This window comes from Microtus oregoni, unplaced genomic scaffold (assembly GCF_018167655.1).
Source record: "Microtus oregoni isolate MIOR12 unplaced genomic scaffold, Mior012 000060F_006, whole genome shotgun sequence".
Classification (NCBI taxonomy): domain Eukaryota; kingdom Metazoa; phylum Chordata; class Mammalia; order Rodentia; family Cricetidae; genus Microtus; species Microtus oregoni.
In genome coordinates this window covers 369,476-441,564 of record NW_024543841.1, presented here as the reverse complement: position 1 = coordinate 441,564, position 72,089 = coordinate 369,476, and positions in this window count along the sequence as shown.

The window sequence follows — 72,089 nt, the reverse complement described above, 5'->3', positions numbered from 1 at the left end:
ATTTATGTATTTATTTATTTTTGTTTTCTGAGACAGGATTTCTCTCTAGCTTTTGAGTCTGTCCTGGATCCAGACCTGGTCACAGCTGTACCTGAAAATAAAATAAACAAACAAACAAAAACAAGAACAAAGCAAAGCAAAAGCCAGGCAGGACTCTCTGGTTGACCTTCCCTTTCCCCCTCCCCCATGGGCTCCTCAGAGGCAGTGAGGCCTCCGGCAGGGAATCCACAGAGCCTCTGCCCAAGGCTCTCCAGGGAACCCACTATCTCCCTTTCCTCCAGCCCCAGGGCTGCCAGCCACATCTATCTCAGGCAGAGGTGGCGGGCAGTCTGGCTATCCAGGATGTGACAGACACAGACACAGAGAAGCAGGGAGGAAAGTTGCCCACTCTCTCACTAGACGCAGGCATGCAGGAGGAACAATGAAAGAATGAGAACTGGAGAGATGGAATTTCTGGAATGTCCAGAAACCACATGGTGGGGTTCTAGTGACCTCTTTTGGTGACAGGGAGTACAGCACAGATTTGGGTTCTTGTGCTCCTGAGATGTAACCCCCACAAGGCAGCAGCTCATAAGTGATTGTAAATCCAGTTTCACACGACTGCACATAAAATAAAGTTAAATAAATCATAAAAAAATTCTTTAAAAATTTGAAATTAAAATAAGTTCTACACAACCAGAAAGACTGTCTCAAATAAAAGTAAAATAAAATGTTCTAAAATAGGACAACTTCCCTGCCCCCCACCCCCACAGGGACACACTTGGTGCAGACCAAGAGATACAAACAAAATTTGAAATTAAACTAAATCTACAAGAAACTGACCCTGGTTATTGTGGTGCACATCTTTTATTCTATCATCAAAGAGACAGAGGCAGGTGGACCTCTGTGAATTTCCAGGCTTTATAGAGAGGCCCCCAACCCTAGAAACTGGACCATGGGAGTTTAGGACCTATAAGACAGTGCACGAGTCTTGTGATTTCACTTGGTAGATGAGTCTGGATTTTAACTCACAGATGTCCTTCTGCCTGTGTCTCCCACGTGCTGGGATAAAGGGTTCCCTAATTCTTGAATGGCATACTGAAAGTAGTTATTTCTACTTAGTTTGTGTTTGATTTTTTAAAAAAAATCCATGCCTATTTATTTATTTATTTTTGGTTTTTCACGACAGGGTTTCTCTGTAGCTTTGTAGATAGTGTTGGCTGGCTGGCTGGCTGGCTGGCTGGCTGGCTGGCCTTCAGTTCCCTGACAGAAATAAGCACATTATGGAGGAACCACAAAGTTGTTACACTATGTGGGTGTGATGAGGAGAGATTGTGAGTGTCCTGTCAGAACAAAGTTAGTCCCATAGTTGATGAAATTCATTATCCCAAAAATTCAGCAGAATATATCCCAAGTTTGCAAATGTGTGATCAGCTTGTGACAGGTTGGGCTGGAGATGCTGAGAACTGGGGAGCCCTCAATGCAAGACCAGATACTCATTCCCATGAAGAGAGAGGAAGGGAGGGAGGGAGGGAGGGAGGGATCATTCATTCATTCATTCCTATACTCAAGTTTAAGAAAAGATGAGTGGCTATGGAGAGACCACTCACAGGTATGAAAAATCATTTCCTAAAAATCAAATTTCTCAGTCACTATGCAACTGCTATGGTGCTTCTCCTAGATAGAACAAAACACACACACACACACACACACACACACACACAAAGGTGAACCAGGGAAAAGCTTTCTAAGCCTTTAAGGATGCACCGTGACTTCAGAGACCTCAGGGAGTATAGGGATGGGTGCTTGATGCTTCAGACTCATGTCATTGAAGGACATAACATAGTCTGGATTCACAGAGATTCACAACACAGAGCCATTGTCACTTACCCAAAGCTAACAAGAAATTGCAGTCTCAGCCGGGCTGTGGTGTGTGCATGCCTTTAATCACAGCACACACACAGATCTCTGTGAATTCAAAGATGGCCTGATTTACAGAGTGAGTTTTAGGACAGCCCAAGATACACAAAGAAACCCTTTCTTGAAAAACAAAACAAAACAGCAAAAGAAAGAAAGAAAGAAATGGAAAAAGAAAAAAAAAAGGCAGTCTCTTCCTACTCTCTCATCCATTGGCTCTTAAAGAGCTCTCAAGCTGAACTGGAGACCAGGGTGTCATTCATAACTGGGAAGCTAGAAACCTTAGGGGACCACAGGAGTCAGACTGACTGCAGCACTTGATGCCTCAACCCTGCTAATGGCTGTGATATAAGGCATGGTAAAATATGGGCTTTGGGCCTTTCGGCCGCGGTAGCCATCTTTCAGTAACTCGCCAAAATGACAAACACAAAGGGAAAGAGGAGGGGCACTCGCTATATGTTCTCTAGGCCCTTTAGGAAACATGGAGTTGTTCCTTTGGCCACGAAACTACAAGAAGGGCGATATTATAGACATCAAGGGAATGGGCACTGTTCAAAAAGGAATGCCCCATAAATGTTACCACGGCAAAACCGGAAGAGTCTACAATGTCACCCAGCATGCTGTGGGCATCATTGTAAACAAGCCAGTTAAGGGCAAGATTCTTGCCAAGAGAATTAATGTGCGGATTGAACACATCAAGCACTCGAAGAGCAGAGACAGCTTTCTGAAGCGGGTGAAGGAGAACAACCAGAAGGAAAAGGAAGACAAAGAGAAGGGCACCTGGGTTCAGCTCAAGCGAACCCAGAGAAGCACACTTCGCGAGGACTAACAGGAAGGAGCCTGAGCTGCTGGAGCCCATTCCCTACGAATTCATGGCCTGATGTACAAAAAGAAATAACACACCTGGACTATTAAAAAAAAAAAATACGGGGGGCTGGAGAGATGGCTCAGTGGTTAAGAGCATTGCCTGCTCTTCCAAAGGTCCTGAGTTCAATTCCCGGCAACCACATGGTGGCTCACAACCATCTGTAAAGAGGTCTGGTGCCCTCTTCTGGCCTGCAGACATACACACAGACAGAATATTGTATACTTAATAAATAAATAAATAAATATTTAAAAAAAAATACGGGCTTTGGCAGAGCGCTACTCCCCTTTCTCTATTATTATTGCTACACAAAGAAAAGGACCGGGGGGGGGGGGGGCGTGATGTGCAGTGCTGGTATTGAAATCTCACTGACTCCTTCCGCACTCCTTGTCAATTCCCGACTTTGTCAAATCAACTATCGTGAATCTTTGATGTGGGTTGGCCCTTTAGGAACTCAGAGAAACAAGACAGACCTATTTCATTCCAGAAACCTCCCAGTTCCTGAGCCCTAGCCCTGGAAGTCTCAAAGCCATCACATCCAGAAATCTCTCTAGTCCCTGCTAGTGGTGAACTCACTTCGTCTTCCCCAGGACCACTAATTATTTCTCCGTGTTTTCCTCTGAGATCTGAGGTCAGCTTTCTTCTTCCTCCCTCTGGCCTCTCCATGATCTCCATTCTCTAGACAACATGTCTAGAACTGAGTCTTATAGGCACCGAGAGAGTGTATCTTGAGGGCACTTGGCATTTCTAGGACACGAGTGACATCACAAAATTCCGAGAGCTCTCCGGGATACCGTAGAATTTCCAGAGAAGGGACTGCTGATGTCGTGAGGCACGGCCTTTACCTCCTTGCTAATATTTCTCCCCGAACTGACCAACCGACCGACTGACCGGAACCTGAGGTTTCCTTTCCAGGAGTCTCTCCTGCGACACAGAGGGAGCCATTCAGGATTTCCTCCTTCCAAAACCAGAAATTTCTCTCTGCTTCATTAAAATCTTTTCACTACTTCCTTCACCCATGGGGAGTTAGTTAGTTGAACACTCACTTTTTTCATGAATGTCCCTTCCTCCCTCTCCGGAACATCTCATATTACTGATTCATACTCAGTAAATCAGTAATATGAGAAATTAGGCCAGGAGGACACGGAAGATGAGGGTTGAGTCCTCTGAAGTGAACAAGCACTTAGGGAAGGCTAAACTTAAGGGAATTTGACTCTGAGTGGCAAGACATGAATAGCTGCTGCCAAGGCACAGATGCAGGCATCGGGCTGAGGCACCAACTGGGCCCTTGGCATCCTCCTGCATCATCAGAGCTGTGTGAGAAACTCAGACCAAAGGAGGGCCGTGTTCAAAGGGAGAGGGCATTTTCTATGGATGGCTGCCAGCTATCTCTTGGCTTCTGTAAGTACAGGAACTCAACAAAGACAGAGACATGCCAGACAGGAGGTTTTGGTAAAAATCTGAACTGAACTGAATAGAAACTGGCTATTACGTATTAGTGTTTTCAGAGTTATGTCTGAGGAACAAAATACTTAAATAAAATAAAACCAAATCCTTAAAAAACATCCAGGTGTCCTCTGAGGGGGCATGGAAAACAAAACAAAACAAAAAGATAAGAGGGATTTTAGTTGTTCCAAAAACCCTCAGAGCCGGGCGGTGGTGGCGCATGCCTTTAATCCCAACACTTGGGAGGCAGAGGCAGGTGGATCTCTGTGAGTTCGAGGCCAGCCTGGTCTAGAAGAGCTAGTGCCAGGACAGGCTCCAAAGCTACAGAGAAACCCTGTCTCGAAAAATCAAAAAAAAATAAAACCCTCAGGAACAAAACTTCCCCTGGAGAACAGCAAGAGTTCATTGGGAAACTGTCTGTCTCCTGTTGCATCGTTTCAAGTTTTTCTAACTTGAGACTGGATGGTGTCAGCTGTAAGATTTTCATCTTTTACGCTCACAGTGAGATTCTAGCCTTTTTTCTTTTTATATTGAGAGATGGACACATGTTCCCTCCCTCTAGTTCTATTGGCTGTACAGCTTTGACCAAGAAAGAGGGTTGGATTTCATCAAAGAATTTCTCTCCATTTTATATTTCACCCACTTTTGATTGCTATTAAGTGCAATCTAGCTGGTTTGTGGTGTTTCAGGAACACTTTCCTTATTCTTCTGGGTTTTGTGTGTGTGTGTGTGTTTTTGTGTGTGTGCGTGTGTTTGGTTGGTTTTGTGAGACAGGGTTTATCTAGGGAACAGTCCTGGAATGTCCTTGGTAGGTGAGGCTGGCCTTGAACTCCCCCTGCCTCTCTGTCATTTCTTCCTACTTGGTGTGTGTTTGGTTGCTGTTTTGAGTTTTCAGATCTCCTGAAAAAAAGATCAAGATCATTTCTTTCCTAAACTCTGTGTCCTTGGGACACAAGCATTAAAGGGTGTGGCTACAGCTCCACTGGACCTCTTTGATATGGATATCTGCAGCCTTTCCTGTTGGAGTTGGGAAACTGAAAGTTGTTGACTTGAATTCACTCATTGCAAAAAAAAAAAAAAAACAAAAAACAAAATCAAAAAACAAACAAAAAAAAACAAGAAACAAAAAAAAACCTTCCTTATTTATTTTATTATTTCACATTTTAACTTGATTTTTTTTCTTTTTTTGAGACAGGAATTGGCTTTTTATTTATGCTCCAGACAATCTATCTCACTACATGGCCCAGGACTTCTTTCTGAACGCTTCCATGATAGTAGTCAGCTGCCCAAATATACTGCTGCTGCTGCAATTTTAGAAAAAAATTAAATAAAAATAAATAACCTGAGATAAACAAAGAAAAAAAGGAAAGCACCTATTTTTCCTTCCTTCCTTCCTTCCTTCCTTCCTTCCTGTTTTCTTCTTTTATTATTTTTTATTTTTGGTTTCTCTGTATAATACTTTTAACTCACTATATAAACCAGGCTGTCATCTTGGTGACATTATGGTTTTGTTTTTTCTTATTTCTGGTCTGAAAATTGACAAATTGACATTTCTTCTCCCTCTCTCTTTCTCATTTAATTCATGTTTTATTTTATGTATTTATTCATTTATTTATTTATTTTTGTTTGTGTTTTGGTTTTGATTTTCAAGGCATGGTTTCTCTGTTGTCTTAGAACTAGCTCTTGTCGACCAGGCTGTCCTCAAACTCCCAGAGATCCAACTGCCTCTCTGCCAGATATGGAACCAGTCATCTTGGTTAGTTCAAAAGCCACCCCATAAACACATGTGCGCGTGTTTATGACATGAACACGTGAGACATGAACACGTGAGAAACAGGAAGGAACGAGGAGTGGTGTCCACTCTCTCACTAAATGCAGGCCTGCCTGCAGTGATTGAAAGAATCAGAAATGGAGAGATGGAATTTCTGGACTTTCCAGAAACCACATGGTGGAAATCTAGTGCTCTCTTCTGTTGACAGGGCCTAGATGTGCATATTTGCTGTTTTCTGGTTGAAGCTGGGAAACAGTACCTTCTTGCTGAAGTTGGATAATTGTTGAATTCAGCCATTTTCAGGTTTCATAGAAAACAAAACAAAACAAAAAAAAAAGCCCCTTCTTTGTTTTATTTCACATTTTAATTTGTTTTTTTTTTTTGTTTGTTTTTTGAGACAGGACCTGTCTTTTTATTTGTGTTTCAGACAAACTATTTTACTACATGGCCCAGGACTTCTTCTTTCTGAACACTTATGCTGCAAATACAATCTTTTTTTTAAAATTAATTATTTATTATGTATACAGCACTCCTTCCATGCATGACTGCAGGCCAGACGACCCCATTACAGATGGTTGTGAGCCACCATATTGTTTCTAGGAATTGAACTCAGGACCTTTGGAAGAACAGTCAGTGCTCTTAACCTCTGAGCCATCTCTACAGCCCCTGAAAATATAATCTTAAAAGAAAAAGTAAAATTAAAATGAATGGCCTGGAATTAACAAAGACAAAAAAGGGGGAAAAAACCCTGCATTTTCTTGCTTGCTTGCTTTTTTTATTTTTCTCTTCTTTTAGTATTTTTTGAGGCACGATTTCTCTGTGTAACAGCCCTAGCTGTCCTGGAACTCAGTTTATAGACCAGGCTGTCTTGTTGGTAACGTTCTCTTTTTATTCTTATTTTTATTCTTATTTCCTATCTGTAAATCCACATTTCTTCTCTCTCTCTCTCTCTCTCTCTCTCTCTCTCTCTCGCTTTCTCTCTCTCTCTCAATTTATTTATTTCTTGTTTGGTTTTGTGTTTTGCGTTATGAGACAGGGTTTCTCTGCTGATTTGGAGACTGTTCTTGGAACTAGCTCCTTTCTTGTAGACCACGCTGGCCTAAAACTCCCAGAGATCCTGCCTCTGCCAGATATGGAGCCAGTGCTCTTGAATGCCTTCATCTGGTGAGGTCAAAATATACCCTCCCCACACACACACCAAACACAAACACAGGCACAGGCACACCCAGAGACTCATAAATAAACTTTTAAATTAAGAGCCTGGAGAGCTAGTTTCTTGGCTCTTCCTGAGAAATTGGGTTCAATTCCCAGCACCTGCATGGTTAAATAAATCATAAAAAAAAATTCTTTAATAAATTGAAATTAAACTACACAACTGGAAACACTGTCTCAACTAAAAGTAAAATAAAATGTAAAAGAGTGCAGTGCTAAGTGCAGTTATGAAAATGTTTGGAAATATGACACCTTCCCTGTCTCCCCCACATACACAGGCACACCGAGAGAGAGGTTTAAATAAATGTGGTGGTGGCACATGCCTTTATTCCCAGCACACAGGGGGCAGAGGCAGGTGAATTTCTTGGGAGTTGGAAGCCAGCCTGGTCTACAAGAGCTAGTTCCAGATCAGCTAGGACTGTTACCCAGGGAAACCCTGTTTCGAAAAACAAGACAAAAAAATTAAAATTGAAGTAAATGTACAAGCCAAAGCTACAGGCCCTGGCCTCCACTCCTGTCCCTGAGGGCACCTGGTAAAAGTGAGAAGGCAGATTTCAGAGACTAGTAAAGTTCAAGGTCACCAGCCCTTCCTAACAGCTAGAACTCCTTGCTGAACCATTAAAGGGTGAGTCTAAGGCGGGCAGTGGTGGTGCACGCCTTTAATCCCAGCACTCTGGAGGCAGAGGCAGGCAAATCTCTGGGAGTTCCAGGACAGGCACCAAAGCTACAGAGAAAACTTGTCTTGAAAAGCCAATAAATAAATAAATAAATAAATAAATAAATAATATAAAGGGTGAGGCTACAACTTGATTGGTCTGCTTAGATATGTATTTTTTTTATTTTTTTTGTTTTTTTTTAGATATGCATATTTTTGTTATAGTCGTTTTTTTTTTAAATTTATTTATTATATTATGTGTATAGCATTCCTTCCACGTGTGCCTGCAAGCCAGAAGGGGGCACCAGGTCTCATTATAGATGGTTGTAAGCCACCATGTGGTTGCTGGGAATTGAACTCAGGACCTGTGGAAAAGCAGTCAGTGCTCTTAACCTCTGAGCCATCTCTCCAGCCCTGTTATAGTCGTTTTTGTTTTACTGGGCAGGAAAAGATATCCAAGTGGGAATTTTTCCACAGCTGCTTTAATTTTCTCAGACTCTGTATTTAGGATGAGAAGTGGGGTGTGGGGTAGGTTGTACAAACACAACTACTGAAGAAAAGAAACCCCAAGAAAGCAAGCGAGTGGTTGCCATGGTGAAATGTCTTTGAAAGGCATTTAGGTGACTGGGAACTGCCCTTGCTGCCTCCCTCCTTTCCTCCCTCTCACCAATCCATAATTGTGGCAGCCCCTTGGCCCACATAGTCCTTTCACTGATCGGTCAGACACACTCTTTGTTTTATTTTTTAATTTTTGAATTGTGGGTGAAGTCAATTAATTGAGCTCTTAGATTATTATCATCATCATCATTATTATTATTTGTTTATTTGTGGTTTTTCTACATAGGGATTCCCTTTGTATGCTTGTTTGCCCTGGAACTCACTTTGTAGACAAGGCTGGCCTCAGACTCACAGAGATCTAGCTGCCCCTGCCTCTACCTCTGCCTCCTAGTGCCGGAATAAAAGGCCTGTACTAAACACACTTTTAGTTTCTCTGTGTCTGTCGTCGCTTTGCCTGCAGAACAAGGTAGCCTCAAACTCACAGCGATCTGCCTGCCTCTGCCTCTCCTGATCTCTGAGGGCTGAGAACTGAGAATAAAGAAATGTGCTGCCACCATTACCCAGCTAGGCAGCTGCCCAAAATATACTGCTGCTGCGGCAGCAATAAAAAAAAAAAAAATAACCTGAGATAAACAAAGAAAAAAAGGAAAACACCAGTTTTTCTTCCTTCTTTCCTTTTTTCCTTCTTTTCTTCCTTCCTTGTTTTTTTTCTGTTTTCTTCTTTTATTATTTTTTTGGTACAGGGTTTCTCTGTATAATACCTTTAACTCACTATATAAAACAGGCTGTCATCTTGGTGACATTATGGTTTTGTGTTTTTTCTTATTTCCTGTTTAATCATTTCTCTCTCTCTCTCTCTCTCTCTCTCTCTCTCTCTCACACACACACACACACACACATACAGAGATTTAATTTATGTTTTTTATTTTTGTTTGTGTTTTTGTTTTGATTTTCAAGGCAGGGTTTTCTCTGTTGCTTTGGAGCCTGTCTTTGGAACTAGCTCTCGTCGACCAGGCTGGCCTCAAACTCCCAGAGATCCACCTGCCTCTCTGCCAGATATGGAACCAGTCCTTTTGAATGCTTTCATCCTTCCTGGTCATTAAAAATTTGAAATGAAACTAAGTTCTACACAACTGGAAAGACTGTCTCAAATAAAAGTTAAGTAAAATGTTCTGAAATAGGGCACCTTCCCTGCCCCCCCCCCACCAAGGACACACTTGGGTGCAGACCAAGAGATACAAACAAAATTTGAAATGAAACTAAATGTACATGAAATTAACAGAATGAGATACTAAAAACTTAGTTGGATTGTCACTGTGGTGCACATCTTTTATTCTATCATCCAAGAGACAGAGACAGGTGTACCTCTGTGAATTCCCAGGTTTTGGAGAGAGGCCCCATCCCAAATTTAAAAAAAAAGAAGGAAGAAAAGAAGAAAGAAACATTATGAACTGTCTCCTTGTTTCTAGAAACTTGTTTTGATTTGCATTTCTCTGATGACTAAGCATGTTGAACATTTCCTTAAGTGTCTTTCAGCCATTTTAGATTCCTCGGTTGAGAGTTCTCTGTTTAAGTCTGTACTCCATTTTGTGAATTAGATTATTTGTTCTTGAGATGACCAATGTCTTGTGTTCTTTGTATGTTTTGGAGATCAGACAGACCTCTGTCTGATGTGGGGTTAGTGAAGATCTTTTTCCATTCTGTAAGGCCGTCATTTTGTCTTGTTGGCCGTGTTCTTTGCTTTACAGAAGCTTTTCAGTTTCAGGAGGTCTCTCTCACTTATTAATTGTTTCTCTCAGTGTCTGTGCTACTGGGGTTCTATTTAGGAAGCGGTCTCCTGTGCTGATGCGTTCAAATGCGTTTGATATTTTTATTTTTATATTCTTTTATTGTGGATGAAGTCAATTATTTGAACTCTCAAATATTTTTATTGTTATTATCTCTTTATTTGTTTGTTTATTTGTGGTTGTTCAACATAGGGTTTCGTTGTGTGCCCTTGTATGCGTATGCCCTGGGACTCACTTTGTAGACAAAACTGGCCTCAGACTCACAGAGAGCCATCTGCCTCTGCCTCCTAATGCTGGGATTAAAGGCTAAACAACCTTTTTTATATATTTATTTTCCTAATAATTTATTTTGTCGGCATTGGTGTTTTGCCTGCATGTATGTCTATCTGAGGGTGTCAGATCTTGGAGTTACAGACAGCTGTTGACTGCCATGTGGGTGGTAGGAATTGAACCTGGGTCCTCTGGAAGAGCAGTCAGCACTCTTAACCGCAGAGCCATCTCTCCAGCCCCCACCTTTTTTTTGAAAACAGGGTTTCTCTATGTCACTTTGCCTGTCCTGAATCTCAATCTGCAGAACAAGGTAGCTTTAAACTTACAGTGATCTGCCAGCCTTGGTCTCCCTGATCTTGAATGTGTTTTATCATCTCTCTCTCTGTCTGGCTATCTATCTATCTATCTATCTATCTATCTATCTATCTATCTATCCATTCATGTATTAGTTTATGTATTTGTTTATGTGTTTATTTATGTATTTATTTATTTTTGTTTTCTGAGACAGGATTTCTCTCTAGCTTTTGAGTCTGTCCTGGATCCAGACCTGGTCACAGCTGTACCTGAAAATAAAATAAACAAACAAACAAAAACAAAAACAAAGCAAAGCAAAAGCCAGGCTGGACTCTCTGGTTGACCTTCCCTTTCCCCCTCCCCCATGGGCTCCTCAGAGGCAGTGAGGCCTCCGGCAGGGAATCCACAGAGCCTCTGCCCAAGGCTCTCCAGGGAACCCACTCTCTCCCTTTCCCCCAGCCCCAGGGCTGCCAGCCACATCTATCTCAGGCAGAGGTGGTGGGCACTCTGGCTATCCAGGATGTGACAGACACAGACACAGAGAAGCAGGGAGGAAAGTTGCCCACTCTCTCACTAGACGCAGGCATGCAGGAGGAACAATGAAAGAATGAGAACTGGAGAGATGGAATTTCTGGAATGTCCAGAAACCACATGGTGGGGATCTAGTGACCTCTTTTGGTGACAGGGAGTACAGCACAGATTTGGGTTCTTGTGCTCCTGAGATGTAACCCCCACAAGGCAGCAGCTCATAAGTGATTGTAAATCCAGTTTCACACGACTGCACATAAAATAAAGTTAAATAAATCATAAAAAAATTCTTTAAAAATTTGAAATTAAAATAAGTTCTACACAACCAGAAAGACTGTCTCAAATAAAAGTAAAATAAAATGTTCTAAAATAGGACAACTTCCCTGCCCCCCACCCCCACAGGGACACACTTGGTGCAGACCAAGAGATACAAACAAAATTTGAAATTAAACTAAATCTACAAGAAACTGACCCTGGTTATTGTGGTGCACATCTTTTATTCTATCATCAAAGAGACAGAGGCAGGTGGACCTCTGTGAATTTCCAGGCTTTATAGAGAGGCCCCCAACCCTAGAAACTGGACCATGGGAGTTTAGGACCTATAAGACAGTGCACGAGTCTTGTGATCTCACTTGGTAGATGAGTCTGGATTTTAACTCACAGATGTCCTTCTGCCTGTGTCTCCCACGTGCTGGGATAAAGGGTTCCCTAATTCTTGAATGGCATACTGAAAGTAGTTATTTCTACTTAGTTTGCGTTTGATTTTTTAAAAAAAATCCATGCCTATTTATTTATTTATTTTTGGTTTTTCACGACAGGGTTTCTCTGTAGCTTTGTAGATAGTGTTGGCTGGCTGGCTGGCTGGCTGGCTGGCTGGCTGGCTTTCAGTTCCCTGACAGAAATAAGCACATTATGGAGGAACCACAAAGTTGTTACACTATGTGGGTGTGATGAGGAGAGATTGTGAGTGTCCTGTCAGAACAAAGTTAGTCCCATAGTTGATGAAATTCATTATCCCAAAAATTCAGCAGAATATATCCCAAGTTTGCAAATGTGTGATCAGCTTGTGACAGGTTGGGCTGGAGATGCTGAGAACTGGGGAGCCCTCAATGCAAGACCAGATACTCGTTCCCATGAAGAGAGAGGAAGGGAGGGAGGGAGGGAGGGAGGGAGGGATCATTCATTCATTCATTCCTATACTCAAGTTTAAGAAAAGATGAGTGGCTATGGAGAGACCACTCACAGATATGAAAAATCATTTCCTAAAAATCAAATTTCTCAGTCACTATGCAACTGCTATGGTGCTTCTCCTAGATAGAACAAAACACACACACACACACACACACACACACACACACACACAAAGGTGAACCAGGGAAAAGCTTTCTAAGCCTTTAAGGATGCACCGTGACTTCAGAGACCTCAGGGAGTATAGGGATGGGTGCTTGATGCTTCAGACTCATGTCATTGAAGGACATAACATAGTCTGGATTCACAGAGATTCACAACACAGAGCCATTGTCACTTACCCAGAGCTAACAAGAAATTGCAGTCTCAGCCGGGCTGTGGTGTGTGCATGCCTTTAATCACAGCACACACACAGATCTCTGTGAATTCAAAGATGGCCTGATTTACAGAGTGAGTTTTAGGACAGCCCAAGATACACAAAGAAACCCTTTCTTGAAAAACAAAACAAAACAGCAAAAGAAAGAAAGAAAGAAATGGAAAAAGAAAAAAAAAGGCAGTCTCTTCCCACTCTCTCATCCATTGGCTCTTAAAGAGCTCTCAAGCTGAACTGGAGACCAGGGTGTCATTCATAACTGGGAAGCTAGAAACCTTAGGGGACCACAGGAGTCAGACTGACTGCAGCACTTGATGCCTCAACCCTGCTAATGGCTGTGATATAAGGCATGGTAAAATATGGGCTTTGGGCCTTTCGGCCGTGGTAGCCATCTTTCAGTAACTCGCCAAAATGACAAACACAAAGGGAAAGAGGAGGGGCACTCGCTATATGTTCTCTAGGCCCTTTAGGAAACATGGAGTTGTTCCTTTGGCCACGAATCTACAAGAAGGGCGATATTATAGACATCAAGGGAATGGGCACTGTTCAAAAAGGAATGCCCCATAAATGTTACCACGGCAAAACCGGAAGAGTCTACAATGTCACCCAGCATGCTGTGGGCATCATTGTAAACAAGCCAGTTAAGGGCAAGATTCTTGCCAAGAGAATTAATGTGCGGATTGAACACATCAAGCACTCGAAGAGCAGAGACAGCTTTCTGAAGCGGGTGAAGGAGAACAACCAGAAGGAAAAGGAAGACAAAGAGAAGGGCACCTGGGTTCAGCTCAAGTGAACCCAGAGAAGCACACTTCGCGAGGACTAACAGGAAGGAGCCTGAGCTGCTGGAGCCCATTCCCTACGAATTCATGGCCTGATGTACAAAAAGAAATAACACACCTGGACTATTAAAAAAAAAATACGGGGGGCTGGAGAGATGGCTCAGTGGTTAAGAGCATTGCCTGCTCTTCCAAAGGTCCTGAGTTCAATTCCCGGCAACCACATGGTGGCTCACAACCATCTGTAAAGAGTTCTGGTGCCCTCTTCTGGCCTGCAGACATACACACAGACAGAATATTGTATACTTAATAAATAAATAAATAAATATTTAAAAAAAAATACGGGCTTTGGCAGAGCGCTACTCCCCTTTCTCTATTATTATTGCTACACAACGAAAAGGACCGGGGGGGGGGGGGAGGGGGGGGTGATGTGCAGTGCTGGTATTGAAATCTCACTGACTCCTTCCGCACTCCTTGTCAATTCCCGACTTTGTCAAATCAACTATCGTGAATCTTTGATGTGGGTTGGCCCTTTAGGAACTCAGAGAAACAAGACAGACCTATTTCATTCCAGAAACCTCCCAGTTCCTGAGCCCTAGCCCTGGAAGTCTCAAAGCCATCACATCCAGAAATCTCTCTAGTCCCTGCTAGTGGTGAACTCACTTCGTCTTCCCCAGGACCACTAATTATTTCTCCGTGTTTTCCTCTGAGATCTGAGGTCAGCTTTCTTCTTCCTCCCTCTGGCCTCTCCATGATCTCCATTCTCTAGACAACATGTCTAGAACTGAGTCTTATAGGCACCAAGAGAGTGTATCTTGAGGACACTTGGCATTTCTAGGACACGAGTGACATCACAAAATTCCGAGAGCTCTCCGGGATACAGTAGAATTTCCAGAGAAGGGACTGCTGATGTCGTGAGGCACGGCCTTTACCTCCTTGCTAATATTTCTCCCCGAACTGACCAACCGACCGACTGACCGGAACCTGAGGTTTCCTTTCCAGGAGTCTCTCCTGCGACACAGAGGGAGCCATTCAGGATTTCCTCCTTCCAAAACCAGAAATTTCTCTCTGCTTCATTAAAATCTTTTCACTACTTCCTTCTCCCATGGGGAGTTAGTTAGTTGAACACTCACTTTTTTCATGAATGTCCCTTCCTCCCTCTCCGGAACATCTCATATTACTGATTCATACTCAGTAAATCAGTAATATGAGAAATTAGGCCAGGAGGACACGGAAGATGAGGGTTGAGTCCTCTGAAGTGAACAAGCACTTAGGGAAGGCTAAACTTAAGGGAATTTGACTCTGAGTGGCAAGACATGAATAGCTGCTGCCAAGGCACAGATGCAGGCATCGGGCTGAGGCACCAACTGGGCCCTTGGCATCCTCCTGCATCATCAGAGCTGTGTGAGAAACTCAGACCAAAGGAGGGCCGTGTTCAAAGGGAGAGGGCATTTTCTATGGATGGCTGCCAGCTATCTCTTGGCTTCTGTAAGTACAGGAACTCAACAAAGACAGAGACATGCCAGACAGGAGGTTTTGGTAAAAATCTGAACTGAACTGAATAGAAACTGGCTATTACGTATTAGTGTTTTCAGAGTTATGTCTGAGGAACAAAATACTTAAATAAAATAAAACCAAATCCTTAAAAAACATCCAGGTGTCCTCTGAGGGGGCATGGAAAACAAAACAAAACAAAAAGATAAGAGGGATTTTAGTTGTTCCAAAAACCCTCAGAGCCGGGCGGTGGTGGCGCATGCCTTTATCCCAACACTTGGGAGGCAGAGGCAGGTGGATCTCTGTGAGTTCGAGGCCAGCCTGGTCTAGAAGAGCTAGTGCCAGGACAGGCTCCAAAGCTACAGAGAAACCCTGTCTCGAAAAATCAAAAAAAAAAAAAAAAAAAAAAAAAAAAACCCTCAGGAACAAAACTTCCCCTGGAGAATAGCAAGAGTTCATTGGGAAACTGTCTGTCTCCTGTTGCATCGTTTCAAGTTTTTCTAACTTGAGACTGGATGGTGTCAGCTGTAAGATTTTCATCTTTTACGCTCACAGTGAGATTCTAGCTTTTTTTCTTTTTTTATTGAGAGATGGACACATGTTCCCTCCCTCTAGTTCTATTGGCTGTACAGCTTTGACCAAGAAAGAGGGTTGGATTTCATCAAAGAATTTCTCTCCATTTTATATTTCACCCACTTTTGATTGCTATTAAGTGCAATCTAGCTGGTTTGTGGTGTTTCAGGAACACTTTCCTTATTCTTCTGGGTTGTGTGTGTGTGTGTGTGTGTGTGTGTGTGTTTGGTTGGTTTTGTGAGACAGGGTTTATCTAGGGAACAGTCCTGGAATGTCCTTGGTAGGTGAGGCTGGCCTTGAACTCCCCCTGCCTCTCTGTCATTTCTTCCTACTTGGTGTGTGTTTGGTTGCTGTTTTGAGTTTTCAGATCTCCTGAAAAAAAGATCAAGATCATTTCTTTCCTAAACTCTGTGTCCTTGGGACACAAGCATTAAAGGGTGTGGCTACAGCTCCACTGGACCTCTTTGATATGGATATCTGCAGCCTTTCCTGTTGGAGTTGGGAAACTGAAAGTTGTTGACTTGAATTCACTCATTGCAAAAAAAAAAAAAAAAAAAAAAACAAAAAACAAAAAACAAACAAAAAAAACCAAGAAACATAAAAAAACCTTCCTTATTTATTTTATTATTTCACATTTTAACTTGATTTTTTTTCTTTTTTTGAGACAGGAATTGGCTTTTTTATTTATGCTCCAGACAATCTATCTCACTACATGGCCCAGGACTTCTTTCTGAACGCTTCCATGATAGTAGTCAGCTGCCCAAAATATACTGCTGCTGCTGCAATTTTAGAAAAAAATTAAATAAAAATAAATAACCTGAGATAAACAAAGAAAAAAAGGAAAGCACCTATTTTTCCTTCCTTCCTTCCTTCCTTCCTTCCTGTTTTCTTCTTTTATTATTTTTTATTTTTGGTTTCTCTGTATAATACCTTTAACTCACTATATAAACCAGGCTGTCATCTTGGTGACATTAGGGTTTTGTTTTTTCTTATTTCTGGTCTGAAAATTGACAAATTGACATTTCTTCTCCCTCTCTCTTTCTCATTTAATTCATGTTTTATTTTATGTATTTATTCATTTATTTATTTATTTATTTTTGTTTGTGTTTTGGTTTTGATTTTCAAGGCATGGTTTCTCTGTTGTCTTAGAACTAGCTCTTGTCGACCAGGCTGTCCTCAAACTCCCAGAGATCCAACTGCCTCTCTGCCAGATATGGAACCAGTCATCTTGGTTAGTTCAAAAGCCACCCCATAAACACATGTGCGCGTGTTTATGACATGAACACGTGAGACATGAACACGTGAGAAACAGGAAGGAACGAGGAGTGGTGTCCACTCTCTCACTAAATGCAGGCCTGCCTGCAGTGATTGAAAGAATCAGAAATGGAGAGATGGAATTTCTGGACTTTCCAGAAACCACATGGTGGAAATCTAGTGCTCTCTTCTGTTGACAGGGCCTAGATGTGCATATTTGCTGTTTTCTGGTTGAAGCTGGGAAACAGTACCTTCTTGCTGAAGTTGGATAATTGTTGAATTCAGCCATTTTCAGGTTTCATAGAAAACAAAACAAAACAAAAAAAAAGCCCCTTCTTTGTTTTATTTCACATTTTAACTTGTTTTTTTTTTTTTTTTTTTGGTTTTTGAGACAGGACCTGTCTTTTTATTTGTGTTTCAGACAAACTATTTTACTACATGGCCCAGGACTTCTTCTTTCTGAACACTTATGCTGCAAATACAATCTTTTTTTTAAATTAATTATTTATTATGTAAACAGCACTCCTTCCATGCATGACTGCAGGCCAGAAGACCCCATTACAGATGGTTGTGAGCCACCATATTGTTGCTAGGAATTGAAATCAGGACCTGTGGAAGAACAGTCAGTGCTCTTAACCTCTGAGCCATCTCTACAGCCCCTGAAAATATAATCTTAAAAGAAAAAGTAAAATTAAAATGAATGGCCTGGAATTAACAAAGACAAAAAAGGGGAAAAAAACCCTGCATTTTCTTGCTTGCTTGCTTTTATTTTTTTCTCTTCTTTTAGTATTTTTTGAGGCACGATTTCTCTGTGTAACAGCCCTAGCTGTCCTGGAACTCAGTTTATAGTCCAGGCTGTCTTGTTGGTAACGTTCTCTTTTTATTCTTATTTCCTATCTGTAAATCCACATTTCTTCTCTCTCTCTCTCTCTCTCTCTCTCTCTCTCTCTCTCTCGCTTTCTCTCTCTCTCTCAATTTATTTATTTCTTGTTTGGTTTTGTGTTTTGCTTTATGAGACAGGGTTTCTCTGCTGATTTGGAGACTGTTCTTGGAACTAGCTCCTTTTTGTAGACCACGCTGGCCTAAAACTCCCAGTGATCCTGCCTCTGCCAGATATGGAGCCAGTGCTCTTGAATGCCTTCATCTGGTGAGGTCAAATTATACCCCCCCACACACACACCAAACACAATCACAGGCACAGGCACACCCAGAGACACATAAATAAACTTTTAAATTAAGAGCCTGGAGAGCTAGTTTCTTGGCTCTTCCTGAGAAATTGGGTTCAATTCCCAGCACCTGCATGGTTAAATAAATCATAAAAAAAAATTCTTTAAGAAATTGAAATTAAACTACACAACTGGAAACACTGTCTCAACTAAAAGTAAAATAAAATGTAAAAGAGTGCAGTGCTAAGTGCAGTTATGAAAATGTTTGGAAATATGACACCTTCCCTGTCTCCCCCACATACACAGGCACACCGAGAGAGAGGTTTAAATAAATGTGGTGGTGGCACATGCCTTTATTCCCAGCACACAGGGGGCAGAGGCAGGTGAATTTCTTGGGAGTTGGAAGCCAGCCTGGTCTACAAGAGCTAGTTCCAGATCAGCTAGGACTGTTACCCAGGGAAACCCTGTTTCGAAAAACAAGACAAAAAAATTAAAATTGAAGTATATGTACAAGCCAAAGCTACAGGCCCTGGCCTCCACTCCTGTCCCTGAGGGCACCTGGTAAAAGTGAGAAGGCAGATTTCAGAGACTAGTAAAGTTCAAGGTCACCAGCCCTTCCTAACAGCTAGAACTCCTTGCTGAACCATTAAAGGGTGAGTCTAAGGCGGGCAGTGGTGGCGCACGCCTTTAATCCCAGCACTCTGGAGGCAGAGGCAGGCAAATCACTGGGAGTTCCAGGACAGGCACCAAAGCTACAGAGAAAACTTGTCTTGAAAAGCCAATAAATAAATAAATAAATAAATAAATAAATAAATAATATAAAGGGTGAGGCTACAACTTGATTGGTCTGCTTAGATATGTATTTTTTTTATTTTTTTGTTTTTTTAGATATGCATATTTTTGTTATAGTCGTTTTTTTTTTTTAAATTTATTTATTATATTATGTGTATAGCATTCCTTCCACGTGTGCCTGCAAGCCAGAAGGGGGCACCAGGTCTCATTATAGATGGTTGTAAGCCACCATGTGGTTGCTGGGAATTGAACTCAGGACCTGTGGAAAAGCAGTCAGTGCTCTTAACCTCTGAGCCATCTCTCCAGCCCTGTTATAGTCGTTTTTGTTTTACTGGGCAGGAAAAGATATCCAAGTGGGAATTTTTCCACAGCTGCTTTAATTTTCTCAGACTCTGTATTTAGGATGAGAAGTGGGGTGTGGGGTAGGTTGTACAAACACAACTACTGAAGAAAAGAAACCCCAAGAAAGCAAGCGAGTGGTTGCCATGGTGAAATGTCTTTGAAAGGCATTTAGGTGACTGGGAACTGCCCTTGCTGCCTCCCTCCTTTCCTCCCTCTCACCAATCCATAATTGTGGCAGCCCCTTGGCCCACATAGTCCTTTCACTGATCGGTCAGACACACTCTTTGTTTTATTTTTTAATTTTTGAATTGTGGGTGAAGTCAATTAATTGAGCTCTTAGATTATTATCATCATCATCATTATTATTATTTGTTTATTTGTGGTTTTTCTACATAGGGATTCCCTTTGTATGCTTGTTTGCCCTGGAACTCACTTTGTAGACAAGGCTGGCCTCAGACTCACAGAGATCTAGCTGCCCCTGCCTCTACCTCTGCCTCCTAGTGCCGGAATAAAAGGCCTGTACTAAACACACTTTTAGTTTCTCTGTGTCTGTCGTCGCTTTGCCTGCAGAACAAGGTAGCCTCAAACTCACAGCGATCTGCCTGCCTCTGCCTCTCCTGATCTCTGAGGGCTGAGAACTGAGAATAAAGAAATGTGCTGCCACCATTACCCAGCTAGGCAGCTGCCCAAAATATACTGCTGCTGCGGCAGCAATAAAAAAAAAAAAATAACCTGAGATAAACAAAGAAAAAAAGGAAAACACCAGTTTTTCTTCCTTCTTTCCTTTTTTCCTTCTTTTCTTCCTTCCTTGTTTTTTTTCTGTTTTCTTCTTTTATTATTTTTTTGGTACAGGGTTTCTCTGTATAATACCTTTAACTCACTATATAAACCAGGCTGTCATCTTGGTGACATTATGGTTTTGGTTTTTTTCTTATTTCCTGTTTAATCATTTCTCTCTCTCTCTCTCTCTCTCTCTCTTCTCTCTCTCTCTCTCTCACACACACACACACACACTCACACACACACACAAACAGATTTAATTTATGTTTTTTATTTTTGTTTGTGTTTTTGTTTTGATTTTCAAGGCAGGGTTTTCTCTGTTGCTTTGAAGCCTGTCTTTGGAACTAGCTCTCGTCGACCAGGCTGGCCTCAAACTCCCAGAGATCCACCTGCCTCTCTGCCAGATATGGAACCAGTCCTTTTGAATGCTTTCATCCTTCCTGGTCATTAAAAATTTGAAATGAAACTAAGTTCTACACAACTAGAAAGACTGTCTCAAATAAAAGTTAAGTAAAATGTTCTGAAATAGGGCACCTTCCCTGCCCCCCCCCCCACCAAGGACACACTTGGGTGCAGACCAAGAGATACAAACAAAATTTGAAATAAAACTAAATGTACATGAAATTAACAGAATGAGATACTAAAAACTTAGTTGGATTGTCACTGTGGTGCACATCTTTTATTCTATCATCCAAGAGACAGAGACAGGTGTACCTCTGTGAATTCCCAGGTTTTGGAGAGAGGCCCCCATCCCAAATTTAAAAAAAAAGAAGGAAGAAAAGAAGAAAGAAACATTATGAACTGTCTCCTTGTTTCTAGAAACTTGTTTTGATTTGCATTTCTCTGATGACTAAGCATGTTGAACATTTCCTTAAGTGTCTTTCAGCCATTTTAGATTCCTCGGTTGAGAGTTCTCTGTTTAAGTCTGTACTCCATTTTGTGAATTAGATTATTTGTACTTGAGATGACCAATGTCTTGTGTTCTTTGTATGTTTTGGAGATCAGACAGACCTCTGTCTGATGTGGGGTTAGTGAAGATCTTTTTCCATTCTGTAAGGCCGTCATTTTGTCTTGTTGGCCGTGTTCTTTGCTTTACAGAAGCTTTTCAGTTTCAGGAGGTCTCTCTCACTTATTAATTGTTTCTCTCAGTGTCTGTGCTACTGGGGTTCTATTTAGGAAGCGGTCTCCTGTGCTGATGCGTTCAAATGCGTTTGATATTTTTATTTTTATATTCTTTTATTGTGGATGAAGTCAATTATTTGAACTCTCAAATATTTTTATTGTTATTATCTCTTTATTTGTTTGTTTATTTGTGGTTGTTCAACATAGGGTTTCGTTGTGTGGCCTTGTATGCGTATGCCCTGGGACTCACTTTGTAGACAAAACTGGCCTCAGACTCACAGAGAGCCATCTGCCTCTGCCTCCTAATGCTGGGATTAAAGGCTAAACAACCTTTTTTATATATTTATTTTCCTAATAATTTATTTTGTCGGCATTGGTGTTTTGCCTGCATGTATGTCTATCTGAGGGTGTCAGATCTTGGAGTTACAGACAGCTGTTGACTGCCATGTGGGTGGTAGGAATTGAACCTGGGTCCTCTGGAAGAGCAGTCAGCACTCTTAACCACAGAGCCAACTCTCTAGCCCCCACCTTTTTTTTGAAAACAGGGTTTCTCTATGTCACTTTGCCTGTCCTGAATCTCAATCTGCAGAACAAGGTAGCTTTAAACTTACAGTGATCTGCCAGCCTTGGTCTCCCTGATCTTGAAGGTGTTTTATCATCTCTCTCTCTGTCTGGCTATCTATCTATCTATCTATCCATTCATTTATTAGTTTATGTATTTGTTTATGTGTTTATTTATGTATTTATTTATTTTTGTTTTCTGAGACAGGATTTCTCTCTAGCTTTTGAGTCTGTCCTGGATCCAGACCTGGTCACAGCTGTACCTGAAAATAAAATAAACAAACAAACAAAAACAAGAACAAAGCAAAGCAAAAGCCAGGCTGGACTCTCTGGTTGACCTTCCCTTTCCCCCTCCCCCATGGGCTCCTCAGAGGCAGTGAGGCCTCCGGCAGGGAATCCACAGAGCCTCTGCCCAAGGCTCTCCAGGGAACCCACTCTCTCCCTTTCCCCCAGCCCCAGGGCTGCCAGCCACATCTATCTCAGGCAGAGGTGGCGGGCAGTCTGGCTATCCAGGATGTGACAGACACAGACACAGAGAAGCAGGGAGGAAAGTTGCCCACTCTCTCACTAGACGCAGGCATGCAGGAGGAACAATGAAAGAATGAGAACTGGAGAGATGGAATTTCTGGAATGTCCAGAAACCACATGGTGGGGATCTAGTGACCTCTTTTGGTGACAGGGAGTACAGCACAGATTTGGGTTCTTGTGCTCCTGAGATGTAACCCCCACAAGGCAGCAGCTCATAAGTGATTGTAAATCCAGTTTCACACGACTGCACATAAAATAAAGTTAAATAAATCATAAAAAAAATTCTTTAAAAATTTGAAATTAAAATAAGTTCTACACAACCAGAAAGACTGTCTCAAATAAAAGTAAAATAAAATGTTCTAAAATAGGACAACTTCCCTGCCCCCCACCCCCACAGGGACACACTTGGTGCAGACCAAGAGATACAAACAAAATTTGAAATTAAACTAAATCTACAAGAAACTGACCCTGGTTATTGTGGTGCACATCTTTTATTCTATCATCAAAGAGACAGAGGCAGGTGGACCTCTGTGAATTTCCAGGCTTTATAGAGAGGCCCCCAACCCTAGAAACTGGACCATGGGAGTTTAGGACCTATAAGACAGTGCACGAGTCTTGTGATTTCACTTGGTAGATGAGTCTGGATTTTAACTCACAGATGTCCTTCTGCCTGTGTCTCCCACGTGCTGGGATAAAGGGTTCCCTAATTCTTGAATGGCATACTGAAAGTAGTTATTTCTACTTAGTTTGCGTTTGATTTTTTAAAAAAAATCCATGCCTATTTATTTATTTATTTTTGGTTTTTCACGACAGGGTTTCTCTGTAGCTTTGTAGATAGTGTTGGCTGGCTGGCTGGCTGGCTGGCTGGCTGGCTGGCTGGCTTTCAGTTCCCTGACAGAAATAAGCACATTATGGAGGAACCACAAAGTTGTTACACTATGTGGGTGTGATGAGGAGAGATTGTGAGTGTCCTGTCAGAACAAAGTTAGTCCCATAGTTGATGAAATTCATTATCCCAAAAATTCAGCAGAATATATCCCAAGTTTGCAAATGTGTGATCAGCTTGTGACAGGTTGGGCTGGAGATGCTAAGAACTGGGGAGCCCTCAATGCAAGACCAGATACTCGTTCCCATGAAGAGAGAGGGAGGGAGGGAGGGAGGGAGGGATCATTCATTCATTCATTCCTATACTCAAGTTTAAGAAAAGATGAGTGGCTATGGAGAGACCACTCACAGATATGAAAAATCATTTCCTAAAAATCAAATTTCTCAGTCACTATGCAACTGCTATGGTGCTTCTCCTAGATAGAACAAAACACACACACACACACACACACACACACACACACACACACACAAAGGTGAACCAGGGAAAAGCTTTCTAAGCCTTTAAGGATGCACCGTGACTTCAGAGACCTCAGGGAGTATAGGGATGGGTGCTTGATGCTTCAGACTCATGTCATTGAAGGACATAACATAGTCTGGATTCACAGAGATTCACAACACAGAGCCATTGTCACTTACCCAGAGCTAACAAGAAATTGCAGTCTCAGCCGGGCTGTGGTGTGTGCATGCCTTTAATCACAGCACACACACAGATCTCTGTGAATTCAAAGATGGCCTGATTTACAGAGTGAGTTTTAGGACAGCCCAAGATACACAAAGAAACCCTTTCTTGAAAAACAAAACAAAACAGCAAAAGAAAGAAAGAAAGAAATGGAAAAAGAAAAAAAAAAGGCAGTCTCTTCCCACTCTCTCATCCATTGGCTCTTAAAGAGCTCTCAAGCTGAACTGGAGACCAGGGTGTCATTCATAACTGGGAAGCTAGAAACCTTAGGGGACCACAGGAGTCAGACTGACTGCAGCACTTGATGCCTCAACCCTGCTAATGGTTGTGATATAAGGCATGGTAAAATATGGGCTTTGGGCCTTTCGGCCGCGGTAGCCATCTTTCAGTAACTCGCCAAAATGACAAACACAAAGGGAAAGAGGAGGGGCACTCGCTATATGTTCTCTAGGCCCTTTAGGAAACATGGAGTTGTTCCTTTGGCCACGAATCTACAAGAAGGGCGATATTATAGACATCAAGGGAATGGGCACTGTTCAAAAAGGAATGCCCCATAAATGTTACCACGGCAAAACCGGAAGAGTCTACAATGTCACCCAGCATGCTGTGGGCATCATTGTAAACAAGCCAGTTAAGGGCAAGATTCTTGCCAAGAGAATTAATGTGCGGATTGAACACATCAAGCACTCGAAGAGCAGAGACAGCTTTCTGAAGCGGGTGAAGGAGAACAACCAGAAGGAAAAGGAAGACAAAGAGAAGGGCACCTGGGTTCAGCTCAAGCGAACCCAGAGAAGCACAATTCGCGAGGACTAACAGGAAGGAGCCTTAGCTGCTGGAGCCCATTCCCTACGAATTCATGGCCTGATGTACAAAAAGAAATAACACACCTGGACTATTAAAAAAAAAATACGGGGGGCTGGAGAGATGGCTCAGTGGTTAAGAGCATTGCCTGCTCTTCCAAAGGTCCTGAGTTCAATTCCCGGCAACCACATGGTGGCTCACAACCATCTGTAAAGAGGTCTGGTGCCCTCTTCTGGCCTGCAGACATACACACAGACAGAATATTGTATACTTAATAAATAAATAAATAAATATTTAAAAAAAAATACGGGCTTTGGCAGAGCGCTACTCCCCTTTCTCTATTATTATTGCTACACAACGAAAAGGACCGGGGGGGGGGGGGGGGGGGGGGGGAGGGGGGGTGATGTGCAGTGCTGGTATTGAAATCTCACTGACTCCTTCCGCACTCCTTGTCAATTCCCGACTTTGTCAAATCAACTATCGTGAATCTTTGATGTGGGTTGGCCCTTTAGGAACTCAGAGAAACAAGACAGACCTATTTCATTCCAGAAACCTCCCAGTTCCTGAGCCCTAGCCCTGGAAGTCTCAAAGCCATCACATCCAGAAATCTCTCTAGTCCCTGCTAGTGGTGAACTCACTTCGTCTTCCCCAGGACCACTAATTATTTCTCCGTGTTTTCCTCTGAGATCTGAGGTCAGCTTTCTTCTTCCTCCCTCTGGCCTCTCCATGATCTCCATTCTCTAGACAACATGTCTAGAACTGAGTCTTATAGGCACCAAGAGAGTGTATCTTGAGGACACTTGGCATTTCTAGGACACGAGTGACATCACAAAATTCCGAGAGCTCTCCGGGATACAGTAGAATTTCCAGAGAAGGGACTGCTGATGTCGTGAGGCACGGCCTTTACCTCCTTGCTAATATTTCTCCCCGAACTGACCAACCGACCGACTGACCGGAACCTGAGGTTTCCTTTCCAGGAGTCTCTCCTGCGACACAGAGGGAGCCATTCAGGATTTCCTCCTTCCAAAACCAGAAATTTCTCTCTGCTTCATTAAAATCTTTTCACTACTTCCTTCTCCCATGGGGAGTTAGTTAGTTGAACACTCACTTTTTTCATGAATGTCCCTTCCTCCCTCTCCGGAACATCTCATATTACTGATTCATACTCAGTAAATCAGTAATATGAGAAATTAGGCCAGGAGGACACGGAAGATGAGGGTTGAGTCCTCTGAAGTGAACAAGCACTTAGGGAAGGCTAAACTTAAGGGAATTTGACTCTGAGTGGCAAGACATGAATAGCTGCTGCCAAGGCACAGATGCAGGCATCGGGCTGAGGCACCAACTGGGCCCTTGGCATCCTCCTGCATCATCAGAGCTGTGTGAGAAACTCAGACCAAAGGAGGGCCGTGTTCAAAGGGAGAGGGCATTTTCTATGGATGGCTGCCAGCTATCTCTTGGCTTCTGTAAGTACAGGAACTCAACAAAGACAGAGACATGCCAGACAGGAGGTTTTGGTAAAAATCTGAACTGAACTGAATAGAAACTGGCTATTACGTATTAGTGTTTTCAGAGTTATGTCTGAGGAACAAAATACTTAAATAAAATAAAACCAAATCCTTAAAAAACATCCAGGTGTCCTCTGAGGGGGCATGGAAAACAAAACAAAACAAAAAGATAAGAGGGATTTTAGTTGTTCCAAAAACCCTCAGAGCCGGGCGGTGGGTGGCGCATGCCTTTATCCCAACACTTGGGAGGCAGAGGCAGGTGGATCTCTGTGAGTTCGAGGCCAGCCTGGTCTAGAAGAGCTAGTGCCAGGACAGGCTCCAAAGCTACAGAGAAACCCTGTCTCGAAAAATCAAAAAAAAAAAAAAAAAAAAAAAAAAACCCTCAGGAACAAAACTTCCCCTGGAGAATAGCAAGAGTTCATTGGGAAACTGTCTGTCTCCTGTTGCATCGTTTCAAGTTTTTCTAACTTGAGACTGGATGGTGTCAGCTGTAAGATTTTCATCTTTTACGCTCACAGTGAGATTCTAGCTTTTTTTCTTTTTTTATTGAGAGATGGACACATGTTCCCTCCCTCTAGTTCTATTGGCTGTACAGCTTTGACCAAGAAAGAGGGTTGGATTTCATCAAAGAATTTCTCTCCATTTTATATTTCACCCACTTTTGATTGCTATTAAGTGCAATCTAGCTGGTTTGTGGTGTTTCAGGAACACTTTCCTTATTCTTCTGGGTTGTGTGTGTGTGTGTGTGTGTGTGTGTGTGTTTGGTTGGTTTTGTGAGACAGGGTTTATCTAGGGAACAGTCCTGGAATGTCCTTGGTAGGTGAGGCTGGCCTTGAACTCCCCCTGCCTCTCTGTCATTTCTTCCTACTTGGTGTGTGTTTGGTTGCTGTTTTGAGTTTTCAGATCTCCTGAAAAAAAGATCAAGATCATTTCTTTCCTAAACTCTGTGTCCTTGGGACACAAGCATTAAAGGGTGTGGCTACAGCTCCACTGGACCTCTTTGATATGGATATCTGCAGCCTTTCCTGTTGGAGTTGGGAAACTGAAAGTTGTTGACTTGAATTCACTCATTGCAAAAAAAAAAAAAACAAAAAAAAACAAAAAACAAAAAACAAACAAAAAAAACCAAGAAACATAAAAAAACCTTCCTTATTTATTTTATTATTTCACATTTTAACTTGATTTTTTTTCTTTTTTTGAGACAGGAATTGGCTTTTTTATTTATGCTCCAGACAATCTATCTCACTACATGGCCCAGGACTTCTTTCTGAACGCTTCCATGATAGTAGTCAGCTGCCCAAAATATACTGCTGCTGCTGCAATTTTAGAAAAAAATTAAATAAAAATAAATAACCTGAGATAAACAAAGAAAAAAAGGAAAGCACCTATTTTTCCTTCCTTCCTTCCTTCCTTCCTTCCTGTTTTCTTCTTTTATTATTTTTTATTTTTGGTTTCTCTGTATAATACCTTTAACTCACTATATAAACCAGGCTGTCATCTTGGTGACATTAGGGTTTTGTTTTTTCTTATTTCTGGTCTGAAAATTGACAAATTGACATTTCTTCTCCCTCTCTCTTTCTCATTTAATTCATGTTTTATTTTATGTATTTATTCATTTATTTATTTATTTATTTTTGTTTGTGTTTTGGTTTTGATTTTCAAGGCATGGTTTCTCTGTTGTCTTAGAACTAGCTCTTGTCGACCAGGCTGTCCTCAAACTCCCAGAGATCCAACTGCCTCTCTGCCAGATATGGAACCAGTCATCTTGGTTAGTTCAAAAGCCACCCCATAAACACATGTGCGCGTGTTTATGACATGAACACGTGAGACATGAACACGTGAGAAACAGGAAGGAACGAGGAGTGGTGTCCACTCTCTCACTAAATGCAGGCCTGCCTGCAGTGATTGAAAGAATCAGAAATGGAGAGATGGAATTTCTGGACTTTCCAGAAACCACATGGTGGAAATCTAGTGCTCTCTTCTGTTGACAGGGCCTAGATGTGCATATTTGCTGTTTTCTGGTTGAAGCTGGGAAACAGTACCTTCTTGCTGAAGTTGGATAATTGTTGAATTCAGCCATTTTCAGGTTTCATAGAAAACAAAACAAAACAAAAAAAAAGCCCCTTCTTTGTTTTATTTCACATTTTAACTTGTTTTTTTTTTTTTTTTTTTGGTTTTTGAGACAGGACCTGTCTTTTTATTTGTGTTTCAGACAAACTATTTTACTACATGGCCCAGGACTTCTTCTTTCTGAACACTTATGCTGCAAATACAATCTTTTTTTTAAATTAATTATTTATTATGTAAACAGCACTCCTTCCATGCATGACTGCAGGCCAGAAGACCCCATTACAGATGGTTGTGAGCCACCATATTGTTGCTAGGAATTGAAATCAGGACCTGTGGAAGAACAGTCAGTGCTCTTAACCTCTGAGCCATCTCTACAGCCCCTGAAAATATAATCTTAAAAGAAAAAGTAAAATTAAAATGAATGGCCTGGAATTAACAAAGACAAAAAAGGGGAAAAAAACCCTGCATTTTCTTGCTTGCTTGCTTTTTTTTTTTTTCTCTTCTTTTAGTATTTTTTGAGGCACGATTTCTCTGTGTAACAGCCCTAGCTGTCCTGGAACTCAGTTTATAGTCCAGGCTGTCTTGTTGGTAACGTTCTCTTTTTATTCTTATTTCCTATCTGTAAATCCACATTTCTTCTCTCTCTCTCTCTCTCTCTCTCTCTCTCTCTCTCTCGCTTTCTCTCTCTCTCTCAATTTATTTATTTCTTGTTTGGTTTTGTGTTTTGCTTTATGAGACAGGGTTTCTCTGCTGATTTGGAGACTGTTCTTGGAACTAGCTCCTTTTTGTAGACCACGCTGGCCTAAAACTCCCAGTGATCCTGCCTCTGCCAGATATGGAGCCAGTGCTCTTGAATGCCTTCATCTGGTGAGGTCAAATTATACCCCCCCACACACACACCAAACACAATCACAGGCACAGGCACACCCAGAGACACATAAATAAACTTTTAAATTAAGAGCCTGGAGAGCTAGTTTCTTGGCTCTTCCTGAGAAATTGGGTTCAATTCCCAGCACCTGCATGGTTAAATAAATCATAAAAAAAAATTCTTTAAGAAATTGAAATTAAACTACACAACTGGAAACACTGTCTCAACTAAAAGTAAAATAAAATGTAAAAGAGTGCAGTGCTAAGTGCAGTTATGAAAATGTTTGGAAATATGACACCTTCCCTGTCTCCCCCACATACACAGGCACACCGAGAGAGAGGTTTAAATAAATGTGGTGGTGGCACATGCCTTTATTCCCAGCACACAGGGGGCAGAGGCAGGTGAATTTCTTGGGAGTTGGAAGCCAGCCTGGTCTACAAGAGCTAGTTCCAGATCAGCTAGGACTGTTACCCAGGGAAACCCTGTTTCGAAAAACAAGACAAAAAAATTAAAATTGAAGTATATGTACAAGCCAAAGCTACAGGCCCTGGCCTCCACTCCTGTCCCTGAGGGCACCTGGTAAAAGTGAGAAGGCAGATTTCAGAGACTAGTAAAGTTCAAGGTCACCAGCCCTTCCTAACAGCTAGAACTCCTTGCTGAACCATTAAAGGGTGAGTCTAAGGCGGGCAGTGGTGGCGCACGCCTTTAATCCCAGCACTCTGGAGGCAGAGGCAGGCAAATCACTGGGAGTTCCAGGACAGGCACCAAAGCTACAGAGAAAACTTGTCTTGAAAAGCCAATAAATAAATAAATAAATAAATAAATAAATAAATAAATAATATAAAGGGTGAGGCTACAACTTGATTGGTCTGCTTAGATATGTATTTTTTTTATTTTTTTGTTTTTTTAGATATGCATATTTTTGTTATAGTCGTTTTTTTTTTTTAAATTTATTTATTATATTATGTGTATAGCATTCCTTCCACGTGTGCCTGCAAGCCAGAAGGGGGCACCAGGTCTCATTATAGATGGTTGTAAGCCACCATGTGGTTGCTGGGAATTGAACTCAGGACCTGTGGAAAAGCAGTCAGTGCTCTTAACCTCTGAGCCATCTCTCCAGCCCTGTTATAGTCGTTTTTGTTTTACTGGGCAGGAAAAGATATCCAAGTGGGAATTTTTCCACAGCTGCTTTAATTTTCTCAGACTCTGTATTTAGGATGAGAAGTGGGGTGTGGGGTAGGTTGTACAAACACAACTACTGAAGAAAAGAAACCCCAAGAAAGCAAGCGAGTGGTTGCCATGGTGAAATGTCTTTGAAAGGCATTTAGGTGACTGGGAACTGCCCTTGCTGCCTCCCTCCTTTCCTCCCTCTCACCAATCCATAATTGTGGCAGCCCCTTGGCCCACATAGTCCTTTCACTGATCGGTCAGACACACTCTTTGTTTTATTTTTTAATTTTTGAATTGTGGGTGAAGTCAATTAATTGAGCTCTTAGATTATTATCATCATCATCATTATTATTATTTGTTTATTTGTGGTTTTTCTACATAGGGATTCCCTTTGTATGCTTGTTTGCCCTGGAACTCACTTTGTAGACAAGGCTGGCCTCAGACTCACAGAGATCTAGCTGCCCCTGCCTCTACCTCTGCCTCCTAGTGCCGGAATAAAAGGCCTGTACTAAACACACTTTTAGTTTCTCTGTGTCTGTCGTCGCTTTGCCTGCAGAACAAGGTAGCCTCAAACTCACAGCGATCTGCCTGCCTCTGCCTCTCCTGATCTCTGAGGGCTGAGAACTGAGAATAAAGAAATGTGCTGCCACCATTACCCAGCTAGGCAGCTGCCCAAAATATACTGCTGCTGCGGCAGCAATAAAAAAAAAAAAATAACCTGAGATAAACAAAGAAAAAAAGGAAAACACCAGTTTTTCTTCCTTCTTTCCTTTTTTCCTTCTTTTCTTCCTTCCTTGTTTTTTTTCTGTTTTCTTCTTTTATTATTTTTTTGGTACAGGGTTTCTCTGTATAATACCTTTAACTCACTATATAAACCAGGCTGTCATCTTGGTGACATTATGGTTTTGGTTTTTTTCTTATTTCCTGTTTAATCATTTCTCTCTCTCTCTCTCTCTCTCTCTCTCTCTTCTCTCTCTCTCTCTCACACACACACACACACACTCACACACACACACAAACAGATTTAATTTATGTTTTTTATTTTTGTTTGTGTTTTTGTTTTGATTTTCAAGGCAGGGTTTTCTCTGTTGCTTTGAAGCCTGTCTTTGGAACTAGCTCTCGTCGACCAGGCTGGCCTCAAACTCCCAGAGATCCACCTGCCTCTCTGCCAGATATGGAACCAGTCCTTTTGAATGCTTTCATCCTTCCTGGTCATTAAAAATTTGAAATGAAACTAAGTTCTACACAACTAGAAAGACTGTCTCAAATAAAAGTTAAGTAAAATGTTCTGAAATAGGGCACCTTCCCTGCCCCCCCCCCCCACCAAGGACACACTTGGGTGCAGACCAAGAGATACAAACAAAATTTGAAATAAAACTAAATGTACATGAAATTAACAGAATGAGATACTAAAAACTTAGTTGGATTGTCACTGTGGTGCACATCTTTTATTCTATCATCCAAGAGACAGAGACAGGTGTACCTCTGTGAATTCCCAGGTTTTGGAGAGAGGCCCCCATCCCAAATTTAAAAAAAAAGAAGGAAGAAAAGAAGAAAGAAACATTATGAACTGTCTCCTTGTTTCTAGAAACTTGTTTTGATTTGCATTTCTCTGATGACTAAGCATGTTGAACATTTCCTTAAGTGTCTTTCAGCCATTTTAGATTCCTCGGTTGAGAGTTCTCTGTTTAAGTCTGTACTCCATTTTGTGAATTAGATTATTTGTACTTGAGATGACCAATGTCTTGTGTTCTTTGTATGTTTTGGAGATCAGACAGACCTCTGTCTGATGTGGGGTTAGTGAAGATCTTTTTCCATTCTGTAAGGCCGTCATTTTGTCTTGTTGGCCGTGTTCTTTGCTTTACAGAAGCTTTTCAGTTTCAGGAGGTCTCTCTCACTTATTAATTGTTTCTCTCAGTGTCTGTGCTACTGGGGTTCTATTTAGGAAGCGGTCTCCTGTGCTGATGCGTTCAAATGCGTTTGATATTTTTATTTTTATATTCTTTTATTGTGGATGAAGTCAATTATTTGAACTCTCAAATATTTTTATTGTTATTATCTCTTTATTTGTTTGTTTATTTGTGGTTGTTCAACATAGGGTTTCGTTGTGTGGCCTTGTATGCGTATGCCCTGGGACTCACTTTGTAGACAAAACTGGCCTCAGACTCACAGAGAGCCATCTGCCTCTGCCTCCTAATGCTGGGATTAAAGGCTAAACAACCTTTTTTATATATTTATTTTCCTAATAATTTATTTTGTCGGCATTGGTGTTTTGCCTGCATGTATGTCTATCTGAGGGTGTCAGATCTTGGAGTTACAGACAGCTGTTGACTGCCATGTGGGTGGTAGGAATTGAACCTGGGTCCTCTGGAAGAGCAGTCAGCACTCTTAACCACAGAGCCAACTCTCCAGCCCCCACCTTTTTTTTGAAAACAGGGTTTCTCTATGTCACTTTGCCTGTCCTGAATCTCAATCTGCAGAACAAGGTAGCTTTAAACTTACAGTGATCTGCCAGCCTTGGTCTCCCTGATCTTGAAGGTGTTTTATCATCTCTCTCTCTGTCTGGCTATCTATCTATCTATCTATCCATTCATTTATTAGTTTATGTATTTGTTTATGTGTTTATTTATGTATTTATTTATTTTTGTTTTCTGAGACAGGATTTCTCTCTAGCTTTTGAGTCTGTCCTGGATCCAGACCTGGTCACAGCTGTACCTGAAAATAAAATAAACAAACAAACAAAAACAAGAACAAAGCAAAGCAAAAGCCAGGCAGGACTCTCTGGTTGACCTTCCCTTTCCCCCTCCCCCATGGGCTCCTCAGAGGCAGTGAGGCCTCCGGCAGGGAATCCACAGAGCCTCTGCCCAAGGCTCTCCAGGGAACCCACTCTCTCCCTTTCCCCCAGCCCCAGGGCTGCCAGCCACATCTATCTCAGGCAGAGGTGGCGGGCAGTCTGGCTATCCAGGATGTGACAGACACAGACACAGAGAAGCAGGGAGGAAAGTTGCCCACTCTCTCACTAGACGCAGGCATGCAGGAGGAACAATGAAAGAATGAGAACTGGAGAGATGGAATTTCTGGAATGTCCAGAAACCACATGGTGGGGATCTAGTGACCTCTTTTGGTGACAGGGAGTACAGCACAGATTTGGGTTCTTGTGCTCCTGAGATGTAACCCCCACAAGGCAGCAGCTCATAAGTGATTGTAAATCCAGTTTCACACGACTGCACATAAAATAAAGTTAAATAAATCATAAAAAAAATTCTTTAAAAATTTGAAATTAAAATAAGTTCTACACAACCAGAAATACTGTCTCAAATAAAAGTAAAATAAAATGTTCTAAAATAGGACAACTTCCCTGCCCCCCACCCCCACAGGGACACACTTGGTGCAGACCAAGAGATACAAACAAAATTTGAAATTAAACTAAATCTACAAGAAACTGACCCTGGTTATTGTGGTGCACATCTTTTATTCTATCATCAAAGAGACAGAGGCAGGTGGACCTCTGTGAATTTCCAGGCTTTATAGAGAGGCCCCCAACCCTAGAAACTGGACCATGGGAGTTTAGGACCTATAAGACAGTGCACGAGTCTTGTGATTTCACTTGGTAGATGAGTCTGGATTTTAACTCACAGATGTCCTTCTGCCTGTGTCTCCCACGTGCTGGGATAAAGGGTTCCCTAATTCTTGAATGGCATACTGAAAGTAGTTATTTCTACTTAGTTTGCGTTTGATTTTTTAAAAAAAATCCATGCCTATTTATTTATTTATTTTTGGTTTTTCACGACAGGGTTTCTCTGTAGCTTTGTAGATAGTGTTGGCTGGCTGGCTGGCTGGCTGGCTGGCTGGCTGGCTGGCTTTCAGTTCCCTGACAGAAATAAGCACATTATGGAGGAACCACAAAGTTGTTACACTATGTGGGTGTGATGAGGAGAGATTGTGAGTGTCCTGTCAGAACAAAGTTAGTCCCATAGTTGATGAAATTCATTATCCCAAAAATTCAGCAGAATATATCCCAAGTTTGCAAATGTGTGATCAGCTTGTGACAGGTTGGGCTGGAGATGCTAAGAACTGGGGAGCCCTCAATGCAAGACCAGATACTCGTTCCCATGAAGAGAGAGGGAGGGAGGGAGGGAGGGAGGGAGGGATCATTCATTCATTCATTCCTATACTCAAGTTTAAGAAAAGATGAGTGGCTATGGAGAGACCACTCACAGATATGAAAAATCATTTCCTAAAAATCAAATTTCTCAGTCACTATGCAACTGCTATGGTGCTTCTCCTAGATAGAACAAAACACACACACACACACACACACACACACACACACACACAAAGGTGAACCAGGGAAAAGCTTTCTAAGCCTTTAAGGATGCACCGTGACTTCAGAGACCTCAGGGAGTATAGGGATGGGTGCTTGATGCTTCAGACTCATGTCATTGAAGGACATAACATAGTCTGGATTCACAGAGATTCACAACACAGAGCCATTGTCACTTACCCAGAGCTAACAAGAAATTGCAGTCTCAGCCGGGCTGTGGTGTGTGCATGCCTTTAATCACAGCACACACACAGATCTCTGTGAATTCAAAGATGGCCTGATTTACAGAGTGAGTTTTAGGACAGCCCAAGATACACAAAGAAACCCTTTCTTGAAAAACAAAACAAAACAGCAAAAGAAAGAAAGAAAGAAATGGAAAAAGAAAAAAAAAAGGCAGTCTCTTCCCACTCTCTCATCCATTGGCTCTTAAAGAGCTCTCAAGCTGAACTGGAGACCAGGGTGTCATTCATAACTGGGAAGCTAGAAACCTTAGGGGACCACAGGAGTCAGACTGACTGCAGCACTTGATGCCTCAACCCTGCTAATGGTTGTGATATAAGGCATGGTAAAATATGGGCTTTGGGCCTTTCGGCCGCGGTAGCCATCTTTCAGTAACTCGCCAAAATGACAAACACAAAGGGAAAGAGGAGGGGCACTCGCTATATGTTCCCTAGGCCCTTTAGGAAACATGGAGTTGTTCCTTTGGCCACGAATCTACAAGAAGGGCGATATTATAGACATCAAGGGAATGGGCACTGTTCAAAAAGGAATGCCCCATAAATGTTACCACGGCAAAACCGGAAGAGTCTACAATGTCACCCAGCATGCTGTGGGCATCATTGTAAACAAGCCAGTTAAGGGCAAGATTCTTGCCAAGAGAATTAATGTGCGGATTGAACACATCAAGCACTCGAAGAGCAGAGACAGCTTTCTGAAGCGGGTGAAGGAGAACAACCAGAAGGAAAAGGAAGACAAAGAGAAGGGCACCTGGGTTCAGCTCAAGCGAACCCAGAGAAGCACAATTCGCGAGGACTAACAGGAAGGAGCCTTAGCTGCTGGAGCCCATTCCCTACGAATTCATGGCCTGATGTACAAAAAGAAATAACACACCTGGACTATTAAAAAAAAAATACGGGGGGCTGGAGAGATGGCTCAGTGGTTAAGAGCATTGCCTGCTCTTCCAAAGGTCCTGAGTTCAATTCCCGGCAACCACATGGTGGCTCACAACCATCTGTAAAGAGGTCTGGTGCCCTCTTCTGGCCTGCAGACATACACACAGACAGAATATTGTATACTTAATAAATAAATAAATAAATATTTAAAAAAAAATACGGGCTTTGGCAGAGCGCTACTCCCCTTTCTCTATTATTATTGCTACACAACGAAAAGGACCGGGGGGGGGGGGGGGGGGGGGGGGGGGGTGATGTGCAGTGCTGGTATTGAAATCTCACTGACTCCTTCCGCACTCCTTGTCAATTCCCGACTTTGTCAAATCAACTATCGTGAATCTTTGATGTGGGTTGGCCCTTTAGGAACTCAGAGAAACAAGACAGACCTATTTCATTCCAGAAACCTCCCAGTTCCTGAGCCCTAGCCCTGGAAGTCTCAAAGCCATCACATCCAGAAATCTCTCTAGTCCCTGCTAGTGGTGAACTCACTTCGTCTTCCCCAGGACCACTAATTATTTCTCCGTGTTTTCCTCTGAGATCTGAGGTCAGCTTTCTTCTTCCTCCCTCTGGCCTCTCCATGATCTCCATTCTCTAGACAACATGTCTAGAACTGAGTCTTATAGGCACCGAGAGAGTGTATCTTGAGGGCACTTGGCATTTCTAGGACACGAGTGACATCACAAAATTCCGAGAGCTCTCCGGGATACCGTAGAATTTCCAGAGAAGGGACTGCTGATGTCGTGAGGCACGGCCTTTACCTCCTTGCTAATATTTCTCCCCGAACTGACCAACCGACCGACTGACCGGAACCTGAGGTTTCCTTTCCAGGAGTCTCTCCTGCGACACAGAGGGAGCCATTCAGGATTTCCTCCTTCCAAAACCAGAAATTTCTCTCTGCTTCATTAAAATCTTTTCACTACTTCCTTCTCCCATGGGGAGTTAGTTAGTTGAACACTCACTTTTTTCATGAATGTCCCTTCCTCCCTCTCCGGAACATCTCATATTACTGATTCATACTCAGTAAATCAGTAATATGAGAAATTAGGCCAGGAGGACACGGAAGATGAGGGTTGAGTCCTCTGAAGTGAACAAGCACTTAGGGAAGGCTAAACTTAAGGGAATTTGACTCTGAGTGGCAAGACATGAATAGCTGCTGCCAAGGCACAGATGCAGGCATCGGGCTGAGGCACCAACTGGGCCCTTGGCATCCTCCTGCATCATCAGAGCTGTGTGAGAAACTCAGACCAAAGGAGGGCCGTGTTCAAAGGGAGAGGGCATTTTCTATGGATGGCTGCCAGCTATCTCTTGGCTTCTGTAAGTACAGGAACTCAACAAAGACAGAGACATGCCAGACAGGAGGTTTTGGTAAAAATCTGAACTGAACTGAATAGAAACTGGCTATTACGTATTAGTGTTTTCAGAGTTATGTCTGAGGAACAAAATACTTAAATAAAATAAAACCAAATCCTTAAAAAACATCCAGGTGTCCTCTGAGGGGGCATGGAAAACAAAACAAAACAAAAAGATAAGAGGGATTTTAGTTGTTCCAAAAACCCTCAGAGCCGGGCGGTGGTGGCGCATGCCTTTAATCCCAACACTTGGGAGGCAGAGGCAGGTGGATCTCTGTGAGTTCGAGGCCAGCCTGGTCTAGAAGAGCTAGTGCCAGGACAGGCTCCAAAGCTACAGAGAAACCCTGTCTCGAAAAATCAAAAAAAAAAAAAACCCTCAGGAACAAAACTTCCCCTGGAGAATAGCAAGAGTTCATTGGGAAACTGTCTGTCTCCTGTTGCATCGTTTCAAGTTTTTCTAACTTGAGACTGGATGGTGTCAGCTGTAAGATTTTCATCTTTTACGCTCACAGTGAGATTCTAGCCTTTTTTCTTTTTTTATTGAGAGATGGACACATGTTCCCTCCCTCTAGTTCTATTGGCTGTACAGCTTTGACCAAGAAAGAGGGTTGGATTTCATCAAAGAATTTCTCTCCATTTTATATTTCACCCACTTTTGATTGCTATTAAGTGCAATCTAGCTGGTTTGTGGTGTTTCAGGAACACTTTCCTTATTCTTCTGGGTTGTGTGTGTGTGTGTGTGTGTGTGTGTGTTTGGTTGGTTTTGTGAGACAGGGTTTATCTAGGGAACAGTCCTGGAATGTCCTTGGTAGGTGAGGCTGGCCTTGAACTCCCCCTGCCTCTCTGTCATTTCTTCCTACTTGGTGTGTGTTTGGTTGCTGTTTTGAGTTTTCAGATCTCCTGAAAAAAAGATCAAGATCATTTCTTTCCTAAACTCTGTGTCCTTGGGACACAAGCATTAAAGGGTGTGGCTACAGCTCCACTGGACCTCTTTGATATGGATATCTGCAGCCTTTCCTGTTGGAGTTGGGAAACTGAAAGTTGTTGACTTGAATTCACTCATTGCAAAAAAAAAAAAAAAAAACAAGAAACAAAAAAAAAAAACACCCTTATTTATTTTATTATTTCACATTTTAACTTGATTTTTTTTTCTTTTTTTGAGACAGGAATTGGCTTTTTATTTATGCTCCAGACAATCTATCTCACTACATGGCCCAGGACTTCTTTCTGAACGCTTCCATGATAGTAGTCAGCTGCCCAAAATATACTGCTGCTGCTGCAATTTTAGAAAAAAATTAACTAAAAATAAATAACCTGAGATAAACAAAGAAAAAAAGGAAAGCACCTATTTTTCCTTCCTTCCTTCCTTCCTTCCTTCCTTCCTGTTTTCTTCTTTTATTATTTTTTATTTTTGGTTTCTCTGTATAATACCTTTAACTCACTATATAAACCAGGCTGTCATCTTGGTGACATTATGGTTTTGTTTTTTCTTATTTCTGGTCTGAAAATTGACAAATTGACATTTCTTCTCCCTCTCTCTTTCTCATTTAATTCATGTTTTATTTTATGTATGTATTTATTTATTTATTTATTTATTTTTGTTTGTGTTTTGGTTTTGATTTTCAAGGCATGGTTTCTCTGTTGTCTTAGAACTAGCTCTTGTCGACCAGGCTGTCCTCAAACTCCCAGAGATCCAACTGCCTCTCTGCCAGATATGGAACCAGTCATCTTGGTTAGTTCAAAAGCCACCCCATAAACACATGTGCGCGTGTTTATGACATGAACACGTGAGACATGAACACGTGAGAAACAGGAAGGAACGAGGAGTGGTGTCCACTCTCTCACTAAATGCAGGCCTGCCTGCAGTGATTGAAAGAATCAGAAATGGAGAGATGGAATTTCTGGACTTTCCAGAAACCACATGGTGGAAATCTAGTGCTCTCTTCTGTTGACAGGGCCTAGATGTGCATATTTGCTGTTTTCTGGTTGAAGCTGGGAAACAGTACCTTCTTGCTGAAGTTGGATAATTGTTGAATTCAGCCATTTTCAGGTTTCATAGAAAACAAAACAAAACAAAACAAAAAGCCCCTTCTTGGTTTTATTTCACATTATAATTTGTTTTTTTTTTTGTTTTGTTTTTTTTTGTTTTTTGAGACAGGACCTGTCTTTTTATTTGTGTTTCAGACAAACTATTTTACTACATGGCCCAGGACTTCTTCTTTCTGAACACTTATGCTGCAAATACAATCTTTTTTTTTTTAATTAATTATTTATTATGTATACAGCACTCCTTCTATGCATGACTGCAGGCCAGAAGACCCCATTACAGATGGTTGTGAGCCACCATATTGTTGCTAGGAATTGAACTCAGGACCTTTGGAAGAACAGTCAGTGCTCTTAACCTCTGAGCCATCTCTACAGCCCCTGAAAATATAATCTTAAAAGAAAAAGTAAAATTAAAATGAATGGCCTGGAATTAACAAAGACAAAAAAGGGGAAAAAAACCCTGCATTTTCTTGCTTGCTTGCTTTTATTTTTTTCTCTTCTTTTAGTATTTTTTGAGGCACGATTTCTCTGTGTAACAGCCCTAGCTGTCCTGGAACTCAGTTTATAGACCAGGCTGTCTTGTTGGTAACGTTCTCTTTTTATTCTTATTTCCTATCTGTAAATCCACATTTCTTCTCTCTCTCTCTCTCTCTCTCTCTCTCTCTCTCTCTCTCTCTCGCTTTCTCTCTCTCTCTCAATTTATTTATTTCTTGTTTGGTTTTGTGTTTTGCTTTATGAGACAGGGTTTCTCTGCTGATTTGGAGACTGTTCTTGGAACTGGCTCCTTTTTGTAGACCACGCTGGCCTAAAACTCCCAGAGATCCTGCCTCTGCCAGATATGGAGCCAGTGCTCTTGAATGCCTTCATCTGGTGAGGTCAAAATATACCCCCCCACACACACAACAAACACAATCACAGGCACAGGCACACCCAGAGACACATAAATAAACTTTTAAATTAAGAGCCTGGAGAGCTAGTTTCTTGGCTCTTCCTGAGAAATTGGGTTCAATTCCCAGCACCTGCATGGTTAAATAAATCATAAAAAAAAATTCTTTAAGAAATTGAAATTAAACTACACAACTGGAAACACTGTCTCAACTAAAAGTAAAATAAAATGTAAAAGAGTGCAGTGCTAAGTGCAGTTATGAAAATGTTTGGAAATATGACACCTTCCCTGTCTCCCCCACATACACAGGCACACCGAGATAGAGGTTTAAATAAATGTGGTGGTGGCACATGCCTTTATTCCCAGCACACAGGGGGCAGAGGCAGGTGAATTTCTTGGGAGTTGGAAGCCAGCCTGGTCTACAAGAGCTAGTTCCAGATCAGCTAGGACTGTTACCCAGGGAAACCCTGTTTCGAAAAACAAGACAAAAAAATTAAAATTGAAGTAAATGTACAAGCCAAAGCTACAGGCCCTGGCCTCCACTCCTGTCCCTGAAGGCACCTGGTAAAAGTGAGAAGGCAGATTTCAGAGACTAGTAAAGTTCAAGGTCACCAGCCCTTCCTAACAGCTAGAACTCCTTGCTGAACCATTAAAGGGTGAGTCTAAGGCGGGCAGTGGTGGTGCACGCCTTTAATCCCAGCACTCTGGAGGCAGAGGCAGGCAAATCTCTGGGAGTTCCAGGACAGGCACCAAAGCTACAGAGAAAACTTGTCTTGAAAAGCCAATAAATAAATAAATAAATAATATAATGGGTGAGGCTACAACTTGATTGGTCTGCTTAGATATGTATTTTTTTATTTTTTTGTTTTTTTTAGATATGCATATTTTTGTTATAGTCGTTTTTTTTTTTAATTTATTTATTATATTATGTGTATAGCATTCCTTCCACGTGTGCCTGCAAGCCAGAAGGGGGCACCAGGTCTCATTATAGATGGTTGTAAGCCACCATGTGGTTGCTGGGAATTGAACTCAGGACCTGTGGAAAAGCAGTCAGTGCTCTTAACCTCGGAGCCATCTCTCCAGCCCTGTTATAGTCGTTTTTGTTTTATTGGGCAGGAAAAGATATCCAAGTGGGAATTTTTCCACAGCTGCTTTAATTTTCTCAGACTCTGTATTTAGTATGAGAAGTGGGGTGTGGGGTAGGTTGTACAAACACAACTACTGAAGAAAAGAAACCCCAAGAAAGCAAGCGAGTGGTTGCCATGGTGAAATGTCTTTGAAAGGCATTTAGGTGACTGGGAACTGCCCTTGCTGCCTCCCTCCTTTCCTCCCTCTCACCAATCCATAATTGTGGCAGCCCCTTGGCCCACATAGTCCTTTCACTGATCGGTCAGACACACTCTTTGTTTTATTTTTTAATTTTTGAATTGTGGGTGAAGTCAATTAATTGAGCTCTTAGATTATCATCATCATCATCATTATTATTATTTGTTTATTTGTGTTTTTTCTACATAGGGATTCCCTTTGTATGCTTGTTTGCCCTGGAACTCACTTTGTAGACAAGCCTGGCCTCAGACTCACAGAGATCTAGCTGCCCCTGCCTCTACCTCTGCCTCCTAGTGCCGGAATAAAAGGCCTGTACTAAACACACTTTTAGTTTCTCTGTGTCTGTCGTCGCTTTGCCTGCAGAACAAGGTAGCCTCAAACTCACAGCGATCTGCCTGCCTCTGCCTCTCCTGATCTCTGAGGGCTGAGAACTGAGAATAAAGAAATGTGCTGCCACCATTACCCAGCTAGGCAGCTGCTCAAAATATACTGCTGCTGCAGCAGCAATAAAAAAAAAAAAATAACCTGAGATAAACAAAGAAAAAAAGGAAAACACCAGTTTTTCTTCCTTCTTTCCTTTTTTCCTTCTTTTCTTCCTTCCTTGTTTTTTTTCTGTTTTCTTCTTTTATTATTTTTTTGGTACAGGGTTTCTCTGTATAATACCTTTAACTCACTATATAAACCAGGCTGTCATCTTGGTGACATTATGGTTTTGGTTTTTTCTTATTTCCTGTCCAATCATTTCTCTCTCTCTCTCTCTCTCTCTCTTCACTCTCACACACACACACACACACACACTCACACACACACACACACACAGAGTTAATTTATGTTTTTTATTTTTGTTTGTGTTTTTGTTTTGATTTTCAAGGCAGGGTTTTTCTCTGTTGCTTTGGAGCCTGTCTTTGGAACTAGCTCTCGTCGACCAGGCTGGCCTCAAACTCCCAGAGATCCACCTGCCTCTCTGCCAGATATGGAACCAGTCCTTTTGAATGCTTTCATCCTTCCTGGTCATTAAAAATTTGAAATGAAACTAAGTTCTACACAACTGGAAAGACTGTCTCAAATAAAAGTTAAGTAAAATGTTCTGAAATAGGGCACCTTCCCTGCCCCTCCCCCACCAAGGACACACTTGGGTGCAGACCAAGAGATACAAACAAAATTTGAAATGAAACTAAATGTACATGAAATTAACAGAATGAGATACTAAAAACTTAGTTGGATTGTCACTGTGGTGCACATCTTTTATTCTATCATCCAAGAGACAGAGACAGGTGTACCTCTGTGAATTCCCAGGTTTTGGAGAGAGGCCCCCATCCCAAATTAAAAAAAAAAGAAGAAAGAAACATTATGAACTGTCTCCTTGTTTCTAGAAACTTGTTTTGATTTGCATTTCTCTGATGACTAAGCATGTTGAACATTTCCTTAAGTGTCTTTCAGCCATTTTAGATTCCTCGGTTGAGAGTTCTCTGTTTAAGTCTGTACTCCATTTTGTGAATTAGATTATTTGTTCTTGAGATGACCAATGTCTTGTGTTCTTTGTATGTTTTGGAGATCAGACAGACCTCTGTCTGATGTGGGGTTAGTGAAGATCTTTTTCCATTCTGTAAGGCCGTCATTTTGTCTTGTTGGCCGTGTTCTTTGCTTTACAGAAGCTTTTCAGTTTCAGGAGGTCTCTCTCACTTATTAATTGTTTCTCTCAGTGTCTGTGCTACTGGGGTTCTATTTAGGAAGCGGTCTCCTGTGCTGATGCGTTCAAATGCGTTTGATATTTTTATTTTTATATTCTTTTATTGTGGATGAAGTCAATTATTTGAACTCTCAAATATTTTTATTGTTATTATCTCTTTATTTGTTTGTTTATTTGTGGTTGTTCAACATAGGGTTTCGTTGTGTGCCCTTGTATGCGTATGCCCTGGGACTCACTTTGTAGACAAAACTGGCCTCAGACTCACAGAGAGCCATCTGCCTCTGCCTCCTAATGCTGGGATTAAAGGCTAAACAACCTTTTTTATATATTTATTTTCCTAATAATTTATTTTGTCGGCATTGGTGTTTTGCCTGCATGTATGTCTATCTGAGGGTGTCAGATCTTGGAGTTACAGACAGCTGTTGACTGCCATGTGGGTGGTAGGAATTGAACCTGGGTCCTCTGGAAGAGCAGTCAGCACTCTTAACCGCAGAGCCATCTCTCCAGCCCCCACCTTTTTTTTGAAAACAGGGTTTCTCTATGTCACTTTGCCTGTCCTGAATCTCAATCTGCAGAACAAGGTAGCTTTAAACTTACAGTGATCTGCCAGCCTTGGTCTCCCTGATCTTGAAGGTGTTTTATCATCTCTCTCTCTGTCTGGCTATCTATCTATCTATCTATCTATCTATCCATTCATTTATTAGTTTATGTATTTGTTTATGTGTTTATTTATGTATTTATTTATTTTTGTTTTCTGAGACAGGATTTCTCTCTAGCTTTTGAGTCTGTCCTGGATCCAGACCTGGTCACAGCTGTACCTGAAAATAAAATAAACAAACAAACAAAAACAAGAACAAAGCAAAGCAAAAGCCAGGCAGGACTCTCTGGTTGACCTTCCCTTTCCCCCTCCCCCATGGGCTCCTCAGAGGCAGTGAGGCCTCCGGCAGGGAATCCACAGAGCCTCTGCCCAAGGCTCTCCAGGGAACCCACTCTCTCCCTTTCCCCCAGCCCCAGGGCTGCCAGCCACATCTATCTCAGGCAGAGGTGGCGGGCACTCTGGCTATCCAGGATGTGACAGACACAGACACAGAGAAGCAGGGAGGAAAGTTGCCCACTCTCTCACTAGACGCAGGCATGCAGGAGGAACAATGAAAGAATGAGAACTGGAGAGATGGAATTTCTGGAATGTCCAGAAACCACATGGTGGGGATCTAGTGACCTCTTTTGGTGACAGGGAGTACAGCACAGATTTGGGTTCTTGTGCTCCTGAGATGTAACCCCCACAAGGCAGCAGCTCATAAGTGATTGTAAATCCAGTTTCACACGACTGTACATAAAATAAAGTTAAATAAATCATAAAAAAAATTCTTTAAAAATTTGAAATTAAAATAAGTTCTACACAACCAGAAAGACTGTCTCAAATAAAAGTAAAATAAAATGTTCTAAAATAGGACAACTTCCCTGCCCCCCACCCCCACAGGGACACACTTGGTGCAGACCAAGAGATACAAACAAAATTTGAAATTAAACTAAATCTACAAGAAACTGACCCTGGTTATTGTGGTGCACATCTTTTATTCTATCATCAAAGAGACAGAGGCAGGTGGACCTCTGTGAATTTCCAGGCTTTATAGAGAGGCCCCCAACCCTAGAAACTGGACCATGGGAGTTTAGGACCTATAAGACAGTGCACGAGTCTTGTGATTTCACTTGGTAGATGAGTCTGGATTTTAACTCACAGATGTCCTTCTGCCTGTGTCTCCCACGTGCTGGGATAAAGGGTTCCCTAATTCTTGAATGGCATACTGAAAGTAGTTATTTCTACTTAGTTTGCGTTTGATTTTTTAAAAAAAATCCATGCCTATTTATTTATTTATTTTTGGTTTTTCACGACAGGGTTTCTCTGTAGCTTTGTAGATAGTGTTGGCTGGCTGGCTGGCTGGCTGGCTGGCTGGCTGGCTGGCTGGCTGGCTTTCAGTTCCCTGACAGAAATAAGCACATTATGGAGGAACCACAAAGTTGTTACACTATGTGGGTGTGATGAGGAGAGATTGTGAGTGTCCTGTCAGAACAAAGTTAGTCCCATAGTTGATGAAATTCATTATCCCAAAAATTCAGCAGAATATATCCCAAGTTTGCAAATGTGTGATCAGCTTGTGACAGGTTGGGCTGGAGATGCTAAGAACTGGGGAGCCCTCAATGCAAGACCAGATACTCGTTCCCATGAAGAGAGAGGGAGGGAGGGAGGGAGGGAGGGATCATTCATTCATTCATTCCTATACTCAAGTTTAAGAAAAGATGAGTGGCTATGGAGAGACCACTCACAGATATGAAAAATCATTTCCTAAAAATCAAATTTCTCAGTCACTATGCAACTGCTATGGTGCTTCTCCTAGATAGAACAAAACACACACACACACACACACACACACACACACACACACACAAAGGTGAACCAGGGAAAAGCTTTCTAAGCCTTTAAGGATGCACCGTGACTTCAGAGACCTCAGGGAGTATAGGGATGGGTGCTTGATGCTTCAGACTCATGTCATTGAAGGACATAACATAGTCTGGATTCACAGAGATTCACAACACAGAGCCATTGTCACTTACCCAGAGCTAACAAGAAATTGCAGTCTCAGCCGGGCTGTGGTGTGTGCATGCCTTTAATCACAGCACACACACAGATCTCTGTGAATTCAAAGATGGCCTGATTTACAGAGTGAGTTTTAGGACAGCCCAAGATACACAAAGAAACCCTTTCTTGAAAAACAAAACAAAACAGCAAAAGAAAGAAAGAAAGAAAGAAATGGAAAAAGAAAAAAAAAAGGCAGTCTCTTCCCACTCTCTCATCCATTGGCTCTTAAAGAGCTCTCAAGCTGAACTGGAGACCAGGGTGTCATTCATAACTGGGAAGCTAGAAACCTTAGGGGACCACAGGAGTCAGACTGACTGCAGCACTTGATGCCTCAACCCTGCTAATGGTTGTGATATAAGGCATGGTAAAATATGGGCTTTGGGCCTTTCGGCCGCGGTAGCCATCTTTCAGTAACTCGCCAAAATGACAAACACAAAGGGAAAGAGGAGGGGCACTCGCTATATGTTCTCTAGGCCCTTTAGGAAACATGGAGTTGTTCCTTTGGCCACGAATCTACAAGAAGGGCGATATTATAGACATCAAGGGAATGGGCACTGTTCAAAAAGGAATGCCCCATAAATGTTACCACGGCAAAACCGGAAGAGTCTACAATGTCACCCAGCATGCTGTGGGCATCATTGTAAACAAGCCAGTTAAGGGCAAGATTCTTGCCAAGAGAATTAATGTGCGGATTGAACACATCAAGCACTCGAAGAGCAGAGACAGCTTTCTGAAGCGGGTGAAGGAGAACAACCAGAAGGAAAAGGAAGACAAAGAGAAGGGCACCTGGGTTCAGCTCAAGCGAACCCAGAGAAGCACAATTCGCGAGGACTAACAGGAAGGAGCCTTAGCTGCTGGAGCCCATTCCCTACGAATTCATGGCCTGATGTACAAAAAGAAATAACACACCTGGACTATTAAAAAAAAAATACGGGGGGCTGGAGAGATGGCTCAGTGGTTAAGAGCATTGCCTGCTCTTCCAAAGGTCCTGAGTTCAATTCCCGGCAACCACATGGTGGCTCACAACCATCTGTAAAGAGGTCTGGTGCCCTCTTCTGGCCTGCAGACATACACACAGACAGAATATTGTATACTTAATAAATAAATAAATAAATATTTAAAAAAAAATACGGGCTTTGGCAGAGCGCTACTCCCCTTTCTCTATTATTATTGCTACACAACGAAAAGGACCGGGGGGGGGGGGGGGGGGGTGATGTGCAGTGCTGGTATTGAAATCTCACTGACTCCTTCCGCACTCCTTGTCAATTCCCGACTTTGTCAAATCAACTATCGTGAATCTTTGATGTGGGTTGGCCCTTTAGGAACTCAGAGAAACAAGACAGACCTATTTCATTCCAGAAACCTCCCAGTTCCTGAGCCCTAGCCCTGGAAGTCTCAAAGCCATCACATCCAGAAATCTCTCTAGTCCCTGCTAGTGGTGAACTCACTTCGTCTTCCCCAGGACCACTAATTATTTCTCCGTGTTTTCCTCTGAGATCTGAGGTCAGCTTTCTTCTTCCTCCCTCTGGCCTCTCCATGATCTCCATTCTCTAGACAACATGTCTAGAACTGAGTCTTATAGGCACCAAGAGAGTGTATCTTGAGGACACTTGGCATTTCTAGGACACGAGTGACATCACAAAATTCCGAGAGCTCTCCGGGATACAGTAGAATTTCCAGAGAAGGGACTGCTGATGTCGTGAGGCACGGCCTTTACCTCCTTGCTAATATTTCTCCCCGAACTGACCAACCGACCGACTGACCGGAACCTGAGGTTTCCTTTCCAGGAGTCTCTCCTGCGACACAGAGGGAGCCATTCAGGATTTCCTCCTTCCAAAACCAGAAATTTCTCTCTGCTTCATTAAAATCTTTTCACTACTTCCTTCTCCCATGGGGAGTTAGTTAGTTGAACACTCACTTTTTTCATGAATGTCCCTTCCTCCCTCTCCGGAACATCTCATATTACTGATTCATACTCAGTAAATCAGTAATATGAGAAATTAGGCCAGGAGGACACGGAAGATGAGGGTTGAGTCCTCTGAAGTGAACAAGCACTTAGGGAAGGCTAAACTTAAGGGAATTTGACTCTGAGTGGCAAGACATGAATAGCTGCTGCCAAGGCACAGATGCAGGCATCGGGCTGAGGCACCAACTGGGCCCTTGGCATCCTCCTGCATCATCAGAGCTGTGTGAGAAACTCAGACCAAAGGAGGGCCGTGTTCAAAGGGAGAGGGCATTTTCTATGGATGGCTGCCAGCTATCTCTTGGCTTCTGTAAGTACAGGAACTCAACAAAGACAGAGACATGCCAGACAGGAGGTTTTGGTAAAAATCTGAACTGAACTGAATAGAAACTGGCTATTACGTATTAGTGTTTTCAGAGTTATGTCTGAGGAACAAAATACTTAAATAAAATAAAACCAAATCCTTAAAAAACATCCAGGTGTCCTCTGAGGGGGCATGGAAAACAAAACAAAACAAAAAGATAAGAGGGATTTTAGTTGTTCCAAAAACCCTCAGAGCCGGGCGGTGGTGGCGCATGCCTTTATCCCAACACTTGGGAGGCAGAGGCAGGTGGATCTCTGTGAGTTCGAGGCCAGCCTGGTCTAGAAGAGCTAGTGCCAGGACAGGCTCCAAAGCTACAGAGAAACCCTGTCTCGAAAAATCAAAAAAAAAAAAAAAAAAAAAAAAAAAACCCTCAGGAACAAAACTTCCCCTGGAGAATAGCAAGAGTTCATTGGGAAACTGTCTGTCTCCTGTTGCATCGTTTCAAGTTTTTCTAACTTGAGACTGGATGGTGTCAGCTGTAAGATTTTCATCTTTTACGCTCACAGTGAGATTCTAGCTTTTTTTCTTTTTTTATTGAGAGATGGACACATGTTCCCTCCCTCTAGTTCTATTGGCTGTACAGCTTTGACCAAGAAAGAGGGTTGGATTTCATCAAAGAATTTCTCTCCATTTTATATTTCACCCACTTTTGATTGCTATTAAGTGCAATCTAGCTGGTTTGTGGTGTTTCAGGAACACTTTCCTTATTCTTCTGGGTTGTGTGTGTGTGTGTGTGTGTGTGTGTGTTTGGTTGGTTTTGTGAGACAGGGTTTATCTAGGGAACAGTCCTGGAATGTCCTTGGTAGGTGAGGCTGGCCTTGAACTCCCCCTGCCTCTCTGTCATTTCTTCCTACTTGGTGTGTGTTTGGTTGCTGTTTTGAGTTTTCAGATCTCCTGAAAAAAAGATCAAGATCATTTCTTTCCTAAACTCTGTGTCCTTGGGACACAAGCATTAAAGGGTGTGGCTACAGCTCCACTGGACCTCTTTGATATGGATATCTGCAGCCTTTCCTGTTGGAGTTGGGAAACTGAAAGTTGTTGACTTGAATTCACTCATTGCAAAAAAAAAAAAAAAAACAAGAAACAAAAAAAAAAAACACCCTTATTTATTTTATTATTTCACATTTTAACTTGATTTTTTTTTCTTTTTTTGAGACAGGAATTGGCTTTTTATTTATGCTCCAGACAATCTATCTCACTACATGGCCCAGGACTTCTTTCTGAACGCTTCCATGATAGTAGTCAGCTGCCCAAAATATACTGCTGCTGCTGCAATTTTAGAAAAAAATTAACTAAAAATAAATAACCTGAGATAAACAAAGAAAAAAAGGAAAGCACCTATTTTTCCTTCCTTCCTTCCTTCCTTCCTTCCTTCCTGTTTTCTTCTTTTATTATTTTTTATTTTTGGTTTCTCTGTATAATACCTTTAACTCACTATATAAACCAGGCTGTCATCTTGGTGACATTATGGTTTTGTTTTTTCTTATTTCTGGTCTGAAAATTGACAAATTGACATTTCTTCTCCCTCTCTCTTTCTCATTTAATTCATGTTTTATTTTATGTATGTATTTATTTATTTATTTATTTATTTTTGTTTGTGTTTTGGTTTTGATTTTCAAGGCATGGTTTCTCTGTTGTCTTAGAACTAGCTCTTGTCGACCAGGCTGTCCTCAAACTCCCAGAGATCCAACTGCCTCTCTGCCAGATATGGAACCAGTCATCTTGGTTAGTTCAAAAGCCACCCCATAAACACATGTGCGCGTGTTTATGACATGAACACGTGAGACATGAACACGTGAGAAACAGGAAGGAACGAGGAGTGGTGTCCACTCTCTCACTAAATGCAGGCCTGCCTGCAGTGATTGAAAGAATCAGAAATGGAGAGATGGAATTTCTGGACTTTCCAGAAACCACATGGTGGAAATCTAGTGCTCTCTTCTGTTGACAGGGCCTAGATGTGCATATTTGCTGTTTTCTGGTTGAAGCTGGGAAACAGTACCTTCTTGCTGAAGTTGGATAATTGTTGAATTCAGCCATTTTCAGGTTTCATAGAAAACAAAACAAAACAAAACAAAAAGCCCCTTCTTGGTTTTATTTCACATTATAATTTGTTTTTTTTTTTTGTTTTGTTTTTTTTGTTTTTTGAGACAGGACCTGTCTTTTTATTTGTGTTTCAGACAAACTATTTTACTACATGGCCCAGGACTTCTTCTTTCTGAACACTTATACTGCAAATACAATCTTTTTTTTTTTAATTAATTATTTATTATGTATACAGCACTCCTTCTATGCATGACTGCAGGCCAGAAGACCCCATTACAGATGGTTGTGAGCCACCATATTGTTGCTAGGAATTGAACTCAGGACCTTTGGAAGAACAGTCAGTGCTCTTAACCTCTGAGCCATCTCTACAGCCCCTGAAAATATAATCTTAAAAGAAAAAGTAAAATTAAAATGAATGGCCTGGAATTAACAAAGACAAAAAAGGGGAAAAAAACCCTGCATTTTCTTGCTTGCTTGCTTTTATTTTTTTCTCTTCTTTTAGTATTTTTTGAGGCACGATTTCTCTGTGTAACAGCCCTAGCTGTCCTGGAACTCAGTTTATAGACCAGGCTGTCTTGTTGGTAACGTTCTCTTTTTATTCTTATTTCCTATCTGTAAATCCACATTTCTTCTCTCTCTCTCTCTCTCTCTCTCTCTCTCTCTCTCTCTCTCTCTCTCTCTCTCGCTTTCTCTCTCTCTCTCAATTTATTTATTTCTTGTTTGGTTTTGTGTTTTGCTTTATGAGACAGGGTTTCTCTGCTGATTTGGAGACTGTTCTTGGAACTGGCTCCTTTTTGTAGACCACGCTGGCCTAAAACTCCCAGAGATCCTGCCTCTGCCAGATATGGAGCCAGTGCTCTTGAATGCCTTCATCTGGTGAGGTCAAAATATACCCCCCCACACACACAACAAACACAATCACAGGCACAGGCACACCCAGAGACACATAAATAAACTTTTAAATTAAGAGCCTGGAGAGCTAGTTTCTTGGCTCTTCCTGAGAAATTGGGTTCAATTCCCAGCACCTGCATGGTTAAATAAATCATAAAAAAAAATTCTTTAAGAAATTGAAATTAAACTACACAACTGGAAACACTGTCTCAACTAAAAGTAAAATAAAATGTAAAAGAGTGCAGTGCTAAGTGCAGTTATGAAAATGTTTGGAAATATGACACCTTCCCTGTCTCCCCCACATACACAGGCACACCGAGATAGAGGTTTAAATAAATGTGGTGGTGGCACATGCCTTTATTCCCAGCACACAGGGGGCAGAGGCAGGTGAATTTCTTGGGAGTTGGAAGCCAGCCTGGTCTACAAGAGCTAGTTCCAGATCAGCTAGGACTGTTACCCAGGGAAACCCTGTTTCGAAAAACAAGACAAAAAAATTAAAATTGAAGTAAATGTACAAGCCAAAGCTACAGGCCCTGGCCTCCACTCCTGTCCCTGAAGGCACCTGGTAAAAGTGAGAAGGCAGATTTCAGAGACTAGTAAAGTTCAAGGTCACCAGCCCTTCCTAACAGCTAGAACTCCTTGCTGAACCATTAAAGGGTGAGTCTAAGGCGGGCAGTGGTGGTGCACGCCTTTAATCCCAGCACTCTGGAGGCAGAGGCAGGCAAATCTCTGGGAGTTCCAGGACAGGCACCAAAGCTACAGAGAAAACTTGTCTTGAAAAGCCAATAAATAAATAAATAAATAAATAATATAATGGGTGAGGCTACAACTTGATTGGTCTGCTTAGATATGTATTTTTTTATTTTTTTGTTTTTTTTTAGATATGCATATTTTTGTTATAGTCGTTTTTTTTTTTAATTTATTTATTATATTATGTGTATAGCATTCCTTCCACGTGTGCCTGCAAGCCAGAAGGGGGCACCAGGTCTCATTATAGATGGTTGTAAGCCACCATGTGGTTGCTGGGAATTGAACTCAGGACCTGTGGAAAAGCAGTCAGTGCTCTTAACCTCTGAGCCATCTCTCCAGCCCTGTTATAGTCGTTTTTGTTTTATTGGGCAGGAAAAGATATCCAAGTGGGAATTTTTCCACAGCTGCTTTAATTTTCTCAGACTCTGTATTTAGTATGAGAAGTGGGGTGTGGGGTAGGTTGTACAAACACAACTACTGAAGAAAAGAAACCCCAAGAAAGCAAGCGAGTGGTTGCCATGGTGAAATGTCTTTGAAAGGCATTTAGGTGACTGGGAACTGCCCTTGCTGCCTCCCTCCTTTCCTCCCTCTCACCAATCCATAATTGTGGCAGCCCCTTGGCCCACATAGTCCTTTCACTGATCGGTCAGACACACTCTTTGTTTTATTTTTTAATTTTTGAATTGTGGGTGAAGTCAATTAATTGAGCTCTTAGATTATCATCATCATCATCATTATTATTATTTGTTTATTTGTGTTTTTTCTACATAGGGATTCCCTTTGTATGCTTGTTTGCCCTGGAACTCACTTTGTAGACAAGGCTGGCCTCAGACTCACAGAGATCTAGCTGCCCCTGCCTCTACCTCTGCCTCCTAGTGCCGGAATAAAAGGCCTGTACTAAACACACTTTTAGTTTCTCTGTGTCTGTCGTCGCTTTGCCTGCAGAACAAGGTAGCCTCAAACTCACAGCGATCTGCCTGCCTCTGCCTCTCCTGATCTCTGAGGGCTGAGAACTGAGAATAAAGAAATGTGCTGCCACCATTACCCAGCTAGGCAGCTGCTCAAAATATACTGCTGCTGCGGCAGCAATAAAAAAAAAAAAATAACCTGAGATAAACAAAGAAAAAAAGGAAAACACCAGTTTTTCTTCCTTCTTTCCTTTTTTCCTTCTTTTCTTCCTTCCTTGTTTTTTTTCTGTTTTCTTCTTTTATTATTTTTTTGGTACAGGGTTTCTCTGTATAATACCTTTAACTCACTATATAAACCAGGCTGTCATCTTGGTGACATTATGGTTTTGGTTTTTTCTTATTTCCTGTCCAATCATTTCTCTCTCTCTCTCTCTCTCTCTCTTCACTCTCACACACACACACACACACACACTCACACACACACACACACACAGAGTTAATTTATGTTTTTTATTTTTGTTTGTGTTTTTGTTTTGATTTTCAAGGCAGGGTTTTTCTCTGTTGCTTTGGAGCCTGTCTTTGGAACTAGCTCTCGTCGACCAGGCTGGCCTCAAACTCCCAGAGATCCACCTGCCTCTCTGCCAGATATGGAACCAGTCCTTTTGAATGCTTTCATCCTTCCTGGTCATTAAAAATTTGAAATGAAACTAAGTTCTACACAACTGGAAAGACTGTCTCAAATAAAAGTTAAGTAAAATGTTCTGAAATAGGGCACCTTCCCTGCCCCTCCCCCACCAAGGACACACTTGGGTGCAGACCAAGAGATACAAACAAAATTTGAAATGAAACTAAATGTACATGAAATTAACAGAATGAGATACTAAAAACTTAGTTGGATTGTCACTGTGGTGCACATCTTTTATTCTATCATCCAAGAGACAGAGACAGGTGTACCTCTGTGAATTCCCAGGTTTTGGAGAGAGGCCCCCATCCCAAATTAAAAAAAAAAGAAGGAAGAAACATTATGAACTGTCTCCTTGTTTCTAGAAACTTGTTTTGATTTGCATTTCTCTGATGACTAAGCATGTTGAACATTTCCTTAAGTGTCTTTCAGCCATTTTAGATTCCTCGGTTGAGAGTTCTCTGTTTAAGTCTGTACTCCATTTTGTGAATTAGATTATTTGTTCTTGAGATGACCAATGTCTTGTGTTCTTTGTATGTTTTGGAGATCAGACAGACCTCTGTCTGATGTGGGGTTAGTGAAGATCTTTTTCCATTCTGTAAGGCCGTCATTTTGTCTTGTTGGCCGTGTTCTTTGCTTTACAGAAGCTTTTCAGTTTCAGGAGGTCTCTCTCACTTATTAATTGTTTCTCTCAGTGTCTGTGCTACTGGGGTTCTATTTAGGAAGCGGTCTCCTGTGCTGATGCGTTCAAATGCGTTTGATATTTTTATTTTTATATTCTTTTATTGTGGATGAAGTCAATTATTTGAACTCTCAAATATTTTTATTGTTATTATCTCTTTATTTGTTTGTTTATTTGTGGTTGTTCAACATAGGGTTTCGTTGTGTGCCCTTGTATGCGTATGCCCTGGGACTCACTTTGTAGACAAAACTGGCCTCAGACTCACAGAGAGCCATCTGCCTCTGCCTCCTAATGCTGGGATTAAAGGCTAAACAACCTTTTTTATATATTTATTTTCCTAATAATTTATTTTGTCGGCATTGGTGTTTTGCCTGCATGTATGTCTATCTGAGGGTGTCAGATCTTGGAGTTACAGACAGCTGTTGACTGCCATGTGGGTGGTAGGAATTGAACCTGGGTCCTCTGGAAGAGCAGTCAGCACTCTTAACCGCAGAGCCATCTCTCCAGCCCCCACCTTTTTTTTGAAAACAGGGTTTCTCTATGTCACTTTGCCTGTCCTGAATCTCAATCTGCAGAACAAGGTAGCTTTAAACTTACAGTGATCTGCCAGCCTTGGTCTCCCTGATCTTGAAGGTGTTTTATCATCTCTCTCTCTGTCTGGCTATCTATCTATCTATCTATCTATCTATCTATCTATCTATCCATTCATTTATTAGTTTATGTATTTGTTTATGTGTTTATTTATGTATTTATTTATTTTTGTTTTCTGAGACAGGATTTCTCTCTAGCTTTTGAGTCTGTCCTGGATCCAGACCTGGTCACAGCTGTACCTGAAAATAAAATAAACAAACAAACAAAAACAAGAACAAAGCAAAGCAAAAGCCAGGCAGGACTCTCTGGTTGACCTTCCCTTTCCCCCTCCCCCATGGGCTCCTCAGAGGCAGTGAGGCCTCCGGCAGGGAATCCACAGAGCCTCTGCCCAAGGCTCTCCAGGGAACCCACTCTCTCCCTTTCCCCCAGCCCCAGGGCTGCCAGCCACATCTATCTCAGGCAGAGGTGGCGGGCACTCTGGCTATCCAGGATGTGACAGACACAGACACAGAGAAGCAGGGAGGAAAGTTGCCCACTCTCTCACTAGACGCAGGCATGCAGGAGGAACAATGAAAGAATGAGAACTGGAGAGATGGAATTTCTGGAATGTCCAGAAACCACATGGTGGGGATCTAGTGACCTCTTTTGGTGACAGGGAGTACAGCACAGATTTGGGTTCTTGTGCTCCTGAGATGTAACCCCCACAAGGCAGCAGCTCATAAGTGATTGTAAATCCAGTTTCACACGACTGCACATAAAATAAAGTTAAATAAATCATAAAAAAATTCTTTAAAAATTTGAAATTAAAATAAGTTCTACACTGCCAGAAATACTGTCTCAAATAAAAGTAAAATAAGAGGTTCTAAAATAGGACAACTTCCCTGCCCCCCACCCCCACAGGGACACACTTGGTGCAGACCAAGAGATACAAACAAAATTTGAAATTAAACTAAATCTACAAGAAACTGACCCTGGTTATTGTGGTGCACATCTTTTATTCTATCATCAAAGAGACAGAGGCAGGTGGACCTCTGTGAATTTCCAGGCTTTATAGAGAGGCCCCCAACCCTAGAAACTGGACCATGGGAGTTTAGGACCTATAAGACAGTGCACGAGTCTTGTGATTTCACTTGGTAGATGAGTCTGGATTTTAACTCACAGATGTCCTTCTGCCTGTGTCTCCCACGTGCTGGGATAAAGGGTTCCCTAATTCTTGAATGGCATACTGAAAGTAGTTATTTCTACTTAGTTTGCATTTGATTTTTTAAAAAAAATCCATGCCTATTTATTTATTTATTTTTGGTTTTTCACGACAGGGTTTCTCTGTAGCTTTGTAGATAGTGTTGGCTGGCTGGCTGGCTGGCTGGCTGGCTGGCTGGCTGGCTTTCAGTTCCCTGACAGAAATAAGCACATTATGGAGGAACCACAAAGTTGTTACACTATGTGGGTGTGATGAGGAGAGATTGTGAGTGTCCTGTCAGAACAAAGTTAGTCCCATAGTTGATGAAATTCATTATCCCAAAAATTCAGCAGAATATATCCCAAGTTTGCAAATGTGTGATCAGCTTGTGACAGGTTGGGCTGGAGATGCTGAGAACTGGGGAGCCCTCAATGCAAGACCAGATACTCATTCCCATGAAGAGAGAGGGAGGGAGGGAGGGAGGGAGGGATCATTCATTCATTCATTCCTATACTCAAGTTTAAGAAAAGATGAGTGGCTATGGAGAGACCACTCACAGGTATGAAAAATCATTTCCTAAAAATCAAATTTCTCAGTCACTATGCAACTGCTATGGTGCTTCTCCTAGATAGAACAAAACACACACACACACACACACACACACACACAAAGGTGAACCAGGGAAAAGCTTTCTAAGCCTTTAAGGATGCACCGTGACTTCAGAGACCTCAGGGAGTATAGGGATGGGTGCTTGATGCTTCAGACTCATGTCATTGAAGGACATAACATAGTCTGGATTCACAGAGATTCACAACACAGAGCCATTGTCACTTACCCAGAGCTAATAAGAAATTGCAGTCTCAGCCGGGCTGTGGTGTGTGCATGCCTTTAATCACAGCACACACACAGATCTCTGTGAATTCAAAGATGGCCTGATTTACAGAGTGAGTTTTAGGACAGCCCAAGATACACAAAGAAACCCTTTCTTGAAAAACAAAACAAAACAGCAAAAGAAAGAAAGAAAGAAATGGAAAAAGAAAAAAAAAAGGCAGTCTCTTCCCACTCTCTCATCCATTGGCTCTTAAAGAGCTCTCAAGCTGAACTGGAGACCAGGGTGTCATTCATAACTGGGAAGCTAGAAACCTTAGGGGACCACAGGAGTCAGACTGACTGCAGCACTTGATGCCTCAACCCTGCTAATGGCTGTGATATAAGGCATGGTAAAATATGGGCTTTGGGCCTTTTGGCCGCGGTAGCCATCTTTCAGTAACTCGCCAAAATGACAAACACAAAGGGAAAGAGGAGGGGCACTCACTATATGTTCTCTAGGCCCTTTAGGAAACATGGAGTTGTTCCTTTGGCCACGAATCTACAAGAAGGGCGATATTATAGACATCAAGGGAATGGGCACTGTTCAAAAAGGAATACCCCATAAATGTTACCACGGCAAAACCGGAAGAGTCTACAATGTCACCCAGCATGCTGTGGGCATCATTGTAAACAAGCCAGTTAAGGGCAAGATTCTTGCCAAGAGAATTAATGTGCGGATTGAACACATCAAGCACTCGAAGAGCAGAGACAGCTTTCTGAAGCGGGTGAAGGAGAACAACCAGAAGGAAAAGGAAGACAAAGAGAAGGGCACCTGGGTTCAGCTCAAGCGAACCCAGAGAAGCACACTTCGCGAGGACTAACAGGAAGGAGCCTTAGCTCCTGGAGCCCATTCCCTACGAATTCATGGCCTGATGTACAAAAAGAAATAACACACCTGGACTATTAAAAAAAAATACGGGGGGCTGGAGAGATGGCTCAGTGGTTAAGAGCATTGCCTACTCTTCCAAAGGTCCTGAGTTCAATTCCCGGCAACCACATGGTGGCTCACAACCATCTGTAAAGAGGTCTGGTGCCCTCTTCTGGCCTGCAGACATACACACAGACAGAATATTGTATACTTAATAAATAAATAAATAAATAAATATTAAAAAAAAAATACGGGCTTTGGCAGAGCGCTACTCCCCTTTCTCTATTATTATTGCTACACAACGAAAAGGACCGGGGGGGGGGGGGGGGGGGGGAGGGGGGGTGATGTGCAGTGCTGGTATTGAAATCTCACTGACTCCTTCCGCACTCCTTGTCAATTCCCGACTTTGTCAAATCAACTATGGTGAATCTTTGATGTGGGTTGGCCCTTTAGGAACTCAGAGAAACAAGACAGACCTATTTCATTCCAGAAACCTCCCAGTTCCTGAGCCCTAGCCCTGGAAGTCTCAAAGCCATCACATCCAGAAATCTCTCTAGTCCCTGCTAGTGGTGAACTCACTTCATCTTCCCCAGGACCACTAATTATTTCTCCGTGTTTTCCTCTGAGATCTGAGGTCAGCTTTCTTCTTGCTCCCTCTGGCCTCTCCATGATCTCCATTCTCTAGACAACATGTCTAGAACTGAGTCTTATAGGCACCGAGAGAGTGTATCTTGAGGGCACTTGGCATTTCTAGGACACGAGTGACATCACAAAATTCCGAGAGCTCTCCGGGATACCGTAGAATTTCCAGAGAAGGGACTGCTGATGTCGTGAGGCATGGCTTTTACCTCCTTGCTAATATTTCTCCCCGAACTGACCAACCGACCGACTGACCGGAACCTGAGTTTTCCTTTCCAGGAGTCTTTCCTGCGACACAGAGGGAGCCATTCAGGATTTCCTCCTTCCAAAACCAGAAATTTCTCTCTGCTTCATTAAAATCTTTTCACTACTTCCTTCACCCATGGGGAGTTAGTTAGTTGAACACTCACTTTTTTCATGAATGTCCCTTCCTCCCTCTCCGGAACATCTCATATTACTGATTCATACTCAGTAAATCAGTAATATGAGAAATTAGGCCAGGAGGACACGGAAGATGAGGGTTGAGTCCTCTGAAGTGAACAAGCACTTAGGGAAGGCTAAACTTAAGGGAATTTGACTCTGAGTGGCAAGACATGAATAGCTGCTGCCAAGGCACAGATGCAGGCATCGGGCTGAGGCACCAACTGGGCCCTTGGCATCCTCCTGCATCATCAGAGCTGTGTGAGAAACTCAGACCAAAGGAGGGCCGTGTTCAAAGGGAGAGGGCATTTTCTATGGATGGCTGCCAGCTATCTCTTGGCTTCTGTAAGTACAGGAACTCAACAAAGACAGAGACATGCCAGACAGGAGGTTTTGGTAAAAATCTGAACTGAACTGAATAGAAACTGGCTATTACGTATTAGTGTTTTCAGAGTTATGTCTGAGGAACAAAATACTTAAATAAAATAAAACCAAATCCTTAAAAAACATCCAGGTGTCCTCTGAGGGGGCATGGAAAACAAAACAAAACAAAAAGATAAGAGGGATTTTAGTTGTTCCAAAAACCCTCAGAGCCGGGCGGTGGTGGCGCATGCCTTTATCCCAACACTTGGGAGGCAGAGGCAGGTGGATCTCTGTGAGTTCGAGGCCAGCCTGGTCTAGAAGAGCTAGTGCCAGGACAGGCTCCAAAGCTACAGAGAAACCCTGTCTCGAAAAATCAAAAAAAAAAAAAAAAAAAACCCTCAGGAACAAAACTTCCCCTGGAGAATAGCAAGAGTTCATTGGGAAACTGTCTGTCTCCTGTTGCATCGTTTCAAGTTTTTCTAACTTGAGACTGGATGGTGTCAGCTGTAAGATTTTCATCTTTTACGCTCACAGTGAGATTCTAGCCTTTTTTCTTTTTTTATTGAGAGATGGACACATGTTCCCTCCCTCTAGTTCTATTGGCTGTACAGCTTTGACCAAGAAAGAGGGTTGGATTTCATCAAAGAATTTCTCTCCATTTTATATTTCACCCACTTTTGATTGCTATTAAGTGCAATCTAGCTGGTTTGTGGTGTTTCAGGAACACTTTCCTTATTCTTTTGGGTGTGTGTGTGTGTGTGTGTGTGTGTGTGTGTGTGTGTGTTTGGTTGGTTTTGTGAGACAGGGTTTATCTAGGGAACAGTCCTGGAATGTCCTTGGTAGGTGAGGCTGGCCTTGAACTCCCCCTGCCTCTCTGTCATTTCTTCCTACTTGGTGTGTGTTTGGTTGCTGTTTTGAGTTTTCAGATCTCCTGAAAAAAAGATCAAGATCATTTCTTTCCTAAACTCTGTGTCCTTGGGACACAAGCATTAAAGGGTGTGGCTACAGCTCCACTGGACCTCTTTGATATGGATATCTGCAGCCTTTCCTGTTGGAGTTGGGAAACTGAAAGTTGTTGACTTGAATTCACTCATTGCAAAAAAAAAAAAAAAAACAAGAAACAAAAAAAACCACCCTTATTTATTTTATTATTTCACATTTTAACTTGATTTTTTTTCTTTTTTTGAGACAGGAATTGGCTTTTTATTTATGCTCCAGACAATCTATCTCACTACATGGCCCAGGACTTCTTTCTGAACGCTTCCATGATAGTAGTCAGCTGCCCAAAATATACTGCTGCTGCTGCAATTTTAGAAAAAAATTAAATAAAAATAAATAACCTGAGATAAACAAAGAAAAAAAGGAAAGCACCTATTTTTCCTTCCTTCCTTCCTTCCTTCCTTCCTTCCTGTTTTCTTCTTTTATTATTTTTTATTTTTGGTTTCTCTGTATAATACCTTTAACTCACTATATAAACCAGGCTGTCATCTTGGTGACATTATGGTTTTGTTTTTTCTTATTTCTGGTCTGAAAATTGACAGATTGACATTTCTTCTCCCTCTCTCTTTCTCATTTAATTCATGTTTTATTTTATGTATTTATTCATTCATTTATTTATTTATTTATTTTTGTTTGTGTTTTGGTTTTGATTTTCAAGGCATGGTTTCTCTGTTGTCTTAGAACTAGCTCTTGTCGACCAGGCTGTCCTCAAACTCCCAGAGATCCAACTGCCTCTCTGCCAGATATGGAACCAGTCATCTTGGTTAGTTCAAAAGCCACCCCATAAACACATGTGCGCGTGTTTATGACATGAACACGTGAGACATGAACACGTGAGAAACAGGAAGGAACGAGGAGTGGTGTCCACTCTCTCACTAAATGCAGGCCTGCCTGCAGTGATTGAAAGAATCAGAAATGGAGAGATGGAATTTCTGGACTTTCCAGAAACCACATGGTGGAAATCTAGTGCCCTCTTCTGTTGACAGGGCCTAGATGTGCATATTTGCTGTTTTCTGGTTGAAGCTGGGAAACAGTACCTTCTTGCTGAAGTTGGATAATTGTTGAATTCAGCCATTTTCAGGTTTCATAGAAAACAAAACAAAACAAAAAGCCCCTTCTTGGTTTTATTTCACATTTTAATTTGTTTTTGGTTTTTTTTTTTTTGTTTTTTGAGACAGGACCTGTCTTTTTATTTGTGTTTCAGACAAACTATTTTACTACATGGCCCAGGACTTCTTCTTTCTGAACACTTATGCTGCAAATACAATCTTTTTTTAAATTAATTATTTATTATGTATACAGCACTCCTTCCATGCATGACTGCAGGCCAGAAGACCCCATTACAGATGGTTGTGAGCCACCATATTGTTGCTAGGAATTGAACTCAGGACCTTTGTAAGAACAGTCAGTGCTCTTAACTTCTGAGCCATCTCTACAGCCCCTGAAAATATAATCTTAAAAGAAAAAGTAAAATTAAAATGAATGGCCTGGAATTAACAAAGACAAAAAAGGGGAAAAAAACCCTGCATTTTCTTGCTTGCTTGCTTTTTTTTTCTCTTCTTTTAGTATTTTTTGAGGCACGATTTCTCTGTGTAACAGCCCTAGCTGTCCTGGAACTCAGTTTATAGACCAGGCTGTCTTATTGGTAACGTTCTCTTTTTATTCTTATTTCCTATCTGTAAATCCACATTTCTTCTCTCTCTCTCTCTCTCTCTCTCTCTCTCTCTCTCTCTCTCTCTCTCGCTTTCTCTCTCTCTCTCAATTTATTTATTTCTTGTTTGGTTTTGTGTTTTGCTTTATGAGACAGGGTTTCTCTGCTGATTTGGAGACTGTTCTTGGAACTAGCTACTTTTTGTAGACCAGGCTGGCCTAAAACTCCCAGAGATCCTGCCTCTGCCAGATATGGAGCCAGTGCTCTTGAATGCCTTCATCTGGTGAGGTCAAAATATACCCCCCACACACACACCAAACACAATCACAGGCACAGGCACACCCAGAGACACATAAATAAACTTTTAAATTAAGAGCCTGGAGAGCTAGTTTCTGGGCTCTTCCTGAGAAATTGGGTTCAATTCCCAGCACCTGCATGGTTAAATAAATCATAAAAAAAAATTCTTTAAGAAATTGAAATTAAACTACACAACTGGAAACACTGTCTCAACTAAAAGTAAAATAAAATGTAAAAGAGTGCAGTGCTAAGTGCAGTTATGAAAATGTTTGGAAATATGACACCTTCCCTGTCTCCCCCACATACACAGGCACACCGAGAGAGAGGTTTAAATAAATGTGGTGGTGGCACATGCCTTTATTCCCAGCACACAGGGGGCAGAGGCAGGTGAATTTCTTGGGAGTTGGAAGCCAGCCTGGTCTACAAGAGCTAGTTCCAGATCAGCTAGGACTGTTACCCAGGGAAACCCTGTTTCGAAAAACAAGACAAAAAAATTAAAATTGAAGTAAATGTACAAGCCAAAGCTACAGGCCCTGGCCTCCACTCCTGTCCCTGAAGGCACCTGGTAAAAGTGAGAAGGCAGATTTCAGAGACTAGTAAAGTTCAAGGTCACCAGCCCTTCCTAACAGCTAGAACTCCTTGCTGAACCATTAAAGGGTGAGTCTAAGGCGGGCAGTGGTGGCACACGCCTTTAATCCCAGCACTCTGGAGGCAGAGGCAGGCAAATCTCTGGGAGTTCCAGGACAGGCACCAAAGCTACAGAGAAAACTTGTCTTGAAAAGCCAATAAATAAATAAATAAATAAATAAATAATATAAAGGGTGAGGCTACAACTTGATTGGTCTGCTTAGATATGTATTTTTTTTATTTTTTTGTTTTTTTTAGATATGCATATTTTTGTTATAGTCGTTTTTTTTTTAATTTATTTATTATATTATGTGTATAGCATTCCTTCCACGTGTGCCTGCAAGCCAGAAGGGGGCACCAGGTCTCATTATAGATGGTTGTAAGCCACCATGTGGTTGCTGGGAATTGAACTCAGGACCTGTGGAAAAGCAGTCAGTGCTCTTAACCTCTGAGCCATCTCTCCAGCCCTGTTATAGTCGTTTTTGTTTTACTGGGCAGGAAAAGATATCCAAGTGGGAATTTTTCCACAGCTGCTTTAATTTTCTCAGACTCTGTATTTAGTATGAGAAGTGGGGTGTGGGGTAGGTTGTACAAACACAACTACTGAAGAAAAGAAACCCCAAGAAAGCAAGCGAGTGGTTGCCATGGTGAAATGTCTTTGAAAGGCATTTAGGTGACTGGGAACTGCCCTTGCTGCCTCCCTCCTTTCCTCCCTCTCACCAATCCATAATTGTGGCAGCCCCTTGGCCCACATAGTCCTTTCACTGATCGGTCAGACACACTCTTTGTTTTATTTTTTAATTTTTGAATTGTGGGTGAAGTCAATTAATTGAGCTCTTAGATTATCATCATCATCATCATTATTATTATTTGTTTATTTGTGGTTTTTCTACATAGGGATTCCCTTTGTATGCTTGTTTGCCCTGGAACTCACTTTGTAGACAAGGCTGGCCTCAGACTCACAGAGATCTAGCTGCCCCTGCCTCTACCTCTGCCTCCTAGTGCCGGAATAAAAGGCCTGTACTAAACACACTTTTAGTTTCTCTGTGTCTGTCGTCGCTTTGCCTGCAGAACAAGGTAGCCTCAAACTCACAGCGATCTGCCTGCCTCTGCCTCTCCTGATCTCTGAGGGCTGAGAACTGAGAATAAAGAAATGTGCTGCCACCATTACCCAGCTAGGCAGCTGCCCAAAATATACTGCTGCTGCGGCAGCAGTAAAAAAAAAAATAACCTGAGATAAACAAAGAAAAAAAGGAAAACACCAGTTTTTCTTCCTTCTTTCCTTTTTTCCTTCTTTTCTTCCTTCCTTGTTTTTTTTCTGTTTTCTTCTTTTATTATTTTTTTGGTACAGGGTTTCTCTGTATAATACCTTTAACTCACTATATAAACCAGGCTGTCATCTTGGTGACATTATGGTTTTGGTTTTTTTCTTATTTCCTGTTTAATCATTTCTCTCTCTCTCTCTCTCTCTCTCTCTCTCTCTCTCTTCTCTGTCTCTCTCTCTCTCTCTCTCTCACACACACACACACACTCACACACACACACACACACAGATTTAATTTATGTTTTTTTTTTGTTTGTGTTTTTGTTTTGATTTTCAAGGCAGGGTTTTCTCTGTTGCTTTGGAGCCTGTCTTTGGAACTAGCTCTCGTCGACCAGGCTGGCCTCAAACTCCCAGAGATCCACCTGCCTCTCTGCCAGATATGGAACCAGTCCTTTTGAATGCTTTCATCCTTCCTGGTCATTAAAAATTTGAAATGAAACTAAGTTCTACACAACTGGAAAGACTGTCTCAAATAAAAGTTAAGTAAAATGTTCTGAAATAGGGCACCTTCCCTGCCCCCCCCCCACCAAGGACACACTTGGGTGCAGACCAAGAGATACAAACAAAATTTGAAATGAAACTAAATGTACATGAAATTAACAGAATGAGATACTAAAAACTTAGTTGGATTGTCACTGTGGTGCACATCTTTTATTCTATCATCCAAGAGACAGAGACAGGTGTACCTCTGTGAATTCCCAGGTTTTGGAGAGAGGCCCCCATCCCAAATTTAAAAAAAAAGAAGGAAGAAAAGAAGAAAGAAACATTATGAACTGTCTCCTTGTTTCTAGAAACTTGTTTTGATTTGCATTTCTCTGATGACTAAGCATGTTGAACATTTCCTTAAGTGTCTTTCAGCCATTTTAGATTCCTCGGTTGAGAGTTCTCTGTTTAAGTCTGTACTCCATTTTGTGAATTAGATTATTTGTTCTTGAGATGACCAATGTCTTGTGTTCTTTGTATGTTTTGGAGATCAGACAGACCTCTGTCTGATGTGGGGTTAGTGAAGATCTTTTTCCATTCTGTAAGGCCGTCATTTTGTCTTGTTGGCCGTGTTCTTTGCTTTACAGAAGCTTTTCAGTTTCAGGAGGTCTCTCTCACTTATTAATTGTTTCTCTCAGTGTCTGTGCTACTGGGGTTCTATTTAGGAAGCGGTCTCCTGTGCTGATGCGTTCAAATGCGTTTGATATTTTTATTTTTATATTCTTTTATTGTGGATGAAGTCAATTATTTGAACTCTCAAATATTTTTATTGTTATTATCTCTTTATTTGTTTGTTTATTTGTGGTTGTTCAACATAGGGTTTTGTTGTGTGCCCTTGTATGCGTATGCCCTGGGACTCACTTTGTAGACAAAACTGGCCTCAGACTCACAGAGAGCCATCTGCCTCTGCCTCCTAATGCTGGGATTAAAGGCTAAACAACCTTTTTTATATATTTATTTTCCTAATAATTTATTTTGTCGGCATTGGTGTTTTGCCTGCATGTATGTCTATCTGAGGGTGTCAGATCTTGGAGTTACAGACAGCTGTTGACTGCCATGTGGGTGGTAGGAATTGAACCTGGGTCCTCTGGAAGAGCAGTCAGCAATCTTAACCGCAGAGCCATCTCTCCAGCCCCCACCTTTTTTTTGAAAACAGGGTTTTTCTATGTCACTTTGCCTGTCCTGAATCTCAATCTGCAGAACAAGGAAGCTTTAAACTTACAGTGATCTGCCAGCCTTGGTCTCCCTGATCTTGAAGGTGTTTTATCATCTCTCTCTCTGTCTGGCTATCTATCTATCTATCTATCCATTCATTTATTAGTTTATGTATTTGTTTATGTGTTTATTTATGTATTTATTTATTTTTGTTTTCTGAGACAGGATTTCTCTCTAGCTTTTGAGTCTGTCCTGGATCCAGACCTGGTCACAGCTGTACCTGAAAATAAAATAAACAAACAAACAAAAACAAGAACAAAGCAAAGCAAAAGCCAGGCAGGACTCTCTGGTTGACCTTCCCTTTCCCCCTCCCCCATGGGCTCCTCAGTGGCAGTGAGGCCTCCGGCAGGGAATCCACAGAGCCTCTGCCCAAGGCTCTCCAGGGAACCCACTCTCTCCCTTTCCCCCAGCCCCAGGGCTGCCAGCCACATCTATCTCAGGCAGAGGTGGCGGGCACTCTGGCTATCCAGGATGTGACAGACACAGACACAGAGAAGCAGGGAGGAAAGTTGCCCACTCTCTCACTAGACGCAGGCATGCAGGAGGAACAATGAAAGAATGAGAACTGGAGAGATGGAATTTCTGGAATGTCCAGAAACCACATGGTGGGGATCTAGTGACCCCTTTTGGTGACAGGGAGTACAGCACAGATTTGGGTTCTTGTGCTCCTGAGATGTAACCCCCACAAGGCAGCAGCTCATAAGTGATTGTAAATCCAGTTTCACACGACTGCACATAAAATAACGTTAAATAAATCATAAAAAAATTCTTTAAAAATTTGAAATTAAAATAAGTTCTACACAACCAGAAAGACTGTCTCAAATAAAAGTAAAATAAAATGTTCTAAAATAGGACAACTTCCCTGCCCCCCACCCCCACAGGGACACACTTGGTGCAGACCAAGAGATACAAACAAAATTTGAAATTAAACTAAATCTACAAGAAACTGACCCTGGTTATTGTGGTGCACATCTTTTATTCTATCATCAAAGAGACAGAGGCAGGTGGACCTCTGTGAATTTCCAGGCTTTATAGAGAGGCCCCCAACCCTAGAAACTGGACCATGGGAGTTTAGGACCTATAAGACAGTGCACGAGTCTTGTGATCTCACTTGGTAGATGAGTCTGGATTTTAACTCACAGATGTCCTTCTGCCTGTGTCTCCCACGTGCTGGGATAAAGGGTTCCCTAATTCTTGAATGGCATACTGAAAGTAGTTATTTCTACTTAGTTTGCGTTTGATTTTTTAAAAAAAATCCATGCCTATTTATTTATTTATTTTTGGTTTTTCACGACAGGGTTTCTCTGTAGCTTTGTAGATAGTGTTGGCTGGCTGGCTGGCTGGCTGGCTGGCTGGCTTTCAGTTCCCTGACAGAAATAAGCACATTATGGAGGAACCACAAAGTTGTTACACTATGTGGGTGTGATGAGGAGAGATTGTGAGTGTCCTGTCAGAACAAAGTTAGTCCCATAGTTGATGAAATTCATTATCCCAAAAATTCAGCAGAATATATCCCAAGTTTGCAAATGTGTGATCAGCTTGTGACAGGTTGGGCTGGAGATGCTGAGAACTGGGGAGCCCTCAATGCAAGACCAGATACTCATTCCCATGAAGAGAGAGGGAGGGAGGGAGGGAGGGAGGGAGGGAGGGAGGGATCATTCATTCATTCATTCCTATACTCAAGTTTAAGAAAAGATGAGTGGCTATGGAGAGACCACTCACAGATATGAAAAATCATTTCCTAAAAATCAAATTTCTCAGTCACTATGCAACTTCTATGGTGCTTCTCCTAGATAGAACAAAACACACACACACACACACACACACACACACACACAAAGGTGAACCAGGGAAAAGCTTTCTAAGCCTTTAAGGATGCACCGTGACTTCAGAGACCTCAGGGAGTATAGGGATGGGTGCTTGATGCTTCAGACTCATGTCATTGAAGGACATAACATAGTCTGGATTCACAGAGATTCACAACACAGAGCCATTGTCACTTACCCAGAGCTAACAAGAAATTGCAGTCTCAGCCGGGCTGTGGTGTGTGCATGCCTTTAATCACAGCACACACACAGATCTCTGTGAATTCAAAGATGGCCTGATTTACAGAGTGAGTTTTAGGACAGCCCAAGATACACAAAGAAACCCTTTCTTGAAAAACAAAACAAAACAGCAAAAGAAAGAAAGAAAGAAATGGCAAAAGAAAAAAAAAAGGCAGTCTCTTCCCACTCTCTCATCCATTGGCTCTTAAAGAGCTCTCAAGCTGAACTGGAGACCAGGGTGTCATTCATAACTGGGAAGCTAGAAACCTTAGGGGACCACAGGAGTCAGACTGACTGCAGCACTTGATGCCTCAACCCTGCTAATGGCTGTGATATAAGGCATGGTAAAATATGGGCTTTGGGCCTTTCGGCCGCGGTAGCCATCTTTCAGTAACTCGCCAAAATGACAAACACAAAGGGAAAGAGGAGGGGCACTCGCTATATGTTCTCTAGGCCCTTTAGGAAACATGGAGTTGTTCCTTTGGCCACGAATCTACAAGAAGGGCGATATTATAGACATCAAGGGAATGGGCACTGTTCAAAAAGGAATGCCCCATAAATGTTACCACGGCAAAACCGGAAGAGTCTACAATGTCACCCAGCATGCTGTGGGCATCATTGTAAACAAGCCAGTTAAGGGCAAGATTCTTGCCAAGAGAATTAATGTGCGGATTGAACACATCAAGCACTCGAAGAGCAGAGACAGCTTTCTGAAGCGGGTGAAGGAGAACAACCAGAAGGAAAAGGAAGACAAAGAGAAGGGCACCTGGGTTCAGCTCAAGCGAACCCAGAGAAGCACACTTCGCGAGGACTAACAGGAAGGAGCCTGAGCTGCTGGAGCCCATTCCCTACGAATTCATGGCCTGATGTACAAAAAGAAATAACACACCTGGACTATTAAAAAAAAAAATATGGGGGGCTGGAGAGATGGCTCAGTGGTTAAGAGCATTGCCTGCTCTTCCAAAGGTCCTGAGTTCAATTCCCGGCAACCACATGGTGGCTCACAACCATCTGTAAAGAGGTCTGGTGCCCTCTTCTGGCCTGCAGACATACACACAGACAGAATATTGTATACTTAATAAATAAATAAATAAATATTTAAAAAAAATACGGGTTTTGGCAGAGCGCTACTCCCCTTTCTCTATTATTATTGCTACACAACGAAAAGGACCGGGGGGGAGGGGGGGTGATGTGCAGTGCTGGTATTGAAATCTCACTGACTCCTTCTGCACTCCTTGTCAATTCCCGACTTTGTCAAATCAACTATCGTGAATCTTTGATGTGGGTTGGCCCTTTAGGAACTCAGAGAAACAAGACAGACCTATTTCATTCCAGAAACCTCCCAGTTCCTGAGCCCTAGCCCTGGAAGTCTCAAAGCCATCACATCCAGAAATCTCTCTAGTCCCTGCTAGTGGTGAACTCACTTCGTCTTCCCCAGGACCACTAATTATTTCTCCGTGTTTTCCTCTGAGATCTGAGGTCAGCTTTCTTCTTCCTCCCTCTGGCCTCTCCATGATCTCCATTCTCTAGACAACATGTCTAGAACTGAGTCTTATAGGCACCGAGAGAGTGTATCTTGAGGGCACTTGGCATTTCTAGGACACGAGTGACATCACAAAATTCCGAGAGCTCTCCGGGATACCGTAGAATTTCCAGAGAAGGGACTGCTGATGTCGTGAGGCACGGCCTTTACCTCCTTGCTAATATTTCTCCCCGAACTGACCAACCGACCGACTGACCGGAACCTGAGGTTTCCTTTCCAAGAGTCTCTCCTGCGACACAGAGGGAGCCATTCAGGATTTCCTCCTTCCAAAACCAGAAATTTCTCTCTGCTTCATTAAAATCTTTTCACTACTTCCTTCTCCCATGGGGAGTTAGTTAGTTGAACACTCACTTTTTTCATGAATGTCCCTTCCTCCCTCTCCGGAACATCTCATATTACTGATTCATACTCAGTAAATCAGTAATATGAGAAATTAGGCCAGGAGGACACGGAAGATGAGGGTTGAGTCCTCTGAAGTGAACAAGCACTTAGGGAAGGCTAAACTTAAGGGAATTTGACTCTGAGTGGCAAGACATGAATAGCTGCTGCCAAGGCACAGATGCAGGCATCGGGCTGAGGCACCAACTGGGCCCTTGGCATCCTCCTGCATCATCAGAGCTGTGTGAGAAACTCAGACCAAAGGAGGGCCGTGTTCAAAGGGAGAGGGCATTTTCTATGGATGGCTGCCAGCTATCTCTTGGCTTCTGTAAGTACAGGAACTCAACAAAGACAGAGACATGCCAGACAGGAGGTTTTGGTAAAAATCTGAACTGAACTGAATAGAAACTGGCTATTACGTATTAGTGTTTTCAGAGTTATGTCTGAGGAACAAAATACTTAAATAAAATAAAACCAAATCCTTAAAAAACATCCAGGTGTCCTCTGAGGGGGCATGGAAAACAAAACAAAACAAAAAGATAAGAGGGATTTTAGTTGTTCCAAAAACCCTCAGAGCCGGGCGGTGGTGGCGCATGCCTTTAATCCCAACACTTGGGAGGCAGAGGCAGGTGGATCTCTGTGAGTTCGAGGCCAGCCTGGTCTAGAAGAGCTAGTGCCAGGACAGGCTCCAAAGCTACAGAGAAACCCTGTCTCGAAAAATCAAAAAAAAAAAAAAAAAAAAAAAAAAACCCTCAGGAACAAAACTTCCCCTGGAGAATAGCAAGAGTTCATTGGGAAACTGTCTGTCTCCTGTTGCATCGTTTCAAGTTTTTCTAACTTGAGACTGGATGGTGTCAGCTGTAAGATTTTCATCTTTTACGCTCACAGTGAGATTCTAGCCTTTTTTCTTTTTTTATTGAGAGATGGACACATGTTCCCTCCCTCTAGTTCTATTGGCTGTACAGCTTTGACCAAGAAAGAGGGTTGGATTTCATCAAAGAATTTCTCTCCATTTTATATTTCACCCACTTTTGATTGCTATTAAGTGCAATCTAGCTGGTTTGTGGTGTTTCAGGAACACTTTCCTTATTCTTTTGGGTTGTGTGTGTGTGTGTGTGTGTGTGTGTGTGTGTGTTTGGTTGGTTTTGTGAGACAGGGTTTATCTAGGGAACAGTCCTGGAATGTCCTTGGTAGGTGAGGCTGGCCTTGAACTCCCCCTGCCTCTCTGTCATTTCTTCCTACTTGGTGTGTGTTTGGTTGCTGTTTTGAGTTTTCAGATCTCCTGAAAAAAAGATCAAGATCATTTCTTTCCTAAACTCTGTGTCCTTGGGACACAAGCATTAAAGGGTGTGGCTACAGCTCCACTGGACCTCTTTGATATGGATATCTGCAGCCTTTCCTGTTGGAGTTGGGAAACTGAAAGTTGTTGACTTGAATTCACTCATTGCAAAAAAAAAAAAAAAAAAAAACAAAAAAAGAAAAAACAAACAAAAAAAAAACAAGAAACAAAAAAAAAACCACCCTTATTTATTTTATTATTTCACATTTTAACTTGATTTTTTTTCTTTTTTTGAGACAGGAATTGGCTTTTTATTTATGCTCCAGACAATCTATCTCACTACATGGCCCAGGACTTCTTTCTGAACGCTTCCATGATAGTAGTCAGCTGCCCAAAATATACTGCTGCTGCTGCAATTTTAGAAAAAAATTAAGCCGGGCGGTGGTGGCGCACGCCTTTAATCCCAGCACTCGGGAGGCAGAGGAGGGCGGATCTCTGTGAGGTCGAGACCAGCCTGGTCTACAGAGCTAGTTCCAGGACAGGCTCCAAAGACACAGAGAAACCCTGTCTCGAAAAACCAAAAAAAAAAAAAAAAAAAAAAAAAAAAAAAATTAAATAAAAATAAATAACCTGAGATAAACAAAGAAAAAAGGAAAGCACCTATTTTTCCTTCCTTCCTTCCTTTCTTCCTTCCTTCCTTCCTTCCTGTTTTCTTCTTTTATTATTTTTTATTTTTGGTTTCTCTGTATAATACCTTTAACTCACTATATAAACCAGGCTGTCATCTTGGTGACATTATGGTTTTGTTTTTTCTTATTTCTGGTCTGAAAATTGACAGATTGACATTTCTTCTCCCTCTCTCTTTCTCATTTAATTCATGTTTTATTTTATGTATTTATTCATTCATTTATTTATTTATTTATTTTTGTTTGTGTTTTGGTTTTGATTTTCAAGGCATGGTTTCTCTGTTGTCTTAGAACTAGCTCTTGTCGACCAGGCTGTCCTCAAACTCCCAGAGATCCAACTGCCTCTCTGCCATATATGGAACCAGTCATCTTGGTTAGTTCAAAAGCCACCCCATAAACACATGTGCGCGTGTTTATGACATGAACATGTGAGACATGAACACGTGAGAAACAGGAAGGAACGAGGAGTGGTGTCCACTCTCTCACTAAATGCAGGCCTGCCTGCAGTGATTGAAAGAATCAGAAATGGAGAGATGGAATTTCTGGATTTTCCAGAAACCACATGGTGGAAATCTAGTGCCCTCTTCTGTTGACAGGGCCTAGATGTGCATATTTGCTGTTTTCTGGTTGAAGCTGGGAAACAGTACCTTCTTGCTGAAGTTGGATAATTGTTGAATTCAGCCATTTTCAGGTTTCATAGAAAACAAA